This window comes from Cryptomeria japonica, chromosome 5, assembly GCF_030272615.1.
Source record: "Cryptomeria japonica chromosome 5, Sugi_1.0, whole genome shotgun sequence".
NCBI classification, from domain to species: domain Eukaryota; kingdom Viridiplantae; phylum Streptophyta; class Pinopsida; order Cupressales; family Cupressaceae; genus Cryptomeria; species Cryptomeria japonica.
The window spans coordinates 847,330,167-847,402,255 of record NC_081409.1 but is presented as its reverse complement, the minus strand read 5'-3'; the positions used below and the strand labels follow the sequence as shown (position 1 = coordinate 847,402,255).

The 72,089-nt window shown below is 35.3% G+C and overlaps 2 protein-coding genes and 1 non-coding gene across 3 annotated transcripts; all 3 read right to left on the bottom strand.

Annotated features, from left to right (window-relative positions):
* Positions 1 to 23,045: 23,045 nt before the first annotated feature.
* On the bottom strand, positions 23,046 to 24,447 carry LOC131064022 (1-aminocyclopropane-1-carboxylate oxidase). Its single transcript, XM_057998048.2, has 3 exons — positions 24,297 to 24,447; positions 23,968 to 24,203; positions 23,046 to 23,789 (listed from the first exon to the last, which is right to left on the bottom strand). Exons 1-3 carry the CDS (start codon positions 24,396 to 24,398, stop codon positions 23,174 to 23,176), a joined length of 954 nt encoding a protein of 317 aa, XP_057854031.1. The 5' UTR covers positions 24,399 to 24,447; the 3' UTR covers positions 23,046 to 23,173.
* Positions 24,448 to 27,157: 2,710 nt separating this feature from the next.
* TRNAK-UUU (transfer RNA lysine (anticodon UUU)) lies at positions 27,158 to 27,230 on the bottom strand. Its single transcript has one exon. It is a non-coding gene; the product is annotated as a tRNA-Lys (tRNA).
* A 15,558-nt stretch (positions 27,231 to 42,788) lies between these two features.
* On the bottom strand, positions 42,789 to 45,902 carry LOC131064021 (1-aminocyclopropane-1-carboxylate oxidase). Its single transcript, XM_057998047.2, has 3 exons — positions 45,637 to 45,902; positions 44,093 to 44,340; positions 42,789 to 43,582 (listed from the first exon to the last, which is right to left on the bottom strand). The coding sequence occupies exons 1-3, from the start codon at positions 45,736 to 45,738 to the stop codon at positions 42,970 to 42,972; spliced, it is 963 nt and encodes a 320-aa protein (XP_057854030.2). The 5' UTR covers positions 45,739 to 45,902; the 3' UTR covers positions 42,789 to 42,969.
* Between the last annotated feature and the right edge of the window lie 26,187 nt (positions 45,903 to 72,089).

Genomic DNA, 72,089 nt, shown 5'->3' with positions numbered 1-72,089 from the left:
GGCCGTAAAAATATGGGCGGCTTTGGAGGTCCAACCTCCTCCACCACTGACTAGAATTTTTTTTAGCCACTATGAACAAGGTGTTTAGTAAGTCTTCCTGTGAGGAGCTACCCTTCGCAATTGCGAAAGCGCAATTGAGGCCTATAGCCCAACGAAGCACCAAGAACTTAGTAGTCATGCAAGCATGATTGAGATCTCTAGGATCCTACTAAGTACCCAATGTGAGAGTGAACTCTCATATAGCCCCAACCATTGGCCCTTTCGTAGTCAATGGCCTATTTATTATAGTGAGTTGGGAACCCCAGGTCCGAGTGTACTCACTTGGGTTGTTCCCCTCTTACCTTCTCAAAGAGAAAGTTGGGAGGGTAGGCCTGCTAGAGATAAACACGCAATCAAACAAGAAAAGGTTGGAGGGTCTGGATTTTTGATCGTCTAGTAAGATGAGAGAATACTCTCCTACCTTTACACTTTTCTTAAAGACACATAAGACAATGGTTCATTCCATTTTAATTAATATCTAGGTACCTAATTTAAATAAATACACAATATTTGGTTGAACTTGCTTAGGCAACTTGCAAAACAGTGGGATTAGTAGTTTTTTCTGATTAAGCTGCAAAACTAAAAAGATAGAAATTAGTCCTAACTATACTACACATATAGTGCACGCGCTGAAGTGCAGTCACCCACACTGAAATGCCTGCGTAGGCACCGAAACACCTACATATGCGCTGAACCAAATAAAACCAGTAAACAAATTGATAGATCACACAAAATAGGAAGGGATTTTATACCTGTCTATCGTGCTGGTTGGAAACGCTCATGTCGAAATGCTTGCGCTCACGCTGAAACGCTTGCGCTCCCGCTAAAACTGAAAAACAAAGATCGGTAGGAGTTAGCAGGTAAAATTTCAAAATTCAATTCCAAATAATAGAGCGAGAATTATGGAAAAAGCAATCGTGCTGGTTTGAATCGAACGCGCTAAAATGCTTGCGCTTACGCCGAAACACCTGCACACGTGGAAAAGAAACAGACAGAGTGAAATTTTAAAATTTTTAAAAGCGAAAAATTAAAAAAAAGTAAAAATTTAAATGTTAGGATGCGGTCGCGCCGATGCATGTGTGCTCGCGCTGATGCACCTACGCTCGTGCCAAAACAAGTAATCTGTCATGCTAAACCCGAGGCACTCACACTGATTTGCAGTCTCTTGCGTTGTTCCGAAATCTACGTCTCACGATTCACAAAAAATAACAAAAATATTAGTTTTAGGGATGTGGGTCCCACCAGGTGTGCCAAAATGAAGAGGGGAAAAGACTTGTGAGGTGGATTAGATAACGAATATGCAAATCAAACATATAATCACATGAAATCCAAATACATAATTTGAAATGCTCAAAAAAAGGACAAATGCATATACCTCACAAATCAATACCTTCTCCTTCAGATGGAGCTTGATGAAGTGAAGGCACCCCTTGATGATGCTCCACTTGATGTGCTCCTCTTGCTTGCTTGATGTGGATGGCTCTCCAATGTTGTGCACAATATGAAATGGATTTTAGGAGGATGATATGGATAAAATGGTTAAGTGTGGATGAGATATGATTTGGACATGATAAGGTTGCTAAGATGATTTCCTAGGCTCAAAAGGGTAGCATAAGATTACTGAACTTGGAGATGAAGAATGAAGGGATGGAACCCTCAATTTATAGGAAGAGGAGAGGAAAAATGGATGGCTAGGATGGATTCAAGATGAAGGGCTAGGATTGCTTGTGAGCTCCCACAAGGCCCAAGAGAGGGTGTGGAGACCAAGAGATATGCCTTAAAGGCATTTCTTGTCTCCACACTCCTCAAGGTACATTGGGAAGACTTCCCAAGGTACCTTGAGAAGAGCAAGGTGCATTGGGAAGACTTCCCAATGTGTCTTGAGAGGAGCAAGGGATGTGACATTCCTTGAAGAATGGGGAGGATAAATTTAAAATTCTCCAAAAAGGGATAATCATGGGGATTGGAGGAATAAGAAGGAATTAAAAATTCCTTGGGAGAGGAGATGCCTAGAGGATTGTGAGATTTTGAAAATCTCACATTCACCTAGGAAAAGAGCATTAAAAGCTAGTGGTTGGATGGAAGGGACAAGGAGTTGACTTTGTGGCTAATCATGATGATCAGCCATTAGCAATTCATTAGGAGGGGGATTAGAGGAAATGTTAGGTGGGATTAGGATTTGTAGGAGGATTTGAGTAGGAGAGAGAATGAGTGGAGAGAATTAAAAATTAGAAGAATAAGGTTAAGTGAGTTTTAGGGAGTTTCTAGAAGAATTTATTAGGTTAATGATGAATTAAGAAGATGATTTGTAGGAATCATGTAGGTTAACTAATTAATTGAAATTAATTAGCCAAGAGGAAGATTTGTGAGGATTTAATTTTTTAGAAGAATAAAGAAAGGGATTGATTTATTAAATAAATCAGTCGCATACTATAGTGACAATATTAATTATATTTAATTAATATTGAAGAGAATTTGAATTAACATAATTAATTGTGAGGAATTAAAAATAATTATTTTTAAGTGTTTACACCTAGAGTCAAGAATCATTTCTTTCCAGCTCAGCCATGATAAACTAGTTTGGTATGGATCCAAATCTGGAAGCTATAACACTAATGAAGGCTATAAACTTCTGGCTGAAAAAATAGCTAAATCCAAAATGTGACATTCCATTAAAGTTATGTTGGGATAAAAAATCGCCTCCAAAAGGTAGGTATGTTCTCATGGTTAGCCCTTTAGAATAGGGTCCTTACAGCTGACTTGTTTAGAAAATGGGGTTATGAAGGCCCAAGTAGATGCCCTCTTTGAGAAAAGGAGGAGGAAAATGTGGATCACTTATTATTATCTTGTGATTTCTCACTTCAATGCTGGAACTGGCTCCATAATAAACTACAATGGAGTACAACAATACCAAGCTCTATTCTAAACATGTTTCAAGCTTGGCTTATAAGAAAAATGAAGTGTTTGTATGGAGGTATGTGGATAATTTCTCCATCTATTGTTATCTAGGAACTTTGGAAAGAGAGAAATAGGAGACTCTTTAGAGGATAGAAGTTGGGCTGGGAACAACTTACTAACAAAATAGAAGTTGTTATTATTGAAATTCTGAATAACAGAGTAATGAAGGGTCAGCATGGGGAGGAAAATATGTCCTTATGGGATGAGAAGATGAGGGGGCGATGGAATGAATTGAAGATTCCCTCTTATATTTGACTAGGGCCTAAGCTAGGTAAAGGTAAAAGGGAAACTTGTGTTTGGAAACCACCTAAGATGGGATGGTTTAAGCTAAACTTTGATGGAGCCTCTAGAGGTAATCCGGGATAGGCTGGCATTGGTTGTTGTCTTCACAACTTAGATGGGACCGAGGTGGCTCAGAGGGCTAAACCAGTAGGCATTGAAAATAACAATAGGGCATAATTCATGGTGCTAGTGGAAGGGCTCAAAATGTGTAGGGCATTAAGAGTGGAGAAATTAGCTATAGATTGGGACTCAACCATTATAATTAATGCTATGAGAAAAGGCTCCATTCTAAAGTGGAGGTTAGATGCATTGCTTAATAGAGCTTTAAACCTGAGCAAGGCCTTCAAGAAGATCATATTTAATCACATCTTTTGTGAGGGTAATTCTAAGGCAGATGAATTACCTAATATGGGGGCAAATAGGATGTACATAGACTAACAGTAACATCATGTATGTAGCCTCAAAAAATTCTAAGTTGAAACCTCCCCCTCGCCCCTTGTTCTATAAGGGGATAGTAGATAAGAGGCTTAGAGGGTGTACATATATTATATATCTCATTACCTTACGTTAAGGACACATTTACACTCCTGCCATTTTTTTCCTAAAGAGAAAATACTCATTATGTTGATATATAGAACAACTTTATATATTCATGACTTTTCTCATCTCACAGGTTCTTAGTGTTGCCATTATTGGATGAATTGATTATGTGTTGCATTGAAGTTTTGTCATTGATGTCAACACTAGCTGTTATGGTTAGTTACCGGTAGACAGGTTTTGGTTACCGGTAGAAGATCTAGTCTTACTGGCAGAAGAGACTATCTATTGGACACTTTCGACATGTTTGGATCTATGGAATATGTTTGGTTACATGTGGTACATTCTCCTGGAGTATGTTTTGGTCAGTTGGTATTGACTTGGTAATAAGATGCTATCATACAGTCTGGTAAACCCTTACTGGCACTAGTTTAAGGCTTTACCAATAGAGCTCTCACTAAGGAATCTTGATAGGATGCATAATTGGTGTTGGTGCAGCTTCTAGATGGATTTCAGGATGTTGAAGATGTTTTTTGATCATGCTTCAACTTCTTGAAGACATTGCTTTGGTGTGGTGGACCCAGAATAGGTCTGGTACCTATCTAGGTTATGGACCGGTATCATGTTAACACGTACTCTACACGTTACCGAGATGTTTTTGGATGATCTATGGACTGGTTATTGTTGTTTTGGTCTTAATCTGACATGGCATATTATTGTAATATGGATTTATGTAATGATCTTATTGTAATATCTTTTAGGTGGCCAACCTAATTGGTTTAGGCCTTAGGTTTTGTATAAAATGATGTAAGATCTCATTGTAGATCATGGAATGTGTGGTATGGGAATGGAATAAGTGTTTGTGGTCTTGAAATAAAATATCATATGCGAAGGAGACTTGGTCAATCTGTTGGCATATGCACACTCCAATGAGACATTGTAGGTGATTGAAGGTTTTGTCATTGATGGCAACCTTACAATCCTATGGCACCAGCAAGGCATTACACTACACCAGTACTAGCAAGATCAGACTCTACATCGACACTCAGACCATCGGCACCGACAGAGAAAGGAAGCATACCGACACAGAGGCTGACAAGATTTTTGTTATATTGTATTTTGTTTATTATTGTAAAATCTTTGTAAGCCGACTTGGAATCATTGTAAATTATATAAGAGAGATCATTGTAGACATTTTTTAAAGAAGTAGAAGTAAGATAGAAGATCATATTTAGGTGAAATAAGGCAGACCTATTATGCGAATTATAGGTTAAGGGTTTATGTAAGAAGAAGAGCAGAAACCGGTACTGGATCTGGCATTATAGATGCTATTCTGAAGCAGTACAAGATACAGGATTTGTATAATCCATCATTGTAAGTCAGTGAGACTTCCCATTGAGCAGTGAGCTCTAGGCAGTTGGCCTTCCTGCATGTGCAGGCCCCTCTTGTAAGTAATATTCTCTTATTGGCCAGTAAGTGAATATTGTGGGTCACAAATCCCACTGAGGTTTTTCCCACACTGGGTTTCCTCGTTAAATCATTGTGTTATGGTGTGTTTTTCATGTGGTTGTTTTTAATTCTATTTATTGCATTATTTCTTGCATACCGGTACACTGTTATAATATGCTCTACATGTTTTAAGTTAAGAAATTCTATTCACCGGTTAGATACTAATTCACCCCCCCCTCAGTATCTGTGGGAATCCTAACAATTGGTATTAGAGCCTGGTCCTCTATTTTTAGAATCTTAACAACTTGAGGAAGATCTTGACACCGGTAGATATGGAAAATCTGATGAAGCAACTTGAAGCAGCTCTTTTAGACTATGATGCAGAGAAATTGAAAAATATCAAATTAGAAGATGATCTAAAGGCAACTCAGGATATCATTCGGGCACTTCAAGAAAATCTTACCATTTCAAGAAACAAGAGAAGAGAACTTTGTGAAAAGATGCAAAATGAGAATGATGAAAAGGAATCACTTAATGATTAGATAAGCAAGCTGAAACTGGAGAACATGACAACAAAGAATGAGATGTAAGATATGACTATGAGATTTTGTAAAGAAATTGAAGATAGAAAGAAGAATGAAGAAGATTTGACCAGAAGACTAAGTGAAGCTACAAATGAAAACACAAGACTTAGTTATGAAAATGATTTATTGAAGACAGATTTGATGCACACTCAGAATGATTCCAATGAACTGATGATGCAGAAAGATGTATTAGAAAGAGAACTAGATACTGCAAATCAACATAAAGAAAAATTCAAGAAAAGCTCAGAGGAACTTGGCAACTTGCTGAAAAATCAAAAACCTAAAGGTGACACTTTTGGAATTGGCTTTGAAGTTGGTGAAAGCTCTGGTACTGCAAATATACAGGATCATAGCATACCGGTAAGGCAACCTAATGCTTATAAATTTAATGGAAAATGCTTTAACTGTAATAAGTATGGTCATAGAGAAAATGAATGTAGATCTAGAAATTATTAGAATATCAACACACCCACCGGTCAATGTTCTAAATGCAACAAAGTTGGTCACAACTTTGAAAATTGCAGAATGAATGTGAGATGTTATGTTTGTGGAAGATTTGGACACCTATCTAATCAATGTAGAACACAAACCGGCATAGGTTATGGGAAAGCTATTCAAAAGAATAATGTGACTTGTTGTGCATGTAACAAAATTGGACATATTACAAAATTTTGTAGAAGCAAAGGATCACCAACAGACAACAAAAGTTCTAGCTTGAAAGGGAAAGAAAAAGTTGAAGAGGTAAAACAAGAATTCTCAAAATAATGGATTAGAAAAGCTGATCTAAATGTTGGGAATACTCCTCCATCGGTAGAACCAACCAACTCTCCACCGATAGAACAAAGTATTACTCCACCGACAGAACATAGTAGTGCTCTACCGGCAGAAAGTTCTTCATCAAATTGAAGAAAGTTTCTTTGATGGTTTGGCAATCTAAGGACACACGTGCTATAATTCCCTCGGTTAATGGTGAGAAGTTGGAAATTACTTCTATACCGATAGACAATGTTAAGTGAATACTTAACCAACATGCATTAAATGTGGTAGATGGCAAAATAAACATTATAAATTTGTGGTTTTTGCTCCATTTCATTTCACCGTGATTTCAAACATTTGAAGAGCGCAAAATTTGCAGAGCTAAGGGATTTCAAGCAAAGAGGCAAAGCACTTCAAGCAATCAATCCATCCAAAGGCAGAAAAAGGTATTTATCATCATGGCATCCACCTCCGCACTTGAATATATAGAACACCCTACTGTAGTCGAGGTTATAAAATTCCCTAGGCCCATATTTCAACTAGTTCCCAAGGTAGCAAAGAAAGATGACAATATAGGTGCTTTTTCCCAAATTCCAAAGGGAGTTGTTTTCGCAGAAGATCCCCAAATATATATTCATTGCAACATAGAGGAATTAGGAGATGAAGAGATCAAAACAATGTATAAATCTGTCATATGTGATAATTTTGGAAATGTAAAACTGGAACATAAAATCATGGAAACCCTAGGATTTACTGAAATCCTCTGCATTCCTAAATTTCCCAAGGATGTGATTAGGATAGTCTTAAGCAGGGTACATGGTGAATTTTTCTGGTTAGATGCAATTCAAAAAATTACCAAGGAAGCTGTGAAAGATGTCACAGGGTTACCGTCCACTGGTAAAAGACGAGACAAGACTAAGAAGGTCTCAAATGACCTAGTAACTAAACTAGCTGGTGCAACATCAAACAGAAGGTCCTTGAGGGTAAATGATGTAACGGATACAAATGTGAGATTTGTTAGCATGATTTTAGGGTATAAAGCTACTCATGCAAATAGACTCAACTCAGTTTCAAGTTTATGCATTAAGAGTGCTTATGACATGATTACAGACAATGTGAAAATTGACATATGTGAATGGTTAAAAGATGAGTTAATTGACAACTTAGGCAAGATAAAGAAAGATAAGAAAGGAACTTTTAGGTTTGGTAATCTGCTTGTATGCTTGATGCTACACATAACCAAACATGTTCCCGGTATAGGCTATAAAGAACTTGGATTTGATATACCGGTAGGAAAATAGTTAACAGAACTATTGAATAACATGGGTGAAGACAAGGAAAAGAACATTCATGACTACTTTCAAGTACTTAAGGCCAAAATGAAGAAGAGAATCAAATTATCACAGAAGATTGTTGACAAATACAAGGATGATATATGTTTTGTAATAAAAAAGGATGAGATTTGGATGGAAGTAGTCATCCCAAGAACAATCTGGGTAACAGAGATGGGTTATGAGACTGATGATCATATAATTGAAACTTATGCTAAAGCACTTCTGGAAGAACCAAATGAACCAAAGGAAGAAGTATTTGGTAGTGCTGAGACCATAGAAAGTCAAATTCAATCTAAGAAGAGAGTGAAAAAGGTTGAAGCAGTTGCGAGAAGAGACTCTAGACAAGCTAAGGCTATTAAAGAAGATGTATTGAAACAAACCGGTATCATTGAGGATGAGTTAGGAACTCTACAACCCGAAACTCACCTATCACCGGTAGATACTTCTTCGGAGAATGACATGCCTACAACTTTCAAAAGAGTTGTAAGGAAAAGAGATCCTTCATCGGCAACCACACCCTCACTTAGGAGAATTAGACAGAAACAAGAAGCAGTAAGATCTCCAGTTAAGAAAACTACACCAAAGAAGAAGCTGACACCAAAGAAGAAGAAGAAGAAACAAAACATGGCCCCTCTTGACATATTGCTAAATGAAATTACAGAGGAAAGGAAACTAAAGAACATAAAGAAATTGTACAACACTCTGACAGCAGATGAAAAAGAACAAGTGGAAAATAGTGTTATTTTGCACATGGACATGTATAAGAAATTTTTGATGGAAGTAATAGATGAAGTACCAGATGAATCGTTCAAAAGACTAGAAGCAAGAAGACAAGCTATTATAGAGCTTGATAAGAAAATCAAAATTGAAAAGTTACTAGTTGTTTACCTAGTAAACTCACCTAAGGAGATAAATGATTTAATTGCAGAAGCCAACCGGTTAGTATTCTCTACTGCACATCGACATATTGCTTTAATGGTTGGAAGAGTTAATGAGGTAACTGAAGAAACAGAAAATGCATGGGATATATTCCTAGTTGAAAAAGAAAAATAGGAAGAGTACATGAGCCACAAACCTATAAAGGTATATCAGAAGGACAAGGACAAGGGTAAAGGAAAAGTTGGTGGACCGCCTAGTATCAAAGTAAAAGACAACTTACCCCCACCTCCTTTGATTGCATCACCGGTAAAAACTACTGAAGATCAACCGACAGATGAGAGTATGGACACAGAGGATATAAATCCTAATCTTGAAGTCTTATACATAGTAGATGTTGATACACAAAAGATCAACATTGTGGTAGATAAAGATACAACTGGTAAGACAGACATGGCTAGTGAGCCACCGGTAATTGAGCAAACTGATCAAACACAAGAGAAACCGACAGATGATAACACAGAGCAACAAACAAAGAAACAAGAAGAGCAAAAGGCTCCAAAATAGGAACATGTATAGGAATAGAGTCATGAGGAAACAGTAAAACCGACAACAGGAGAAGTACACAAACCATTGCTTAAGGAAATGCAAACACAAATAGACCTACCAGAGGTCACAACAAGCTTGGTTACTTCCTCCACCGATAGAATTAAGAATGTTGCTTCCTCCTCAACAGGCCACAAATCAACAGATGTAGTTGAAGTACTCTTAGATTCAATCAAAAGTATAACAGATTGTAGTTCATAGGCTTATAAAGCTATAGATGACACAATCCCAATTTTGAAGGTAATAGCTCCTAACTGTAACATAGACAATAAGGATTGTTTAAAACAACTTGATACTTTGTGTAAATACATCACTGAGAACACAGTGACTATTGAGAAAATAAAGGAAGAGACATTGAAGAATAAGGTAGAAATTGAAAAGAAAAAATTCTTTGAAGATCAGATAAAGAAGTGTACTAGAGAATTTGACACACTTCTACCAAAATTGTGCAACTTATTAAAGGAACTTAAAACTCTGTATAAAGATACTTGCAAAATAAAATTTTTGACAGTAGACATAGATAAGAAGATGAGCAAGGTACAGGATGAAATCAATAAACTTGCAGACAATTTTGTTAACTCACCTGAAAAATTATCAATTTTTGAACAGAAGATAACAACTTTTGAAGAAGAGTTACTTAAGCTAGGAAGAGAAAAGGAGAGAATAGTGGATAAGGCAAAGAATTTGAGACTAAGATTGAGTCCAAGATTGGACTATCTAGCATTCATGCGGAAGGAAATATCTGAGGCACTTGTACAGGGACAGAGAACACTAGCAGAGCATATGCAACACCTCACCGGTACAGTTCAAAGAATAGAGACAACAATAAGAGACAATAAGAAGTTTATGGAGAGTATAAACTTGATTTTGGCGGATCTATTTCAAATTGTAACTACCCAGTTACAAGGTTGAGGCTACAACTCTATTGACACCTTGACAACCTTTGTCATTGATGCCAAAGGGGGAGTAGTAGTATGAGAAAATAAGAAAAATAACCAACAGAAGAATTATCTACTCAGGGGGAGCATATCTTTTTTGTAACACATTTTTGGTAACATATTTTTGGATTACAGTTTTGGATACACTTTTGAAATTTTCTCATGAGTGTTGCCATCAATGCCAAAGGGGGAGATTGTTGGCATATGCACACTCCAATGAGACATTGTAGGTGATTGAAGGTTTTGTCATTGATGGCAACCTTACAATCCTATGGCACCGACAAGGCATTACACTACACCGACACTAGCAAGATCAGACTCTACACTGACACTCAGACCACCGACACCGACAGAGAAAGGAAGCATACCGACACAGAGGCCGACAGGATTTTTGTTATATTGTATTTTGTTTATTATTGTAAAATCTTTGTAAGCCAACTTAGCATCATTGTAAAATGACTCTTATATAAGAGAGATCATTGTAGACATTTTGTAAGGAAGTAGAAGTAAGACAGAAGATCATATTTAGGCGAAATAAGGCAGACCTATTATGCGAATTATAGGTTAAGGGTTTATGTAAGAAGTAGAACAAAAACCAGTACTGGATCTGGCATTATAGATGCTATTCTGAAGCAATACAAGATACTGGATTTGTATAGTCCATCATTGTAAGTCAGTGAGACTTCCCATTGAGCAGTGAGCTCTAGGCAGTTGGCCTTCCTGCATGTGCAAGCCCCTCTTGTAAGTAATATTCTCTTATTGGCTAGTAAGTGAATATTGTGGGTCACAAATCCCACCGAGGTTTTTCCCACACTAGGTTTCCTCGTTAAATCATTGTGTTATGGTGTGTTTTTCATGTGGTTGTTTTTAATTCTGTTTATTGCATTATTTCTTGCATACCGGTACATTGTTATAATATGCTCTACATGTTTTAAGTTAAGAAATTCTATTCACTGGTTACCCCCCCCTCTCAGTATCTGTGGGAATCCTAACACAATCATAGGTGATCAAATTGGGATTAAGGAAGAGATCAAAGGCCTCTGGTATTGAGCTTAATGGGGATTGTAATCAGGCATGGTAGATACTATTTCTGACAGTTCTTTATTCTGGACTGTTGTCCATTTATCCTGAGATAGTTGTAGCCTCTCTCTAGTCAGTGAGAGTCTTTTGTAATGAGAAGTACGCTCTAGGCAGTGTGCCTTCCTGCATATGTAGGCCCCTCATTGTATTACATACTTTCTGCAAAAGTATCATCTAACTGTGGGTAGGCTTCCCACCGTGGTTTTTTCCTTTCCATTTTTTCCATGTACAAATCATGGTGTTATGTGGTATGGTTGCTTTGCATTGATTATCTATTTAATTGTTAAGTTTTATTGTTTACCGGTATCTATTTCTGCTTTACCAACACTTAATCAGGTTAAAGGTTATTAAGTGGATTAAATGTTATAATCTGTTAATAACTGATTCACCCGCCCCTCTTAGTTGTTCACCAGTTATATTATAAGATCATTGATAATGATATTCTGATTATTGAAGTATTTATTGATGATATCATTTTTGGAGGAGAAGATAAATTGTGCATAGAACTTGCTAACAATATGAAGAATGAATTTGAAATGTCCATGATTGGTGAGATGAGATTTTTTTTCAGGTTTGCGGATTACTCAAACTGACAGAGGCATTTTTTATCTGAGGGAATTGTTGAATAAGTTTGGTATTGATAATTCCAAATTGGTAAGTACTCCTATGGTGACAAGTGGAAAAATTATCTATCAAGGATACTTCTACACCGGTAAATCTGACAAGGTATAAGTCTATGATTGGTGGTCTATTATATCTAACCCAGACTAGACCAGATATTATGAATGCAGTAAGTATTGTTTCAAGATATCAAAGTAATCCTAAAGAAAATCATGAATGTGTAGTAAAGAGGATATTCCATTATTTGGAAGGAATAATAGAATATGGTTTATGGTATTCTAAAAATGATGATTTCACTTTATATGCATATACTGAATCAGATTGGGTAGGAGATACTGATGACAAGAAGAGCACTTTTGGTGGAGCTTTCTTTTTTGGAAAGAAATTGGTTTCATGTATCAACAAAAAATAGTCATGCATTTCTTTATCTAATGCAGAAGTTGAGTATGTTGTAGCAACAGCTAATTGCACTCGTCTTGTGGATGAAGCAAATGTTGAAGGATATCTGGGTAAATTGTAGTGAACTGGTAGTTATCTACTCTGATAACTCTGCAGCTATTGACATGTCTAAAATTCCGGTATTTCACCCTAAGACTAAGCATATATCGATAAAGTATAATTTTTTGAAGGACAAGGTAGAAGCAAAGGAAGTCAAATTGGTTTATGTGAACAGTAAAGAACATATTGCAAATATATTCACTAAAACATTGTCTAAGGAATCATTTGAGTATTTGAGAGACATGTTAGGGGTTTTTTCCCCTTCGGCAGAGACTTGATTGATGCAGTTTGTCATCAGTTTGACATGCATTATCAGAGAAATTATCAATTCTGACACTGATGAGTGGTGGTACTACTCAAGGGGAGTAGTCAGCTTTGAGATACAAAGGTTTTCTTGCTCTGATATTTTGGTCAGATTTTTGGCATAAATTTCAAAGGGGGAGAGATAGTGATGTGAAAAATAATAAATGCAGAAATTTACAGATATATCATTCATAGGGGGACAATTATTGATATTCAGGAGATTATTGGTTGTCTTCCACAAGGGGATACTTGTTTGACATTTCTTGGTACTTAGATGTTTTCACATCTAGTGTTGCCATCAATGCCAAAGGGGGAGATTATTGGCATTATTGGATGAATTGATTATGTGTTACATTGATGTCAACACTAGCTGTTATGGCTGGTTACCAATAGACAGGTTTTGGTTGCCGATACAAGATCTAGTGTTACTGGTAGAAGAGACTATCTGTTGGACACTTCTAACATGTTTGGATCTATGGAATATATTTGGTTACATGTGGTACATGCTCCTGGAGAATGTTTTGGTTAGTTGGTATTGACTTGGTAATAGGATGCTATCATACACTCTAGTAAACTCTTACCGACACTAGTTTAAGGCTTTATCGATAGAGCTCTCACTAAGGAATCTTGACAGGATGCATAATTGGTGTTGGTGCAACTTCTAGATGGATTTCAGGATGCTGAAGATGTTCTTTGATTGTGTTTCAATTGCTTGAAGACATTTCTTTGGCGTGGTGGACCCAGATTAGGTCTGGTAACTATCTAGGTTATGGACCGATATCATGTTAACATGTACTCTACACGTTACCGGGATATTTCAAGATGATCTATGGATTGGTTATTGGTGTTTTGGTCTTAATCTGACATGGCATATCATTGTAATATGGATTTATGTAATGATATTATTGTAATATCTTTTAGGTGGCCGACCTAATTGGTTTAGGCCTTAGGGTTTGTATAAAATGATGTAAGATCTCATTGTATATCGTGGCATGTGTGGTATGGGAATGGAATAAGTGTTCGTGGTCTTGAAATGCAATATCATATGCGAACGAGACTTGGTCGATCATAGGTGATCGAATTGGGATTAAGGAAGAGGTCAAAGGCCTCCGGTATTGAGCTTAATTGGGACTATAATTAGGCATGGTAGATTCTATTTCTGGCAGTTCTTTATTCTGGATTGTTGTTCATTTATCCTTAGATGGTTGTAGTTTCTCTATAGTCAGTGAGACTCTTTTGTAATGAGCAGTACGCTCTAGGCAGTGTGCCTTCCTGCCTATGCAGGTCCCTCATTGTATCATATACTTTCTGCAGAAGTATCATCTAACTGTGGGTAGGCTTCCCACCGTGGTTTTTCCCTTTCTAGGTTTTCCACATACAAATCATGGTGTTATGCGGTATGGTTGCTTTGCATTGATTATCTATTTAATTGTTAAGTTGTATTGTTTACCGGTATCTGTTTCTGCTTTACCGACACTTAATCAGGTTAAAGGTTATTAAGTGGATTAAATGTTATAATATGTTAACAATCGATTCACACCCCCCCTCTCAGTTGTTCACTGATTATCCTAACACTTAGATATATAACAATTTAAATATAAACATATTCATATATATAGGTGTGTATATATATAATATATACAAAGATTTATGCATATATATGGATTCATATATGTGTGTGTGTGTGTGTGTGTGTGTGTGTGTAGGTATTTATAGATATTTATATAAATATATATTTAAACATATATACTCATATACATACATACATACATACATACATACATACATACATACATACATACATACATACATACATACATACAATTATATATATAGTTATAAACACATATAGATATCTAGTTTATATATATATGTATAAAATATACTTAGTGGTATTTAATCATAGATATATATTCTTATAGGTATATATATATTATCATCGATTTGTTTGCAAATTTGTATAAACATCCATACATTTTTATATATATTAATCTATAAGTTGTTGAGCATAGCCTTTTCTTCTACTCATATTAAAACCTCTATTCTGGCGGCATATATAGAGACGTTGATGTGACCTTCCTTGTCGCACACGCTAGCTATGACTAGTACGTACAAAGATCAATTAACGCCAGTGGTAGTAATTACCATGATCTTGGAGATCATCTTTCTCCACTTTCCTTGTATCATGACCCTTCGTTACTACCCCTTTGACACTCTTAAGCGATCAGACTAGTCCTTTATCGAGATAGTTGAGTTGTATTTTATGCAACCTTTCAAAGCACAATTAATATAGTAATGACTTTATTTATAGAGAAGTCGGTAATCCCAGTATAATCGAGGTTGTTTGGTGATCTGAGTGAGTTAATCTCATTATGGATTCACCACCGAGGCTAGTGGGGCTCAAGCGTCAAATTGCATTTACAGGGGACGTCAAAGAAGATAGATTGAAAGGCATCCCGGTCTTCCCAAATGTCCTGGTTGTTCGGGCGGTCAAGAAAATACTAGGGGAAGAGTATATTAAGAATGATGACCACACTAGGGCCAACTCTGATATAGCTGCAATGTTTTTAGCAGTGGCCATGCACTTTGAGAGGGATAGGGAGGTGGTTGTGAAATTACGCAGAAGTGTCTTTAAGAAGGAACTGCTAGGTGAATTGGATAGGGTTGTCATTAACGTGGATGAGGAGTTAACTGTTCCTAAGCCCTGTGACTATGACAAATTCATATGGAAAAACAAACTGGTGCCAAGATTTCTAATCTTGTAAATAGAAGATGAGGTTGCCTTTGCGGCCTATAATCCGATAAGGAAGAGGAATTTTTTCTTTCTTATATGGCTCCTGCATGTTAAAAAATCACCATGTAATAGATGGATAGCTAACTATCTCGAGGAAGAAAATATTGAAGTAGTCCCCGATGATATGGAGATCCCTTTCGACCCTACCTCCAGTCCAGATGAACCCCCTGCTAGTTCAGGGATGACGACAAGTAAGGTGCGGTCGAGAAGGTGTCATGCTTCTCCTATGCCATAGGACTTGATCCCTATTTGCAGGATAGTGTTTATGTTTCTTTTTGGTTTAATTTATCGTCTCTCAAGGATCTAACTGGTTTCCTTTGATACTTAAAGACTGCTTATACTTTTAGTTTTGATACAAGTTATACAGACATTTGGATGTTAAGGTTAATATTAGATGTAGCATAGCTATGTTATTAAGTTGTTATGTTTCAAGCTCTGTGTTCTTCTCGCATCAAATTTATTTCACTGTTTTCTCTAATTTGGATGCATTCTCATAATTCTGCATGATAAAGATAGGGGTAATTTAGTAGGTCACACTTGTGGGTTTAAGTGGATAATTTTGTGAATATAGAGATCCGTATAGTTATTTTCAAAATGTGGTTTTTTGCGCTGGGTCATAGCTCCCTTCCTTTTTATAATATATATATATACACACACACACACACACACACACATAGATATATATAAATATGTATTTATATGTATAGGCAGAGGTAGGTGGGGATGGCCACTACTTTTACTAGTTCTCTGAGATTGGTTTGAGATGCCTGGAACATAGATTCATTTTAAGAACTATCTAACATTTGTAGTTTGCTAATAAGCCTTATGAAGGTATCCCTCAGTTTTATAATCAGACATCTCTATCTTCCCTCTGAGTATTTTCTATCTCACGATGAATTTTTGGCTAATTTTGAAAAAAAAAAAATATAGTTGTCTTACCTACTTATGGTTATGGCTTGGTTCTCTTAGGAACCAAGGTAACCCTGGTATAAGGGCGAATAGTTGTTTTAAAACTTTCTTGATGATCCACACAGGCTGGTACTCTGGGACTTAGACCCTTCATACACATATGCATACATATTGCTTCACACACATAGTCTCTAGAAAGGATTTGGAGGTCATCCTTTGTGGAAAGAAAATGAAATCTCCTATTAATGGAAATAAAATAGGATTGAAACTTGTTTTGGCTGAGTGATATGGAATTTCAGCTCTTTAGGGAGGATAGATTATCTTCTCTTTTCAGGCCCTTGCTATGTTAATATTCTATTTGACTTAATTATATAAAAGATGTTGTCCTGGAACTATTGATATAGAAGGTTGTGTTAATGATCTATATGATAATATCGGTAGGGTTACTTCTCACAATGTTATTGTAACCTAGGTAATCTTTCATCTTGCAATCAACGTTAAAAGGATTTCTCTGCTATCTCAATATAAAAGATACCATGGTTGTAATAGCAATAGTGGAAAGTGTTATGCAAACCATGGTATATGAAAGCTATCTGTTTTATTTGGGCTAACAAATCATGAAGTGGTTTGCTATAGGGCAGTGTTGAGATTATTTTGCAGGTGACAGAGCTAGCAGAAAGTCTGGGTGTCAAGATAAATGAGGAAAGATACTAGCGATATTGAAGGAAGAATGCTAACAGGAGCATTCCCATGATGGAATACTAACACAACAAAATGAGATGAGGAGAGAAAATCATTTGGGCCTGCAGGAGTATGCTCAATCTAGAAAGAAAGATTCAAAAGGTTATGTTGTAATTATAACTATTGTTGAGTTTTAGATACATTATCTAATTGGACTTAATAGCCCGAGCAAGGCCGAAGGTTTTCTCCTCTATGCTCTTTCCTATTGGCGTCCACATTGAGCGGAGAATGTAATCTTGTTTATAATTTCTTAAAATATTTTGGCTTCAACATTTTACTGATAAAAAATAAATAAAAAATTATCCCTTTTTCTTCTATTAGTTAAATAAATATTTATTTATTTAATTAATTCACTAAACCATTTCTAAGGCTTTTTCTATCCTAAAGTTAATAAATAATTTTATTTATTTAAACTTAGATCTTTTTCCCAAATTAACTAAATATTTTGTTTATTTAATTAATGTTTTGTTTCTCTTAATTGAATAAGTTCTTTAATTTATTTAATTATTTAATTTACCTTTTTCCCATCCCATTTATCTAAATAGCAAGTGGTTCCTTTTCCATCTTAAGCAGTTCCCTTATTTTATTATTTCCTCTACCTACCCTTCAATCTTAGCCAACCATCTTTTATCTCACCTCTTAATCCTATCCCTCCATTTTTTGGATGCTTTCTATAAAAAAGGCTTCCTCCCATCCTTAATCATTGAATCTTAGAGAATACTTACATTCCACCAAATCAACTTTAGCCCACATCATTATAATCAAGTCTACATCATCAAAACCACATCCATTCTTCAATGAGCTCGTGTGATTGCATAAAATCTGAAAGCAAACCATATCAAAACAATATCAATGGAGATAGGAGAAGAATTAGGATTATACCCATTTGAATGTGTGAAGGTGTCATTTGATTTATTTTATGATTTTGCATGTTCGATGGTTCTTCATTGTTGTGTTATTGAAATTTATTGTAGATCTAGGGTTTCGTGCTTAGAACTAGGGTTTGCAATTAAGTACTCGAATTCAACATATACAATATATATTCAGCAATACACTTTTCATTTTATGAGAAGAAATAATAACATACATTGCAAATATTATATTTTTTAGTGTTCTCTATTTTGTTCAGTTTCTTCTATTCTATTTGTTCAATATTGTATTAAAGCATTTTTAAATCTTGGACAATGATATGTGGATTTTGTAATGTGCATTTTTTTAACCTTGTAGGTTACAAATTGGTTGTGAGAAACACTAGCAATTTTTTGTGGCAAAGGAAGTGAGGAATATTGCACCAAACAAAATAATATCAATTTAGAAAAGTTAGTAAGACATTTTCATTATTAAAATATGTGGATTGAGGATTTTGAAGTTTGTTTCATTCTCTTTTAAAAAAGAGGTAATTTAGCAAAATGAATTCTATTGGTGATCATATACCATAATTAAATTAAATGGAAAAAAATATTATGATTATATATCTTGTATGGATTTTTTTTAATGCTTCAAAATTGTTATGAAATTATGACTTGTAGAGAATCAAGATAGACAAACATTGGATAAGATCTAGTACATCATCCAAGTCAGTTAAAGGAAAGGAAGAATGAACGATATGGACAATAAATATTTTGTACAAATAATTCTAAAAAGTCTTCTAGGATCATATCAATCATTCATAAGTGTACTGTATACTATTGATAAATTAAAAAATATAAAATATGAAGAGTTATGTGCTAAGATAGTGTAGGAAGAAAAACATCAAATCAAAGAAAGGTAATCATTTAGTGTTGAGTCTCAAGCATTCATAATGAAGGGGAAACATATCATTAGCCTAAAGAAAGGAATTGAAAGAATGAAAATTAAAACACTCAATCTAAGGCCTATAATAAATAAAATGAAAATGTAATCATTGTGGTAAGCTAGGTCACAAAACAAGTGAATTCTATAGGAGGAGCAAAGATATGGAAAGGAAGACAAATAAGTTAAGAAAATGTTTTGATTCTAAAAGAAATGCTCTTTATGTTCCACTTACAGAAAACAAGTCTTTTAAGGATGATTGGATTATTGATTTTGATTCTACACAACACATGTCTTACAATAAGGAAAAATTTAAATCATTAAGCAATATAGAGAGAGTATAGTTTGGAAAAAAATGTTCTTAAGTCAAAGAAACTAGAAATGTTCAAGTTGATAATGTGTGTTTAAAAATGTAAAGCTAGTTCTTGAATTGAAAACAAATATTTTCTTTGAATCTCAAATTACAAATGAAGGTTACAAAATAGAGTTCTAAAAAGAAAAATGTTTAATCAAGGATGTGAATGATAATTATAAAGTGAATACAATTGGTGAAATGGAGAATGGGTTATATTAGTTTTAGGAATTTACTTCTAAATATGGAGATGAGAATATATGTGCTATTACCAAATATGATGATATGAGGAAGTTATGGTATGAGCATATGGGACATGTCAAATACCAAAGTCTAGAGCTTATGGAGAAACTACATATGGTACATGGGCTTTCAAAGATCTCACCAAGACATAAGGTATGTGAAGGATGGGCAATAGGAAAGCAACATGTGTAAAGTTTTCCCCAAGGAAAATCATGGAGGACAAAAACTCCTTTACATTTGGTTCATACTAATGTAATGGGTCCTTTCAAAACACCTTAAGAGGATCAAGGTATGTTCTCTCTTTATACATGACTATACTAGAAGAATTTGGATATATTTTTCTACAAAAGAGGGATGAAGTGTTTCATAATTTTAAAGAGTTTAAAGTTTTGACTGAAAATCAAAGTGGAAGATGTTTAAAGGTAATAAGAACAAATAAAGTTACTAAATATATGAACAAAGATTTCTTAGAATTTTGTAAATAACATGGTATTAGAAAGTAATAAATTGTTTCCTACTCACCCAAACAAGGGGTTGCAGAAAGAAATAATAGAACTATAATAGAAATGGCCAGATGCATGCTTCACTCTAGAAATATGAAATCTAAATTTTGGGCTGAAGCAATTCATATTGCATTATATATTTTAAATAAAAAACCTACAAAAGTAGTTATGGACATAACACTAGAAGAGGCATGGAGTGGAAGAAAGCCTACTGTATCTTATTTTTGAATCTTTTGATATAATGACTATGCTCACATCCTGATGAAAAAGTAGCAAGTTAGAAAGAAATAATGAGTACATAATGGTGGGGTGTAGTGAAGAGTCAAAATAATATAGGCTATATAATCCTAAAACAAGGGAAATCCATATCAAAAGAAATGTATGGTTTTATGAAGATATTGAAAGTGATAATCCTTCTTCATTATCCCACTTTTCAATCTCGATATAAGAAGATAAATATACTTATACTAATGATTCAAATCAAGGTGTGTCATCTTTCGTAGAGGGAGAAGATATGCAAGTTGAAGTATCAAGTGAAATTGATGATAAAGACACAAGGAAGACTATAAGAATTTAAGAAATCTACCAAGAATGCCATGAGAATTATTTTTCTAAGTATGTTCTTATGACTAAGGTCATGCAGGTTGAGGCTCCAAGTACATATGAGGAAGTAAAAGGAAAAAGATGAAAGGGAAGAAGCTATGCAAGATGAGTACAACTCTTTGATGAAAAATGGAACTTGGGAATCGACAACACTTCCAAAAGGAAAAAATATGGTTGGTTACAAGTGGACCTACGAAATAAAGTTCACATTAGATGGAGCTATCGAAAAGCACAAGGCAAGGCTAGTGGCTAGAGTTTTCTCACAAATAGAAGGTTTCGACTATACTAATTTTTCGATATGTTAAAATGACTTCTATTTGTACAATAGTTTTTTTAGCTACAAAATTTTGTTGGAAAATTTTCAAATTAGATATAAATGTGCATTTCTACATAGTGATTTAAAAGAAAAAATTTACTTGCCACAACCGCCACAGTTTGTTAAAATTTCTAAGTAACATCTAGCATGTAGATTGAAAAAATCTCTATATGGTCTTAAGCAAGCTATGAGGGCATGAGACTTCAAAATAAATGAATACTTTATAGAAGTAGTATTTGAAAGAAGCAAAGTTGAGCTAGATGTGTATGCAAAACGTATTGATGACAAAATTGTTATTATTGTATTTTATGTGGATGATTTAATCATTACAAGAGATCACATGTTGTGTATTGGAGATACCGAGGATCAACTCAAACAAAATTTAAAAAAAAACTGATCTAGGATAAATGCATTATTTTTTGGGTATGTAAGTTTGGCAAGAAGGAAGGATCATTCTTTCTCAAGGTAAATATATTCTTGATGTATTGAGAAAATTTAATATTAGTGATTATAAACCATCTAATACACTGTGTGATGTAGGATTAAAATTGAGTGTTGACTCTACTCAAAAGAAGGTGGATGGAAAATTATATAGACAACTTATTGGAAGTCTCTTGTATCTTACTATAACTAGACCAAATATTCCATATGTGATTAGGATTGTATCTAGGTACATGGTAGATCCATACATTAAACATTGGAAAACAATTAAAAGAATATTAAAATACATTAAAGGTACTTATTGACTTGGCATTGAATACAAATATGGTGGAGATCCTACTCTAGTTGGATAATAGATTCTAATTTTGTAGGTGATATTGATGATAGAAAATCAACCTTGGGACACATCTTTCATCTTGGCTCAAGACCAATTTTTTGAAGTGACAAGAAGAAATCAATAGTGTCACTTTCATCTATAGAGGCATAATATATTGGTTCATCAACAACATCTCAATGAGCTTTATGGCTTATAAGACTACTTGAAGAAACACAAAATCCACAAGGTAGTCTAACCATTATATTTTGTGATAATCAAAGCACTATCAAGCTAGCAAAACTTCTTGTATATCATGCCAAGTCTAAGCATATTGAATTTCATCATCACTTTGTTTGTGACTTAGGCAGGGGTCCCATGAGGGGATCTTAAGATCTATTTTTAAGTGAGAGGTGGTCCCATGAATTAAAAAAATTGTGCTACGGGATTATTTGGAATCTTTTCCAAAAAAAATAGAAGCCCCTAGTTTTTAGGCCTGCAAATTTGAGTGGGTGAAAAAGGGGTGGGGCTAGAAATTGCCCTAGTATCTTAGGGATGTTATCTACCACTTGTCAAACATCTAAGTTTTATTTCTATTAAAAAATAGTTTTGGAGCGAAATGAATTATTTTTAATTGTTTTTATTATGCACATACAAAGATATTATATTCATTTTTAAGCTGAATTACACTACAAAATTAATGGGACCACTAGCTTAAAAATTTTCCTAAAAAATCTCAGCAGTTCTAACTCTATTTTTTAGGAAGCACCCCTCCATGGCACCCCAACTTTAATTGAAAATCAAGTGGTAGAGTTATAATTTTGTAGAACAAGAGGAACAAGTTGCTGACATATTTACAAAATCATTTCCTATTGTAAAATTTGTCAAACTTAAAAACTTGTTACATCTCAAAGAAGTTGCTATATAATTATTTGTTGTAATTATCCTCTCCAAATAAACATCCTAAAAGGTGTTGGAAATAATAATATTAATTTGACAAATATTAAAAAACTTTCCATTAAAAATACTAATGTTTATTTAGCAAGTATTCAAAAACTTTCCACAACATGGAAACTTCTATTAATTTCTAAGTGTTTCTTTTTAAAAGCATTCTTAAACATTCTAGCATCTTCTAGAAATATCTATGAAATCAACAATGTATTTGTCATTATTTAAGAAGAAATAATAGGATAGGAGAAGAAATAATAGCATACATTGCAAATATTATATTTTGAAGTGTTCTCCATTTTGCTCTGTTTCTTTTATTTTGCTTGCTCAATATTTTTCATCAGTAAATAGAGCTCTACTAGCATTTCACATTCACTCTCCTCATAGCTTCGAACCGTGGCTCTTTGGCTTCATATTTTTGCTGGCTGTAAACCTTCATGTAGTCTCCACACAGATACTCTGGATAAATCAGTACTTCATCACTGGTCTCACCACCATTGGCTTCAGCAATAAGCTGAGGTGCAGGATAAATCTTAGCATTATATGAGGGATTATAAAAGGATGCCACTGAGAAACGGTTGCCATTCTTAGTGGGCAGAATGCGATGCCATGCACTCATGTATTTCCCATTACTGATGGCTTCCAACTGGTCCCCAATGTCAACAACTATTGCATATGGAATGGGTTGTACATCGACCCAAGTGCCATCATTGAGGACCTGCAAACCGGACACTTGATCGTCTTGGTATAAGAGAATGAGGCCACCTGCATCTGTGTGTGCGCGGATGCCCTTGATGAGGTCCGGTCTAGGGCAAGGAGGATAATGGCTCACTTTGGTGCCGAAGAACGGCTTCTCTCCTCCCGCAAATGCCTCTTTCAGGTACTCTTTCTCTAGCCCCAGATTCAAGCTTATTACTTCCAACAACTTTGCTGTCAATGAAAATATCTGGTTTCGAAACTCCTGGATTGTTTCCCTGAGTAAATTGCAATATAATGACTTAGTATTTCTTTTTCAATATCGAGAAACGGTCTCTTGAATGTAGTTATGATAAACCTTATGCTCATTTAAAAAAATTTATGCATCAAAGTTTAAATATGTTGGCAATTAAATAAGAAAAGAAGGAATGGAATAGAATAGTTGAGCAGTTGTACTTGAAATCACTGGGTTGGGAAGGCCATGAATTGGTCTCCTGCATCTCATGTACTTGAAAAACATCTTCCCAATCAACGCTCTCAATCTTATCAGCGTTATCGCTGTCAAGAGCGTTGCTCAACAACCTTACAGGCAAAGAGCCATTGAAGCTCTCCTCTCTGTTGAGCTTATAATGCTCCGCGCAAACTTTCTTTACACGGTCCATGAGTTCATGCTCTATGCCATGGTTCAAAAGCTGCAAACACAAAATAAAATCACTTCAACTTTCTTTTTACTATAATTAGTAAGTTTTGCACATGAAAAAAAAATGATCAGTTGTGTTCTTCACCTGAAAGAAACCAGTACTCTCGCAGGCCTTTGCTATTTCAGCCATGATCACCTCTCTATCTCCTCCGTCTATGTTTTTCATGTCAATCACTGGAACGCCCATTTTCCTTATAAAATTGCCCTACAAATTCTCTTGAAAAGCAGTAGTTGAATTACTGGTTACCACTTTGATGCAATGCTGTTGTGAGCGCAGCTCTTTATATAGATCCAGACATCATTGTGTAAAATTTATGTTTGGATTAGTGAGGGAATCAAAGAATATGATAAATGTGTTATTAGGTGGAACTGGCCGCCTCGTGATGGAATTTGGTAACGAAACTTTAGGCAAAAATTTAGGCAAAAATTTAGGCAAAAATTGTAATGAATGGCGCAGAGTCAATCACATGCTATCGGCTTACTTTATAAGCGTGGTCCACCACCATAATTCTATACGGATAAACTCTTACCTATTAACTAATATTATTTGTGTATGTACATACAATTAAAACGAGTATTTTTAACAAGCCATTTATCAAGTCTAAAATGGCCGAACTACAAACCATGAGATTGTTTCACCTTTGTCTACAAACACCTTTGTTTAGATATAATAGGAATATTTTTTATAAAAGAAAGAATTTTATTTTGGATTTTTGAAGGGTTGATTTTTCTTTATATTTGCTGAATTTAAATTGTTTAAAATATAATTAAGTAGTTTTTGATTTTAAATAATCTATTTAAATATCAAATTTTTAATTGATAAATCATTCAATATAAGCTTATTATTTATTAAAAAAATTTGATGAATAATTTGTTTCTCTGGATTTTAAGATATCATTTAATATTTTTTAAAATAACAAATGTGTTTTTGAGTCAATCAGTTCTTAAATATTAGTTGGTTGGATTAATTGAGATTCTATTACTAATGGATTATGCCTTTATAGATTGCTTTTAATATTACTATCATAAACAGCTACAATTATTAATCTGAAAAATCGAAACTTATTTTAATAAAAATATTTTTAAAATATCAATTTATGAATTAAATTTCTGCCAATAAAAATCAGAATAATTATATTTTTATTTATCATTTCAAATAGAATAAATTGTAAACTTATCACTATTCAATTGTTAAATAATTTATCATTTAAATAAAACAAATTTATAACCTTCAATTGAATAATGACAGAACTTATTAATACATCAAATATAATAAAAATAGTTTCATTAAAATTTATGCTTGTGAATATGAAGAAAAACAGTGGTGTGCGGTTCAATCAGAAACCTAACTCAAATCTGGGCCTAGTCTGTGGAATAAAGCTATATCCTTTAATTTGGTAAGCGATAAAACATAATAGAATATTTTAGTCTAAAGGAAGAGGATGCATGCATTTAGATGGTAGGCACACAAAGGAATTTAAGAAGCTTTGAGAAGCAAGTTGCTATTCAACACATTTGACTGTATAAGTAAGAAAACAACTTGAAGTCAAAATTTCAGAGGCCTTTATAAGCATGACAGACAGTTTATTACCAAACCCCACTCATTAGTGGTTGCAATTTCCCTTTTGTAATTCACTAGCTTTTCATAGCCATTAACATATTAGTTTACGAGGAAAGTGTTGTATCAAATCTTTTTTTATAAGATTTATATAAAATATATAAGTATATTGTGATGCTGAAATTTGTATAATTGTGTTTTATTTATTTAGTTTAGTATTTAAAATTATATAGATAGATAAATAAATGGCATAATATTGTGTGATGAAGTTGAGTTCAATATATATATATTTTATATATATATATATTGTCTCTATCTTATCCTTATACACATATTCTTATATACTTGTACTTTCCACACATTTATGACATTTATTTTTACATCTACCACATTATAGTCATTAGATCTACCTTGATTCGATTTTTTCCCTACTTTGCTTAAGTTATGTGGTCATGGGATCAACCTTACAATTGTACACTTGATTCTTGCTAGTTTAATGTTGAATTCAAAATTTGGTTTACTATGTTCCTTTTATTTTCCCATCATGAGCCAATTGAATGGTATTATTAAATATAATGAAAGTGTAAATATAATTAGTCAATTTTAATTAACATGCAATAATCAATAATCTAAAATAGAACAGGGAGATACACATATATAGCAACAAATTAAAATAAGTACAAGATCAACTCCTAAAACTAGAGTAGTGGTTAATAAAAAGTTGAATGATGCAAGGAGGAATATTTAATCTATGACCAATAAGTTTATGTCACATTTACCATTACTTGTTGCTAGAAATGAGAGAACATTTTGTTAGATATGAAGAGCATATTTGTAGTGGTATATATATTTTGTGATATATAGCTAACTCATTTTTCAAGGAATTTGTGAGGTTGTATGATTTGCTATAGTATATTTTTAGAATACTTATGAAAGGTATTATGGAAGAAGGTGAAGATAAATCTTAAATTTATTGGAACAAATTATGTATCTAATATTTGTTGTTTTATGTTGAAGTGAATTATGTATCTAATATTTGTTGTTTTATGTTAGAGTGAATTATGTATCTAATATTTATTCCTATTTTCATATTAAGTAGATGGTATTTTTCTTTAGTATTTTATTAAAAATTAATTATAGTATAAAACCTTCTGAATAATTAGCCACTACCACCACCACAATCTATTATATTTATTTTTATTATTTAATAACTAAAATATTTTTTTTTATTATTTTTTAATTTAAACATAACACAATTTATAAAATAAGTTTTTACGAAATGTGTATAATAGAGAGAAAATACAAAGCAGCAACGGTTTTCGTTTTTTAATCTTGGTGAAGACATCGTAATTCGCTGGGTTTTCTTGGTACTGTGGAATGTAAAAACCCGCCGTCTGTGGGAATCGAACCCACGACCACGTGGTTAAAAGCCACGCGCTCTCCCAGCTGAGCTAAGACGGCAGTCCCTTGCACTTTTTTTATTACTTTATACATTTAAATACTCGTGTCATAAATCCGATTTTCCTCAAAAATTCCTTTCCATTCATATTTATGTGAGAGATTATTATTTAAAAGAAAAGAAAAGAGATAATAGTGTTTTGGGATCTCTGTGTGTGGTTGAATATTTTTAAGATGAAAATTATTGTTCCAAAGTCACTGACATTACTAGTAAGTTTCATATCACTTGCATTGTTTTTTTTTATTCTAAAATATAAATGCGATTCAGGTTTTTCATTTATAAGAATTTAAAGACTTTTTATCTAGGTGTTGACATGTTAGGGTTTTAGTTGACATCATAAATTAAGATTAGTGGTTTTTATAATTCGATTTGGTTCAAATTTTATAGTTTATTATTTTTGTTGGAATGATTGATTAAATAGGGTCATTTGATGAGTATAGCTCTTAGGTTGTAATATATAATTTTGTGAGGTGTCATTTGATCAATAATAAGTGTTGCTAGCTCTCAATGTGTATTTCTTGTAAGAAATGGATAGGGACAACAAAGAAAGAAGTAGAATTATAACTTAGTTACCAAATATCCATATTTAGTTCTAATAACAAGCAACAATAGTTGATGTGTTGAAAGAATATTGTGTTGTACCACAACATATGTTTTGGAACTTTTGATACTTTGAAATGACATTTTTCATACTAGAAAAACTTAATTTGATTTTTTTAAGGCATGTGAACATATACCTCACAATTAAACATTCATAAATGTGAAACATAGGGTTCCTTATCTATCCACACCTCATATGGTGTCTAATCAACTAGATCTAAACAAGGAGAAATATTCACTAAGTAATAATAAATAATTACACCGTTAGCCTAGAAACCTCAATCCAATTACATACCACTCATCATGCTCTTAGATATATTCATTACTGTATGGCCAATTTATTCTTCTAGAACCCTATTTTTTATGGTGCACATGGAGTAGTTTTCTATTTCGCAATACTTACATGTCTAGAGAAATTATCAATTTTCCTAGAGAAATTATCAATTTTCCTAGAGAAATTATCAATTTTCCTAGAGAAATATTCACCTTCATTATCTAACCTCAATATCTTAATCTTCTTATTTAATCACTTCATAATAGGTGCTATAAATCTAGAAACCTTTAGAAAAATTTAAATTTGTGTTTTAAAAAGTAATCCTAGGTAAAATGTGAAAACTCATCAATAAATCAAACATATAATGACAGTTTACCACAGAAAGTTTTTACCAGATCAAACACATATATGTGAATTATAATTTTTTATAATTTTCTAAAATATTTATAATTTATTTGGAACCTAGACTATAGTGAGGTTTCCTCTAGTTCATTTTAAGCCCATTTGTGCTCTATGCTACCCTAAAACTTCATCATTTATCCTGTATTTAGTTCATCATAATATGCTAAAATTGGGACCAAATTCTATGTTGCAGACCTCAAACTTTGTGTTTCCCTTTTAAAGAGCTCATTTTGGGTGGACTAGGGTGCTAAGATCCTTAGTCCCAACAAAATATCTCATAAAGCTAGCCATTTCAAGTGATAGCCTTTGCATTTTATAATATGGTCTCAAGCTTTGCACTTGACCATTATGTGTTAGATTTTTATAAAAAATTAAACTTGTCATACCTATATAGAGAACACCTTTTAGCTTTCATATACTATGAAGTAGACATTAAAATACAATTCAAATCAAGAGTAGTCAAGTTATAGAGAAGAAAACTACAAGAACTTCACACTCAAGTATGGATTCATGTTTCTCATTTGTGATTATTATATCAGCTTATTGTACTAAAATTTACGAGACTTGCAAAGAGAATTGAATCATCACCTTTATGTTGAGCTCCATGAGAGGGTTTGATACCTAAGGTACTCATTTCATTTCGACATATACCATTTCCTTAGTCTTTATCTATGTAGAGATAGCTCTTTTTCATCATCATTGCTATTATGAAAGTGGGAACACCAACATGGGGTTTGACTTAGGCATTAGCTCTCAATGTGCATTTCTTGTAGAGAAATGGTTAGGGACAACAAACATAGAACTATAATTACAAATTTAGTTACCAATTATTCATATTCAGTTTATAACATCATGCAAGAATTTAGTTGTTGTGTTGAAAGAACATTGTGTTGTACCACAAATTATGTTTTGGAACTTTTGATACTTTGAAATGGCATTTTTCATACTAGAAAAAAGTTAACTTGATTTTATTTTTTAGTGGAGTTTATAGCACTTGAGTTAATTCATTACATTTAAGCTTTTCCTTCAAAGGATGTGAACATTGTTTGTAACTTGAAAGAAAACTACTAAAACTCTTTTTATAACATGAATTTAGTTTTTGATATGATTGATAAAAATAACAATGTCCATGACTTGTTAGTCATGAGAATATTTATGAGGATATGATAATTAGTTATAACATAATAACAATGTTAAAGATATATCTTTGTAATTTCAACATTCTTATGAGTATTAATAGTTGTTTATCTTTAAAAATTGTTTAACTATTATGTTTGCATGTGAGATTGTAATTTGAGAATAATATATAACTATGTTTTAACAGATCATTTCAATGTCATTTTTATAAAAATTATGTTAGTGTACTTCATATTCCACCTAGACGTCTACATAGGCTTTTAAGCATAGTTAGGTGACTTGACACCTACACTCATGAGGTGTTTAGTTAGTTATAGGTTTATGAGTGGTGTCAAATGGGCTTCACACATCACCCTATTTCCTTGGGTTGTTTTAGCCACCACTCATAGTTGAAGGAGTTTATCCCTCTTTTGCTGGAGGCACTCTCACCTATTTGTACATGTCTTCTTTCCAAATTCATTGGTCGAATTTTTTCCATTTTGTGTTATTATGTGCTCTAATACCATGTGAAATCCAAAATCCAATGAAGACAAATCACAAGTAATTAGGCAAAAAAATATTTTTCTCATAACTTTTGTGAGGCAACTCAAAATTGAGTGCCATTTGTTGCAAAAGTGCATGTTTTTTTGCCATGAATCCAACAAGCACACTATCACACTCTCATTATAAAGTGTCAATTTTTGTGTTTTGGGGGTTTGGTTACAAAGAACTCCTTTTATAAAATGCCAAAATCAGGGAAAAATCCATTCAAAAGATGTATTCAGATGTCAAGTGCACTCAATTATAAAGTGCCACTTTGAGGGGGGAATTAGGCTAGAGTGTTAAAAACCACACTTACTACACTAAAGTACCACTTTAAAAATAAAAACTGTGTATCTAGAAGTATAAATTGCATCAATTCATCACCAAAAAGAAGGTCAAAAGATAATGGCAATGCCAAAGTCAGAGATCAATAAATGGGTTCTAAATTTAGTACTAGGTGATCATATGTCCCCATTCGCTCAATTATTTGTAAGTATCAATCCTTGCAATACTTCCAAAATACTATTGAACTATACCTATCTTGATGTCCTTGGAAAAGGTATTGTTAAATTGGGATGTATATGTCCATAATATCTACTTCATTCCCGACTTATAGAAAATTATTTTTAAGTATACTCACTCAAAAAATCTAACATGATAGTTGAGTTCATTGTCAAATTAGCCTTCATTCGGGAAGCAAAAGATCGAAGACTAGTTATTGCAGTAGGCAAAGTTTGCAACTTTGACTATGCCTTCATTTTTTCACATTTCACATCTGGTGAAGAAGATAATCATGATGAAACTTCAGAGCCTAGTATAAACTCTCGGCTCAACTCAGTTGGTTCTACATAGCAGAAAAAATGAACTCTACTTGATCTCTTGGTTGTAAAAACACTCATATAGTGTTAGATATTCAAAGTCTAAAAGTGAAATGTAAACACTGATTTATAAAGTGTAGTGGAGAGGTTGCAGCATTGCAACTTGAATCACATAGATTTCTACCTCATTTGAATGTGCTCAAATGCACATCATTTCTTCAGTTATTTTGTACATTTCTTAGACCTATATCCTAGACTTTATCTTTTAAAACACTACTTCAATCAATTTGCTAGAAGTTTATCAACATCGGAGGAAAGGAAAATTTTATAACTTTGACATGCATCAGGAGTTATACATATCTACATCAGAATCGACATTGGCATTATCATCTTCTAGAGGGGCTCTCTAGTTCTCTCTCTCTTTCTATTTTCTCTCTTTTGGAGGATAGTTTTTTCCCATTCACAAATCACCCTATTTCCTTGGGTTGTTTTAGCCACCACTCATAGTTAAAGGATTCTATCTCTCCTTTGGTGGAGACAATCTCACCTATTTGTACACATCTTCTTTCCAAATTCATTGGTCGAATTTGATCAATTTTGTGTTATTATGTGCTTGTGATTTGTGTTCATTGGATTTTGGATTTCATAAATTCAAAAAGAATTACCTTTTTAAAGTGCACCACTTTTAAGAAGAATATGCAAGTGAAATAATATTTGACTTTGCATGCTAGTAAACTACTATTTTTGAACATTTATATTATGTAATTTTAGTCTAACAAACTCGTGTTATAATATTTTTTTTGCTATTTTTTAACCAATAAAAATAAATCTACTATTTGTTACTTTATACTTGAATGAAAAATCTACTAATTATTTAGCTATTATATCAATTTTCCTTAAAATAGGTCAATGAATAAAATTTTTACTAAAAAAAAAAAATAAATAACAATTGTGAAGAAATGTCTTTAAACAATGTTAAGGAAAACTTTTTATCCTCATGCCCCTACCCCAAAGGAGACCCCCGGATTGACATTTTACAATAGTATTTAGATATCATCAATAGATGGAACTTAAACTGGGACATCTCTATTCCAACTGCTAAGATACAACTGTTGGCATTTTTTATGTTTATGTTGTGATTGTCATTGATGGACACACACTTGCATTAAAATCCACTTTATATGTATGAGTTAGAGCACAATCGGTATTTGTTTCAACCGGTATGTTACAAGTATGTTGTATTATAGTCATTAGACTATTGATGTTTTGTAGAATGTGTTTACCGGACTAAAGCGACATGTTGACCTCGAGCGGTATGAGGGATTAAAGCAGCATAACACATTTTTACCAGTCTTCATTTTTGACGAACCGACAACCAGTATTTTGTATGAACCGGTAATACTCTATGATGAGTTACCAACCGACATTTTGTGATGAGTTATCAATCCACCGATTGTTTGACGGTGCCGACACACTAGCGGTGCTTCTTGTGTCGTGTTACTGAGTATGTCTAGATTCATTGAACCTAGGAAATTGAAATGTAATCCTATTGGACTGACACGAAATCAAATTCCTTTAAAAGGACATCATGTATAGGGTTTTATGTTGTTGCTGAAAGGGTTTATGTTGTGGCTAGGGTTTAAGGTGGTTGAGGGGTTGAAAAGAATATGAATGTGTAGAAGACTGAAGTAATGCAGGGGTACATTAAGAATGAGCTATCAAGGATCTAACTGAGCAGTCTGTGCTATTAGATAGATCAAACACTTGTTGATTACTCACATCTTTGACAGGTCTATAGCCCTTAACCGGGTAGGCCCAAAAGCCTTTTGTAAAATCCTCTAACAAGGTGGTTCACCTCTGTGAATCTAAAATCCTCTAGCAAGGTAGTCCTTGATCGGACTTATCTCCTAACAGAGATTGAGATTCCTAACAGGATCTGTTCTGGTGAAGAGCATTGTAAGACCTTAACCGGTCTGACCTTAATCGGTTTGCTTTCTATTCTGCAGATAGTGACTTGTGAGTTCAATCTCACCGTGGTTTTTTCCATTTGGGTTTCCACATCAAATATCTTGTGTTATGGTTGTATTGCTTTTCTGGGTGAATGCGTTATTTGCATTTTGGTTTGCATGTGTCATAATCGATCTGTCTGTTAAACTGTTTTATCGGTTTATCTTTAGATTGTTTAAGTGTTTAAGTGCAGTGTTTTTTGGTATACTAATTCACCCCCCGCCTCTTAGTATTCATCAATTGGTATTAGAGCTTACCTTTCTATAAGTTTAACCACTTGGAAAGAGATATAGGGGAATACACCTTGAGGGAACTTACTCAATGACTCACTTAGTCTGAGCAAGCCTATGATGATCTTACGGTCAAATACAAGGCATCTCAAGCAAAAAGGAGAGAACATGTAGAAAAGATGATGGAGCTATTTGAAAATAGTTCTGCAGATGAAGCAGACATGGAAGCCCTGATTGCAGAAGTAAATAAGTTGAATGAATCAAACTCCAACCTGAGAAAGGAGTTGGAAGGATTGACTATCCAGATGTGTCAAGAGCTTGAGAACCGGAGAAAAACTGAAGACCTAGTGAAAGAAAGAGATTGTGAGATCTCCAAGTTGAAACAAGAGATGAGTGCCCTAAATGCTCAACTCCATGCAAGCAAGGTGGCAAAGGAAGACATGCAAGGAGAAATGAACACTGCCATCTCTGAGAATGAAAATTTGTTGGAAACAAATGCTGCTATTTCCAAAGAACTCTCTGAGTCAAAAGAAATACTTGCTAAGTTCAGCAAAAGTACTATCAAGCTAGAGCAAAAGCTTGAGTCGGCTAAACTGGTAAAGAATACCAATGGACTTGGTTTCTTTGGACATGAAGAAGGAGAATCCTCAGGAGCAAATGTTGAAGCATCAAAGAAGCAACCGGTATTCAAAGGTAAAGGCAAGCAAAAATTCAAACCTGTTTTCTTTAACTATCTTAAAGAAGGACACACTGCCAATGTATGTAGGAGCAAAGCCTACAATAATTTTCCTTACTTTATTAACAATGTACCTAGATCCAATAAGTTCAATGGTCATTGTTATGCATGCAACAAGTATGGGCATAGAGCATTTGAATGCAGGTTTGTCATGAATGACACTGGAAGATATCCTCAGAGGACCCAAGGAGTTAGTCCTGAACCTTTTGTGAATCAGAATCACAATCGGTTTAATATCTTCAATCATCAGCCAAGAAGCGGTGACTATCAAGCGAGAACCGGATGGAGAGAAAATTGTATGATCTATCATGGTCATGGTCACACTGCTGCAACATGCAGAAGGAAGAATGGAAACATGAACAATGGACCTTGGAGAGCACCTGGATTGGTTTGCTATCACTACAACAAATCAGATCACATTACAAGATTCTGTAGAAGCAGAAAGAGTATATCTGATGATATACCGGTCACTCAAGAAGGAGGAATTGATGTTGAAACAGTTCAAGCAGACATGAACAAAACCAGGAAGAGGAAACCAGTAATGTTGGAAGAGGAACCAGTTTCTGCACCTAGTGTGGAAATATCGGAACTGACAAACTAAGCTTCAAAAGGCTTAGGGGGAGCAAACAGAAAAATATTTTCGAACCCCCAGTTTATATCGGCAAAAGACCTTAACCAGTATATAATACCTGTCGCTTGGCAGAAGACCGAAAATGGTAAAAAGGCAAATTAGGGTTTATGCCCTAATGGAGGAGCATTAATGATGGTAGGTGAGGACTATGTTTAAAAGCATTTTTGAAATCATTTCTCACTATCATTTTTTGAGCAAAGAAAAGTTTTTCAAAGAGCAAAGCGACGAAAAGGCGATTTGAGTAGAGATTTGGAGGAATTGAGAAACTGCGAAGGAGATTCAAATTCAAATAGCAAACGATCAAGTGGAGAACACAAATTGGGGATTCAGCTACCGACGAAGTGAGGAGTGAAGGAGAATCAGAAAGCCCTAAATTCGTGTGTTTTAAAAGGTATTTCTTGAGTTCTTAAAATTTCTACAATGGCTTTCACATCTCATACCAGTTCTAGTGCATCTATTGAGTCTGAAAGTTTTATTCAACGAAAGTCAAAGTATAATGCCCTATCACAAGTTTTGGCTGGAGGGATAGTAGAAGAGGGAATTTTTGACTACATAGATTGCAAGATTGAAGACCTAGGGTCTCTAGCCATCCACTCCCAACTAGGTCTATTTTGTGGACAAGATAAGATCATCAAACTGGAGTATAGTATTCTGGAGAAGAAGAAACTCCACAATGCTGTTTACTTCCTGGAGGATTTCATAGAAGATCATATAAGGATTATTTTGAGCAGGGTCCATGGTGACAAAATGTACTTGGAGAGAACGCATGATATCACACCACAGGCAATTCATGCAGTCACCAGTTTTTGCAATACAGGGGAAGTACCAGCCCTAAGGACAGTTAGCAAAACTGAGATGTCCAAGCTTACTGGTTTAGTGAGTGACTCATGGGGCATAATTGTAAATTCAATCAAGGATGATCTGGTTAAGTTTGCATGCATGGTGATAGGCTACTGGACGTTCTCAGCTAGCAAAATCAACTTTGTATCTGCTGCAACGGTAAATGCCGCTTACCAAATGATAAAGGAGGATGCATCATTTGACCTATGCACTAGTATGCAGAGGCAACTCCTATTGAACCTAAAATCAATCAAACAAGATAATGCACTGAGGTTCAAGTTTGGACAACTATTGGTTGGGTTGTTCTTTTACTTTCAAGGATACTTCCCAGGAGTAGGAGACGTTCAGTGGTCTGGTGACCAACCGGTAACCAAGCAAATCAAGGAAAGCATTGAAGCACTTGGAACCGGTTACCCTGATATTCTGAACAAATATTTTGATGAGTTCAGAAGGAAGATGAGCCAAAGAGTGAGGATATCAGGAGACATCATCAAGAAATATGAAGATGACATCTGCTTCACCATCCAAGTAGACAAATGTATAATGGAGGTTGTTGAGCCTAGAATGGAAGAAGTGGAGCCAATGGGCTATGAGGTGATGTATGACATGCTGGAAGGGTATGCCTCTACCCTTATTGCCTCACCACTTGATCCTAAGGCGAAGAGAATTGGCACCTACTTGGAGAGGATAGCACCGGCTAAGGAACCACCAACAGTGAAAGAGAAAGGACCGACAGTGAAGAAGGCAAAGGCAGTGCCTGCAGCATCAACACTGGTTACTACTGCAACTCCAAAAGTGACCAAGCGGTCACCAGCTAAGAAGAAACTGGAAGCTGTACTAGCTAAAGTGTTCCAGAGAAAGAGGAAGACAAGAAGCAACTCTCTGGACTCAGAAGAAATTGTGTCTGAGGAGCAGCCCAAAAAGGCGAGACAGACAAGAAAGAAGACAAAGAGTGAACCGACATCTTCAGCATCGGTAAATATAGATATCTCCTCCTACAAACCTTTGACACATTGTCAAAGAACTATCAAAAACATTAGGAGAAAAATATTGAATGATTTAATTGATTATTTTTGATGACTTTAATGATGATGAAAAGGAGGCAGTGGAAAAAGAAATAATTCAATATTTATGTATTAATGACCGGTCCCCTTCAAAAATTAGATCTGAAACACCGGATTCTTTGTATAAGTCCTTAGACAATAAATGATGCATTGCCATAGAGCAGGAACAGGAAATAAGAGAAAAAGTTTTTGCTGAACACTTTCCTGATGTATCAAATTCGGAACTGTTCGATGTAATGAACAAGTACAAAGGTCTTTTCTTCATGAAAAGAAGAAGACTCCTGTTACTGGAAGGAAAAGGTAAGGAAGTGCTCAAGGATACACACACTCATGCCCTAGACGTTCTGAAGATGCATCGATTGGCTGAAGCCAACCGACAAGCTGAGAAAGAACCGGCTATATCCAAACCGGATGAAGCATTTGATGATGAAGGAAATTTGGTTGATGAACCGGTCAACACTATTGATGTCGATGCCCTAGACAGAGAAGATGTTACCCAGGTGATACCATCTGAGGCAACAGGTCAAGAGCAATAGGCTGAATAGGAGAAGAAAGCTGAGGACAATCAAGAAGTGGCAAAGAAAGAGGCCGAGTAGAGGAAAAAGGAAGAAGAAGAGAAGAGGAAGAAGGATGAAGAAGAGAAGCGGAAAAAGGAAGAAGAAGAGAAGAAGAAGGCAGATGAAGAAGAGAAGTAGAAGAAGAAGGAAGAAGAGAAAAAGAAAAAGGATGAAGAGGAAAAGAAAAAGAAAGTTGAAGAGGAAAAGAAGAAGAAAGATGAAGAGGAGAAGCAGAAGAAGGATGAAGAGGAGAAAAATAAGCTAGAAGATGAAAAGAAGAAGAAGAAGGAAAAAGAAGATAAGGAACAGGAGAAGAAGAAGGAAGCAGAAAAGAAAAAGGCTGAGGAGGACAAGGAAGTAGAGAAGAGGAAAGAAGCAGAGAAGAAGAAAGCAGAAGAGGCATGAGAAGCAGCGAAGAGCACCCAGATGGAGACTCCGAAGGCAATTGGGAGTCAAGCCAAACCGGTTAACCTCTCCAGTCCTATAGATCTCCAGTCTGCAAGTGAATTGGAGCTAATGCAGAGCATCAAGGTTGCTCAAGAGTGCCTTGAAATCATTCGAAGAAAGAAGGAGCAAGATATAATTCAAGCGATTGTGGACACACTTACCGATTTGATACCTAGTATAAATCTTCCCAACACTGAATCATCACTAGCAAAACTCAAGCTTCTATGCATAGTAGTGGATGATCAGGTGCAGACCCTGGAAGAAGCAGCTGAGGCAAATGTCAAGAAAGAGCATCAAAAAGCTGTTAACATTGCTCTGGTAAAGAAGTTGAATGAGCTCCGGTCTGAATTGCAGAAAGACCAAAAGAATATAAGGGACGCTTTGGATGAGGGAAATCTGCTACTTAGCAAAATCTGCCAACCCCATCTGTTCTACGATGATGTGCTAGCTCAGAAGCAAAAGCTTCAAATAGACTTACAGTCTTACTTGAGCACATTCAAGCCACCCTATGATTTCTTCACAACTTATGGGCAAACTGTTCATCGGTTTCATATCCAGTCAGCCAAAATGGAGCAAGAAATCAACACACGGTCTAGAGATTTGCAGGAGCTACAACTGGTTTTACTTCCACGCCTGCAAATTCTTTAGAAGTGTTATCTAAACCTGGATGCCTTGACAGTTACACAGGAGATGAGCACAGTTGATGCCATGGAAGAACAGGTCTCCCAGATGCAAACAGAGAAAGAAGTGGCCACCTCCCTACTTGAGTCCTGGTCTCTATCAATGAAGCAATTCTTGTAGGACTATAAATCTATTTTTGACAAGTACTATTCCTTATTGTCATAAACTTTTATTATTTTTATATATCAAATGGAAACAGGGTTGTTTAGCGATACTTTGTCATTGTTGGCAAAGGGGGAGAAGTATTCTATTTTGGAGAAGTATTGGGGAGAAGTATCAGGTATTTAAAATTTTGCTATATGCTTTGATATATGCTATATGCTCTATATGTAAAATTTCTATACATTGTATTGCTTAAGGGATAGTGTATATGCTTAGGGGGAGCAATTTTGCTAATGGCATGATTTTGTTGTAAAACACTTAGATGTCAAAATTTTATTTTCCTAAGTGTTGCCATCAATGCCAAAGGGGGAGATTGTTGGCATTTTTGATGTTTATGTTGTGATTGTCATTGATGGACACACACTTGCATTAAGATCCTATTTATATGTATGAGTTAGAGCACAACTAGTATTTGTTTCAATTGGTATGTTGCAAGTATGTTGTATTATAGTCATTAGATTATTGATGTTTTGCAGAATGTGTTTACTGGTCTAATGCGGCATGTTGACCTCAAGCGGTACGAGGGATTAAAGGGGCATAACACATTTTTACCAGTCTTCATTTTTGATGAACTAGCAACCTGTATTTTGTATGAACCAGTAATACTCTGTGATGAGTTACCAATTGGCATTTTGTGATGAGTTATCAATCCACCGATTGTTTGACGGTGCCAACACACTGGCGGTGCTTCTTGTGTCGTGTTACTGAGTATGTCTAGATTCATTGAACCTAGGAAATTGAAATGCAATCCTATTGGACGGACATGAAATCAGATTCCTTTAAAAGGACATCATGTCTAGGGTTTTATGTTGTTGCTGAAAGGCTTTATGTTGTGGCTAGGGTTTAAGGTGGTTGAGGAGTTGAAAAGAATATGAATGTGTAGAAGACCGAAGTAATGCAGGAGTGCATTAAGAACGAGCTATCAAGGATCTAACTGAGCAGTCTGTGCTATTAGATAGATCAAACACTTGTTGATTACTCACATCTTTGACAAGTCTGTAGCCCTTAACCGGGTAGGCCCAAAAGCCTTTTGTAAAATCCTCTGACAAGGTGGTTCACCTTTGTGAATCTAAAATCCTCTAGCAAGGTAGTCCTTGATTGGACTTATCTCCTAACAAAGATTGAGATTCCTAACAGGATCTGTTCTGGTGAAGAACATTGTAAGACCTTAACCGGTCTGACCTTAATCGGTCTGGTTTCTATTTTGCAGATAGTGACTTGTGAGTTCCATCTCACCGTGGGTTTTCTCATTTGGGTTTCCACATCAAATATCTTGTGTTATGGTTGTATTGCTTTTGTGGGTGAATGCGTTATTTGCATTTTGGTTTGCATGTGTGATAACTGGTCTGTTTGTTAAACTGTTTTACTAGTTTATCTTTATACTGTTTAAGTGTTTAAGTGCAGTGTTTTTTGGTATACTAATTCACCCCCCGTCTTAGTATTCATCAATGACAACCCATAAGTAATGTTATTTGGATCCCTCCGCCTAGCGGATGGATTAAAATTAATGTTGACGGGGTGGCTAAGGGAAACCCTAGGCTGACTGGTTGTGGGGGAGTTGCTAGGGATCACAATGGTAAGCTTGTCTCAACGGTGGCACTCCCCTTGGGCACCTAAACAAACCACTACTTTGAGGCTTACATGACTTACATTGGTTTACAAATGGGGGTTAGAGAAGGGATTAAGCATGTTTGGTTGGAGAGTCATTAGATGAACATAATCAAATGCATTAATAGACACCAGGAGCCAAGTTGGGTAATCAAGCATTTGATCGAAGATTGTCATCTCATGATTGCCAGTCTGGATGACTTTAAAGCTTCTCACATGTATCGGGAAGTAAATGCCCCCACCGATTATATGTAAAATCTTGGGGTGGATTATGTGGAGGTTAAGTGGTGGATAGAAGTGGAAAGTTTCCTAAGAAACCTATGCGAGCTGACTAGAAAGGACGCTGAATTAATCAGCCACTCCTTACCAACTCATAATGATAGAATGTCGTTGGGATAATTTTTCTTGGTGGAAGTTTCTCACACCTCCCAATTCTTGCCATTTTAGAGGCTTCGCTTGTTTCTGGTTAGACTTGTTGTTGTGTGTTATGGGTGTGTTTTTGTGCTCTATAAGAATTGTGCATTTCATGGGGGGTGACAAGAATAGGATGGAACCCAACTCTTTTGAAAACTGGAAAAAGAATTCTGAGGTTTGGAATGAGATTCCGAATGGATGCCTGGTGTCGTATATGGAAAGGTTGAAGGGGATTTCGTTGAGTGCCACTGAAGAATTTGTGAACGGATGGGATAATGGTATCCTTAAGGTCTATGGCGCTGAATTTAGGATTGATGAAGAGTTTATCGTTGAAATTATTGGTATGCCGATGGAGGGAAGAAATTTTTATAGAGAAAAAAAATCTGTTGAAGAAGCTATCTCCACTTTCTTCGACAAGCAGAAGGAGCAGAATAGGGTTCAGAAGATGGCTGATGGTGGCTACAACCGGAAGGATCTTCAAACACCTTGGGTCAATGTGGTAGAGGTTATCATGAGATACATTACTCTGAATGGTCAGTATGCGAGCATTTTTTCCTATCACTTTGTCATTTTGAATCACTTCAGGCACAATAGGAAAATTTCCATTCCATTTTATCTTCTATCTTCTTTAAGGCATAGTCTAGAGAAACATTCTGAGAATGTGGATAATCCAGTCCTCCATGAGGGCATTATTCAACTTATTATGGATTATGCCAAGGCCCATGAAGTCAAGTCATCCCTTGTTTTGAAAACCCATGTTTCTTCTTCAAAATTGGAGGTTTAGGTAGTTTTTTACACGGATTTGGAAGGGGAAGATGGCGGGTTTGCCAAGGATTGGATGGATCAATATTTTTTTGGCAATCCTAAGTATTGTCCGCCTACTGGTGAGGGCCCCATTTAGAATATTACCCCTGGAACTAGTAGTAGTAGGTGCAACAAGCAGCCTAGGTGGGCCACTAGCAAATTTAAAAATTAGGGGACCAAGCCTGTTGAATTTGTCTCTCCCAAATCAAAGAAGCCCAAATCTGGAAGGGGGGGACCAATATAGATAGTGAATAAGAGATTAATATTTATATCCCCATATACATTGATCTTGGGAAACAAGGGAGGGTTGTCATTGACCTAGATTTGGATTATTGCATTTCCCTTGTGGCCAACAGTCAGTTGGATTGTCTCCGAAATATGGGCATGGAGATTGAAGTATTAAAAGAGGGTATAAAGGGTATTGTGGATATTTTTACACACAACCTTGGGCCCAATAAAACGAATATAATCCTCTAGTTGACCCAGAAAGTTAGTGAGGACATGGACAAGATGAAATTGAATCATGAAAGAAGAATATGGAATTTGGAGGTGAGTGTGGAAGATGTCAAAGGTAGTTTGAAAAATTGGGTTGAGATTAGCAAGGGTGTCATGAATAATATTTTGGAAGGCTTGATGAGGGTCAATAATATGATTGAGGACTACAGGGTTGATCCCATTGCTAGTGTGACTCCTTCCAATTCTAAGCAGAAAAATAAAGTGAACGGTGCAAGTAGTCAGATTTCTCGTTCCCATACTATGATAGGTCTGTGTACCCATACCAGGAGCAAGAAATAGGAGCAAGGCAGCTCTAGATTTATCATAGACGAGTTGGAGGATATCAATAGGCAAATCATTCAGAAGAATGTAAATCTGTTGCATTCTTATCAGTAGATTTATGGTCTTAGTCTTTTTTGTGTTTTAGGTTGTTTTGTGGGTTTGGCCCATGTTGGTTTATCTTTTGCTATTGGTTATGGTCTTTGATGCTTATTCTTTGGATATTGTAAAACTTTTGGGTTCCGGGTCCCTATAAAACTTGTTTACCTTAATAAAAAACAATGTTAAACAAACTATTTAGAGAATTTTAGTCATAAGAGATTAGTAACAAAGGAAAATTGAAAACAAAATAGGTATTTTAAACATTTTATTATTGCACACACTAGGTTACAATATATTTGCAATACACACTAAATTGTCTATATGTATTGAAAACTAAAATACTTAGCACATTAAATCAATATTTATATATTGATCTAAACAATGTTAAACAAATCATTTAGAAAATATATCTAAACAACATTGAACAAACTATTTAGAACATCTTAGTCATCAGACATTGATAACAAAACAAAATTGCAAACATATTAGATATTTATATATGATTTATTATTGTCAGACATACAAAATTGCAATATATTTGTAATACACACTAAATTGTATATATCTACTAACAACTAAAATACTAAACACATTATTAATATTTATATATTGATCTAAACAATATTAAATAAACTATTGAGAACATCTTAATTATAAACATCAGTAACTAAGAAAAATCATATTTCCAAACAATGTTGAACAAGCTACTTAGAACATTTTAACCATAACCATAAGAAATTTATAACAAAATAGAAAACATATTAGATATTTATATACTTATTATTATTAAACACAAGATTACATTATATATGCAATACACACTAAGCTGTCTATGCCTATTGACAGCTAAAATACTTAGCACATTAGATCAATAATAGTATATTGTCTGTATTTACAATATTTTGGCAAGCACCAAATTACTATCAGACACCTAACCAACAGTCATCTCCCTCATAGCTCTGAAGCGTGGCCCCTTGTCTTCATACTTCTCTTTAACATAAACACTCATATAATCACCGAACTGAAACTTTGGATATTTGCATAAGTCATGGCCGCCATCATCTTCCTTGACTTCACTCTTGGTCTGTACTGCAGGATAAATCATTGCAGAGTATGATGGATTATAAAACGATGCCACTGATAAACGATTGCCATTCTCAGTGGGAAGAATACGATGCCATGCACTCTTGTATTTTCCTCCACTTATGGCTTCTAACTGATCTCCAATGTCTATCACTATCGAATGAGGAATGGGTTGTACATCAATCCAGTTGCCATTGCTGAGGACCTGTAGACCGGGCACCTCGTCGTCTTGGAAGAGAAGAATGATGCCCCCTGCATCTGTGTGAGCACGAATGCCCTTAATAAGGTCTGGTCTGGGGCAGGGAGGATAATGGCTCACCTTGGTGCCAAAAAATGGCTTATCGTCACCTGCAAAAGCTTCTTTCAGGTACCCTTTCTCAAGACCCAGATTGATGCTTATTATCTCAAGCAAGTTCTCTGCCAGTTTGTATATCTCCTTTCTGAATTCCTCTATTGCCTCCCTGCATGCATACATGTGCACTAATACATTATACTCTCATTTATCATTGTTAATGTCGAGAGAGGTGACAGTAAGGAGTGGAGTGTAATGAAATGGACATGTTAATAAAAATTCTTATCTTAATTAATGATGAAAGATGTTTTACAATAATAAGAAGGGGTGAAGTTAATGGCATGAACGTGCTAACAAATTTTTTTGACTTTTATCTTAAATTTGATATCATTTACATTTCTGAATATTAAATTTAATAATAAGCATAATATTTTAAAATGAAACATAAAATTTATATCTTTGTACATATTAAAATAATTTCAAATAATATAAAATAACTTTTACATAGAAAATACCTATACTAATTTATAAAGTAAATTACCAACTCTGTAAGACAGACTGGTCCCATGTAGGGAGATAAGATAAGATAGTAGGGAGATAAGATAAGATTAGTGTATTTTAGTTTTAGAATTCTAACCATTCATAACATTATATTGTGTAAGAACATCAAGAAGTATACCTGAAATTGTTGGGCTGTGATGGCCAGGAATTTGAGGCATCCAGTTCACTGATTAGAAAGGCGTCTTCCCAATCCACGTTCTCTATCTCAGCACACTTGTTTCCATTCGCTTCTGCCACCATGGCATCTTCGAGCTTCTTGACAGGCAAAGACTCTTTGAAGCTTTGCTCTCTGGTAAGCTTGTAGTTCTCCGAGCATGCCCTCTTCACAAGGTCCATGAGGCTATGAGGTATACCATGGTTCAAAAGCTGAAATCACAAATAAATACTGATAAATGGTATGCAAATATATTGTTGGAGGAAAATGAAGCTGAACTTCTGAGTTTTAGTAGTGGGTTTTAGCTTAACCCTGAAAATTGATCTAGAGTCAGACTAAGAGCCTCAAACAAATAAATATAACCAGTGACTTTTGGAATATACTAAGTTATAAGGGAAGTTTAATTCACTGGTAGAATGCCTTTACATAGAACATAACGTTGTGCAGTTAAAGAAATAAAACCTAACAATTAAAATTATTTTTGTGTATAAATTTATAAATAAAATGTTTCTAAACTTTCAACACCCAAATTGCAAGTTGAAGGGTTGAATGGCTACATTTCCGACTGTTTGATACTAAAGAACATAGAAAAATTCAATAGAATATAAATTACAAGTCAAAAACATTTGAATCGCTAAGCTTTAAAGTTTTAACAGTTTGACATGACAATCTGTCGGCTGATATGAAAGAATTTAAAATATTCCAGTCAATTTCTATTTATAAATTTGTCATTACATCAAAATCTACAGAAACATAGCAACATTTTCATCTAGACTTAGAATGGTGGTTAGCCACGAGATCAATTCCTAAAACTAGAGCGGTGGTTATCCACAAGATCAACTCCTAAAATCAGTCCTACAACCCCCCTGTAACATAACTGCGGGGAGTTGAACTTGGGTTGAGGCTCTTATACCACATATAGCTTTGCTGCTACATAGAAAATCGCAGGTGTTAGTGAACTTTGTTCACCTAGACTCAAAGAGACGGTTAATCCACAAGATCAACTACCAGAGATGCTGTGGATAAGCCATCTAACAATACAATCTTACATCATGCCATACATGAGTCTACATATTGGGTTGTACTAATTACTTTTTATGTAGCAGTCACATGATTCAGACAGCAGAGGGAGTTTTGACATGCTAAGTTCTCATATGAATATGGCAGGAAGTGGAAAAGAACAAAACTGAATTCCAAACCGCATAGTGACAGGTATATTTGAAAGAGCTTTCAAGCATGTTAATGTGAGATCTTACAGGTATTGACTGGTACATGGAAAATGAAGCATGGTCAGAACATAAAATCAAATACTTCAAGTTTAAGTCCCTACCAGAACATCAAACAGGTACTTTGCTACAGAATTTACTTTCTTAAACTTTTGTATCCTACGAAAGAAAATAAGACATCCAAAGTGCAGTTCTTTGCTCATCCTAATCAATTCCTTAAGAAAAATACCAACCAAAACAAGTTCAAAACAAAAACTCAACAATACGAAAACACCCATTCACCTGGAAGAATCCAGGTGTCTCACAAGCACTTGCAATACTAGCCATGATATCTGCTCTTCCTTCACCATTGAAATTCGCCATGTCTATCACTGGGATGGCCATTTTTTCAGATTTTGTGAAGAACACAAACCAACTTAGACTAATATATTACGTACGCAAAACAACAAGTTCTTAGACACCAAACTCGCAAGTTTTTCTAAGCATAAAAACATATAAAAGGAAACTATGATGTTTCTACTGATGAGAGTGGTGATATATATAGAAATTTGGAGAACAAAGGAGGAAACTTCTTCCTTCATTCTTGGGTTATTCAAAGTCAATCAATCCTCCACCGACAAAAAATCCTGTCTAAGCCTTGACCGGCCATTGCAGTCACTAATCTTGAATAACTGAAAACGCGTTAACAGATCTGATCTACTTCTGCTTCATCATCATCTTCTTGACCATGTCACTTCGTTATCATTAGCTGCTTCATAAATTGAGCCGTCAGTTTGTTTAGTGGATTAACTTTTGGATGAATTGTCTCTTAAACTACCATTCTTCTCAAAGGTAACTGACTCATTACTTGCTCAGTCTCTTTCATTCAAAGGCATCTGTCCTTAGCCTTTGCAAAACCAGAAAATTTAAAAAAGATTGTTTTGAGTTCCTCCCAAATTCCTCTCTTCAATCAACCAAGCAAACATTGACTTCAAAAACACACAATTCTCAAGGCGATAAAGTTAGTACAATAAGAAAATATTTGCATGGAGATCTGAACTACCCAGTTCTTTCAATTAAAATATATGTGAAGAACTAGATTTTGACAAAATGTTTCATAATGGTGCTGCTTTTGTAATAAACATTTGGGGTTGTTAGTATTCTTAGTTGATGCCCTTTCAGTATTATAATCTATCTTCAACTACCCTCATTCAATGTGTTTGGTTTGCCCATAATGGAAGCAAGGGCATCTTAAAAGACACTTTAGTAGCAATAAAATATTGGGGATCAATGTGAATACAAAATGATCTAATTTGCAGATCACATGGGGCCAATGCTTTTGGGAGACAAAAGAAGTAAATTTAGTTTGTTTGCTTCCATTATCGGGCACTGATCTAACATGGAAGAGCATGGGTGAGTGGACACATGGTCCAATAGAATTCATCAGAACCCACTAGAGGGAAAGGTGCCCCATGCATATGGTGGTTTATTCAATAAGGGCAATTCCTATGTTGACCACTTTTTAATAAAAGTATATCGTAATGAAATTATGTGTGCTGCATGTGACATTTGAAAAGCCTGCAGCTGGGAGAATGCACTACCTTACAAAGTATTTTATCGAAGCATTAGAGTTGATGGTTTAGTAAACAAATTTAGAGTTAGATATTCGAGAAATATATGTTTTGTACCATAATGACTATTAAATATTGATTGTAAGATATTAGAATGTAAATTATAAGACGTAGAAATGTAGGGTTTATAAAAAAATAAATGAGAAAAACTTAAAACTTAAGGTAATTGTTCAAAATAGAAAACAATGTATGTTTGTTGTCACGAAGTACAAGTCAAAGGTCAGGAAGAAGCACAGGCAAATCATCTTTCTAAGGAATTGTTCAAGTGGATAATTTTTCAAGAGGAGAATTAGAGAGCCTTCAAGCATCTTGATGGTTCTAAATAGCAAGTGATACCAACACTCCTCAATCTAGTAGTGGATACATGAAAGGCAACTTCATACTACCTTGCAATTACACAAAAGGTTTCCTTCAAGGAATAAAGTACAACCCCTTTACTAAGAAGACAAGAATAGTGGCTTCAATCAATTGTGAGTGGCTTTGTCAACTAGAAGTTGGTGGCAATGATCTCTAAGTAACACATTAGGCATAAAATATATCATAAGACATAGAGAACCTGTTCAATGGCTCAGAGGGTTTTGCAAGGGTTAGAATTTTAGTGCATTAACTTTGAAGAAACTCCCTTTCAAAGAATATTCTTGTTGTATTTTAGATATCTTTGCCTCCTCCTCATGGGCATTAGTCATTTCAGGTCTACAAAGCATGGCTCTTTACATTATGAAGCAATCATCGGTGAGGAGAGACCTCAAACAGATCAATATGGACTGGTAAGCAAGAGTAAACACAATGGAAACACAAAGATATGATAGAGGCAATGCAAAATAGATTGATTTATTGCATGAAATTTGATTACATCCAACTAGTAACAATCGGGTTACAACATACTGGCTCACAGGCCTGGTAGAATAGGTCACAACCAAGATCTTGAACCTTATAATCTATCTTCTATGCATAGTCTAGCTACTTGATTCTCTCCCCCTTTTATTCTAATACATAATTACAAATATATATATCTATCCAAAGGATCCAGTCGGCCCAAAAGGGATCAAAACCCGAAGAACAAGACCTAACATGCAAAATAAACAAGGTCGACCTTCGCCAAGAAATTCCTTTGGAAAATCCAAAGGATGAAACATAGATCGCAGGAAAAGGTCGGCCACATGCCAAGGAACATCGAAATCAACGCACAAGGCTCCACAAGCTTCGGAATGGGTTCCAGAAGATCACCAGAATAGGTCCAGGCAACCGGTAACAAAGAACTGTCAATCCGGTAACAAGGAATTGTCATGAAAACCGGTAGCGATAGCTTGCCAGAAAGTGATCCAAATGTGATGCAGTTTGAAAGAAAGAAAGATGATCAAGTCTTCAAGTAGAATCCAACTCCACATGATCCAGTGAGCCAAAATCGAGACACACAAAAAGGAAAAGTGAAGCAAAACAAAAAGGAAAATATTTTTGGTTGATGCAACATTGTTGTGAACTGGGGATGCTCCTGCATCAGATATCTAGGGTTAATGAAAAAGTGAGCCTCTCACTTTGCTGGGGTCAAAGGGAAACCAAGGTGGTCTACCTCTACCTGAGAATTCCAAGATGATGTTGGCATTTGCATGAAGATTGCATTAATGATATGTTATGTTGTCATTGATGTCAATTGAACCGGTAATGGTATTTATGATATTGCTGATATTGTTGTTATTATTGATATTGTCCTGTAACCGGTATGAACAACTTTGTGGAATATGTTGTAAACCGGTATGTATTTTTGTGAGTTGAACTGGTAACCGATGTATAAGGTTAAACCCTTTCTATGCAATGTAACCGGTAAACCCTACCGGTTATTTTTGTTAAACCGTAACTGATTAAGTTTGTTGAAATGCTTATGTTGGTTTATTATCTGATGTTGAGTGGTAATGATGGTGACACGTGTGGTCATTATATGAAGACTAGTTCAGATTGCTTTGGCGCATTTTTTTGTCTAGGGAATGAGCAAAGTGGATTGCATCTAATGCAAAGCGTGTGATGAGTTACAAGTCCAATGAAGCGGTTGGAATTTTCTTGAAGAATGTGTATAGATTGTTATGTAAATCCAATGGTCACACTTGAACCAATTTGTTTGTAATATCTATGAGAGAACTAGGTTTTTGTTGTGTTATTGACCTAATTGATTTGTATTTAAGGTCGATGAAGTTGTTTTGTAAAAGGTGTTGGCAAAAATTAGTTGAGTGTGTAGTTGCCTAACCGGATAATGAATTTGCAATTTGTGTAAAGGCAGATTGAAGCTTAAAAGGATCTGATCAAGCAAATGTAGTGTTATTCAGACAAATCAAGAAAAACCTGTTGTCTTCTAACAATTACAACAAAATTGAAATCCCCTAACTGGGTAAGCTCTAACAAGCTTGGTTACTTCTTAAATCCTCTAACAAGGTGGTCCATTAGCTTGGATTCTCAAATCCTCTACCAAGGTTACTCCTAACAGGGTATTTTATTTTTATCAAGGCATTTGTAAATCTCTTAACCGAGTGATTCCTAATAGGACCAGTTCTTAACAAGACTTATTGTAAAAGCTTTAACAGACTTGGCTCCTAACAGGGTGAACTTCAGAAGAGTTCAAATAGCTATCTTATGAGTCTCATTTCACCGTGGTTTTTACCTATTTGGGTTTTCCACATATAAACATTCGTGTCATGTGGTGAATGTTTTTGTGGTTATGATCTTATTTGTTGATTTGATTAACTACTTAACTATTCTGATAAGGCATGGTAACTAGAAGCATTGAGAGATGAAGTGTGTTGACATATGATTAAGCATTTGGATGTTTGCAAGATTAAAGTTGTTTACTGTTAAGTTGCTATGACAATCAACCGGTATTCTTATGAGTATTGATCTTAACAGTGATATTTTATTGATAAGTTTACTTTGTGTGATTAAGATTGAGTTTGGGAAGTTTGTATTAGTTTTTCAGTTTACCGATTCATCCCCCCTCTCACTATTCTACCGGATACTTATTCTTTCATCATACCATCAATTGGTATCAGAGCATCTCAGGTCCTCTTAAATCTAAAGCCTAACAACTTGAGGAAAAGATCTTGTAGATCATGATGAAGAAGGAAGGTCTGAAGTTCAACAGAGAAAGCTATAGGATATGGAGCGACAGAATGAAGATTTACATGAAGAGTCTAGGAAGTCAGTATTGGGATCATGTAGAAACTAAGTATATTGCACCTACCAGAACTTTGACTGATGATCAGAAGAAAGAACACCAAGAAATTAATCAAGCATTGGAGGCTATTATCAGTTCCCTGTTTGATGTTGAATATGTAGATGTTCATGGTCTTGAAACTGCTACGAAGTATGGAAAAAACTTGAAGATATTTATAGCGGTGATGAACATGTTAAGATTGCTAAAGAGGAGAGCCTAAGAGGAAATTTTTATGACATGAGAATGTCTGAAGGTGAGAATATCCAGCAGTATGGTCAAAGGATAAAAGAGATGGCGAAATAAAGAGTCCAGGAGGGAAAGTGGAAGATGCTATAGTGATCAGTAAGATACTGAGAACCTTGCTACCGGTCTATGCTATCTGAGTTATAGCTATTCAGGAGCTGAAGTCCATTGACAAAACTAAGGTTACTCTTGACTCTATCATTGGCAAACTTACTGCTTTTGAATTAAATGGCTATGATGGTAGTGTACAGAAATCAGAATCTACATTCAGAGCTTCTATCTCTAACCCATCTATGAGAAAAAGTAGAGATACTCGTCATGGATATGAATCTAGATCCATTAGAGATGTTGATGATGAAGACAGCGTAGTGGAACTTGAAGCATTGCTGGCAAAATGACTGCCTAGAGGCATTGAAAAATATAAAGGTAAACTACCTTTATAATGTTTTGCATGCAACAAGATTGGTCATATAGTAGCTAATCGTCCTAATGGTGAAAATGAACAAAAGAGAGACAAATTTAAGAAGTATAAGGGTAAAGGCAAGAGATTGTCTTATAGTTGTTGATAGTGGTATCACTGATGAAGAATCTGATGATGATGCTAGTAAAGATATTATATTTGCATCTATTAAGGAAGATATATGATATCAAAAGGCACTAGTGTCCAGGATGGATAACTCTGATGATTGGATCATTGATAGTGGTTGTTCACATCATATGACCGGTGATCGAAGCAAATTTCTTTCCATGAAGGAATTTGATGGTGGTGTTGTTAGATTTGGCAATGACTCACCCTATATGGTTAAAGGTAAGGGAGTTATTTCTCTTAATGGGAAGAGCAGCGATGATGTTGTCTATTGGGTTGAAGGTCTAAAGCACAATCTTATGAGTGTGGCACAACTTAATGATAGAGGATACCCACTCAAGTTTAAAAATTGTATGTGCAAAATCTTTGACAACAAAGGTGAATTGATTGCAATCGAGAAACAAACCAAAGGTAATCTATTTCATCTTAATCCTAAAGTTAGCAACTGTTTGATTAAAAAGATAGATGATAGCTCGATTTGGCATAGGAGATTTTGTCATATAAACTTTGATAACATTTTTAAAGTGAGCAACTCCAAGACAGTAAGAGGTTTTCCTCAGCTAGACAAACCTATTAATGCTCTTTGTAAAGAATGTTAGTTAGGAAAGATGACTTCTTCAACTTTCAAGAGAAAGTCCTCAGTAGAGCACTTGTTAGATTTGGTTCATACAAATCTATGTGGACCAATAAGAGCAAGAAGCATTCAAGGTGATAGATATTTCATGATCTTCACTAATGATTGCTCAAGGATGATGTGGGTCACATTCTTGAAGGATAAGAATGAAGTTTTTGGTAAGTTCAAGGCATTGAGGGCCTTAGCTGAGAAAGAGAGTGGAAAAAAGATAAAATGTCTGAGAACAGATCAAGGCGGTGAATTTACTTCTGAGGAGTTCACTAGGTACTGTGATGAGAATGGTATCAAACAACATCTTTCTGCACCAAGGACACCACAACAGAATGGTATCGTAGAGAGGAACAATCGGTCAATGGTTGAAGCTTCTAGGACAATGTTGATACAAGGAGGTGTAGCAAAAACATTTTGGAAAGAAGCTATCAGTACAACTGTCTACATAATGAACCGAGTTATAGTGAAAAGAGGTAAGGACAAGACCCCTTGTGAATATTGGTATGTAAGATCACCCGATGTTAGCTATTTTAAGATATTTGGTAGAAAATGTTTTATTAAGAGAGGTGATTACATTAGCAAGTTTGAAGCTAAGAGTGATGAAGGCATATTTCTTGGCTATTCCACCAAGAGTAAGGCCTACAAATGCTTCAACAACCAGACACAAAGAATTGTTGAAAGTGCTAATGTTCGAGTAGATGAATAACTGAAATCTTAGAAGCAACCAGTTCAGATAAAAAGGATGAAGATCCTTACATTTTACTTTTGGAACCTAAAACTGTTAAATCAGAAACCGGTAAACCAAATTATGATGCACTTGTTCAACTGGAACAAATAAATTTAGAAGAAGATGATAATGAAGAAGTTGAACCTCAAGATAATAATCATGTTATTCCTAACTGAACCATAGTCCTGAATAGATTATTGGGGATAAAGATGTTGGAGTACTAACTAGAAGGAGAATAAGAGAGAACCCTTGCATGATCTCCACCATTTAACCAAGAAGTGCTAAGGAGACATTTGGTGATGATCATTAGGTTAAAGCTATGGAGGAGGAATTGGATCAAATTGAGAAGAACAACACTTGGACCCTAGTACCCTGACCAGTAAATAAGAATGTTGTAGGTACTAAATGGGTATTCAAAAACAAGTTAAATGAAGATGGTGTTTTAGTTCTCAACAAGGCAAGATTAGTCTGCAAGGGTTATGCGCAAGAAGAAGGAGAAGATTATGGCAAAACTTTTGCACCTATAGCAAGACTGTAAGGTGTCAGCACTTTACTTGCATTTTCAGCCCATAAGAAGTTCAAGATATACCAGATGGATGTTAAGTCTACATTTTTGAATGGGATATTGGAAGAAGAGGTATACATAGAGCAACCAAATGGCTATGCTTTTACACATGAGAAAGACATGGTATGTAGATTGCATAAAGCTTTGTATGGATTAAAGCAGGCACCTAGAGCATGGTATGAAAGGCTTCATACACATTAGAAGAAGATAGGCTTTGCAAGAAACAGTGATGATAGTAACATCTATCTCAAGTCTGAAGGAGATGAAATACTAGTAAGTGAAGTATTTGTTGATGATATCATATTTGGAGGTAATGATGTCATGAGCAATAGTTTTGCAGATGAAATGAAAAATGACTTTGAAATGTCTTTAGTAGGGGAAATAAAAAAATTCATAGGCTTGTAGATACAACAAATGAAGAATGGTATTTTCATTACACAATCTAAGTATGTGAAAGAGGTTTTGAAGGCTTTCGATATGAGTGACTGTAAACCAGTTGGAACACCAATGGTTATAGGTTGTAAGTTGTCCAAGGAAGATGAATCTAATTTTGTTGATGAAAAGGAATACAAGTCAATGATTAGTAAATTACACTATGTTGTTTACAGCAGACCAGATATAGCACATGCGATTGGTATAGTTGCTAGATTCCATAAGAATCCAAAGGAAGCACATCTAATAGCAACCAAGAGAAATTTTGTTAGAGTATTTGGGTATTTACTTGATTAGTTAAACATTATTTGTTTAATTATTTAAGTTCCCTTTATCTCTTTTACACTTAAGCTAACTTTAGGTGCATATAATTAATTATTTTAATTAATTATTATGTGCAAACCTAGGTTTTCCCTTTTAGGGTTTCTTGACCTATTAAAGGTTGAGTTCTTTCTTTTCATTGTAAGAATCATATTACATATTTTTGTGAATATTAAGCTCTCTCTTTTTGAGCATATTCTCTATGTATTTGTTTTTCTGTATTTGCTTCCTTGCTTCTCCTTATAATAGGTTTTTCAGCTTGCAGAGATCATTTGGGCTCCTGTGGTGTTGTATTTTCTCAACTCCTATATGGTATCAGAGCATAAGATCTACAGCTACCTGTTCTTGTTTTGAGAATTTTTGCATTGGAAGCAGATCTGGGGTTTTAGACAATTTTTTTATGCACCTAGGTATAGGCTTTTTTCTGAGCAATTTGGGCCTAAGCGGACCTCACCATCGTACTCGAAAGGCCCAAAAACCCCTATGGTCATATAAAATTTGACCTATTTTGGTTCCTGAGCCTCTAGGAGTATTTTTCTCCAGATCCAAGGCGTATGGCCCTGGCACGCAATTCGAGAAAAAAATTCAAATTTTTTTTTTGCCTTTTTACGGCATACAGGCCGAAATTTGATTTTTTGTAAAAAATTTGAAAAAAAAAAAAAGGCGATAGTTGTTTTTTTTCCAAAAAAAATAAAAAATTACAGTCTAGCCGCCGTACAGCAACCAGATATGTCAGTCCAGCCCCTGCCGGCTTTGGCCCCCTATCGGCGCTGGCCTCCGGCCTCCTGTCGGTCCTCGGCCCTCGCCGGCCCTGACCTCCGGCCCCCTGCTAGCTTGGCCCACTGTGCTTCCCCGGTAGTTGCTCCCGCCGGCTGTCACATCTCCTTAGGCCCCGCCATCGCTACTAGCCCCGACCGCCACCTGCGCCCGCAGCCTCCCCGACCTCCTCCGCGTCGCCGTGCTCAGCTCCCCGGGAGCCCCGCCACTAGCACTGCTCCCGCCGCCGGCCACCGCTCGACCCTACAACACCGCCGCCAGTGCCTTCCCCAGCTCGGCCACCAGCCCAGCCCTCGCTGCCGGCCAGCTCCACCACTCCGGCCTGCCACCCACGCCCAGCCGCCACACCGGGTTCAGCCACCTGCCACCGGAGCGCCACCACCCCACCACCGGAGCATCGCTTCCTGGCCACCTCTGCCCGAATAGCCACCAGACTACCTTTTTTGCCTCTTTCAGGGGGGGTTTGGTTTTTTGGCCATATCTTGGGCATACAGAGTCATTTTTTCGAAAACAAATAGGCGTCGGAAAGCTGGTTCCAAGCCAAACCTCGTCATATTGGTAATTGTTTCCAATTTTTATGTTTGACTATATTTTTTTCCAGTCAAAGTGAGGTCTTATTTTTGCACTCCAGGAGCCATAGAATGAGCATCCGACCTCCATTTTTCAAAAAGTTTATATTTTTGGAAAGCGTGTGCTGTGTGCTTTCCAGCCATATGAGTTTTATTTTTAGATTCTACTCCATGCATATTTTATTCAGTTTTTTTCTTTTCAGCACTGTGGTAGATATCGTGGTTGTTTCAGGTCCTGGGATCTCTTCTCTGAGTAGGGTGTCTCTATTTTGGTTCTCATTTCTATTTCTAGTCTTCTTATCATTGTAGCTTGTATTTATGCAAACACACTGAGATAAAGTGCCATCATGCATTGTTTACTTGGAATCTTGCACATCTTGTGCCTTGTTGTATATGCACTATTGATAAAGTGCCATGAGGGGGTTGATGTTTGCCTTGTTTGCCATCTTTCTTTGTCCAGTGAGTGTTCCTTCCACGACATTCACCTCATGATGTGTGTCAAGTGAGTGTTCCTTCCACGACATCGTGTACTTTTCTCAGCGCCTTTGATGTTCCTGGTTCTTCGTCATGCAGTTATTCTTGGCTGTTCTTTTCAGTGTTCCTGTCCCTTTCCCTCTTTAGCATTATGGGAAGGTTTATCCTATTGGTTCTAATGCTTCCATGGTTCAATTGATTAGCTCTTCAGGATTTGATTTCTCATGCGATCTATATCTTCGAGATCAGTGTTTGCCTTGTTTGCCATCTGATTTGAGTAGTGTCATTTGAGGGCACTCGTATAGATTACAGTCTTCTCTACCTGGTCATGTTCTATTTCAGTGGAGGTTCTTCAGATCAGCAGTTATTCTTCGACAGAGTTTGCAGATTCTTCATGCTTTAGTGGTGTTATTTTCCATCTCTTTTTGGAGTAGAGTTTTGTTCCCACGTGGTTTTCTCTATTTCTCCAGTTTATAGAGATTTCATTGTATTTGGGTACCTGATCAGGCCTTGTTGCCGGGACCCATCTTTATTGCTTTCAGTAGTTGTTCTAGGTTTTAGCTTCTCCCTAAGTCTAGCTTAAGGGGGGGTGTTAGAGTATTCGGGTATTTACTTGATTAATTAAACATTATTTGTTTAATTATTTAAGTTCCCTTTATCTCTTTTACACTTAAGCTAGCTTTAGGTGCATATAATTAATTATTTTAATTAATTATTATGTGCAAACCTAGGTTTTCCCTTTTAGGGTTTCTTGACCTATTAAAGGTTGAGTTCTTTCTTTTCATTGTAAGAATCACATTACATATTTTTGTGAATATTGAGCTCTCTCTTTTTGAGCATATTCTCTAAGTATTTGTTTTTTTGTATTTGCTTCCTTGCTTCTCCTTGTAACAGGTTTTTCAGCTTGCAGAGATCATTTGGGCTCATGTGGTGTTGTATTTTCTCAACTCTTATAATTTTTAGATATCTGAAAGGTACTGTTGGCTATGGATTAAGATATCCATATGGAGGAAACTTTGATTTGAAGGTGTACACAAATTCTGATTGGGCAGGAAATGTTGATGACCGGAAAAACACTACCGATGGAGCATTCTTTCTAGGAGGAAGGCTTGTTTCATGGAGTAGTAAGAAGTAGCGTTGTACTTCATAGTCTATAGCTGAAGCTTAGTATGTTGCAGCTTATATGAATTGCACACATGCTATTTGGATGAGGCACATTTTGGAAGGTTTTAAGATGAAAATCTCTGAACCTATAAAGATTTTATGTAATAATACAAGTGCCATAAATATTTCTAAGAATCCTGTTTTGCACACACGAACCAAGCACATTGAATTGAAGTATCATTTCCTGGGGTAAAAATTTCAAAGTAAAGATGTTATCTTAGAGAATGTTTCTACCAAGGAGTAGCTTGCAGATATTTTTACCAAACCCCTACCTAAGACTACATTTGAGTGTCTTAGAAGTCAACTAGGGGTTGTACCCCTTCATGAAGTTAGTTGAGCATGCTGCTGATTGCATCAGTCCTTGAATCACTTGCAGAATCTTAGAAGGATTGATGTAGAAGTGGATGTATTCTAGAGGGGGAGCATCAAGTTGCAGTATGTTGTTGATGCACAGTGAAAATTTGACATTACATGTGTTTACTTTTAATTTGGCATTGATGTCAAAGGGGGAGAATAATTATGTGATTGTGGAGAAGAATTATGTGATTATGGAAAAGGGAAACTAGCGACAGACTGAAGACATATAGAGCATGGTGAATACTTGGTAATGTAAACTAGGATTCCTATTCACCAATCACATCAACAATCAGAGGTGTTGATATTTGTATTGCCATAAATTCCAAAGGGGGAGATTGTTGGCATTTGCATGAAGATTTCATTAATGATATGTTATGTTGTCATTGATGTCAATTGAACCGGTAATGGTATTTATGATATTGCTGATATTGTTGTTATTATTTATATTGTCTTATAACCAGTATGAAGAGCTTTGTGGAAGATGTTGTAAACCGGTATGCAAGTTTGTGAGTTGAATCAGTAACCGGTGTATAAGGTTAAACCCTTTCTATGCAATGTAATCGGTAAACCCTACCAGTTGTTTTTGTTAAACCCTAACCAATTAAGTTTGCTGAAATGGTTATATTGGTTTATTATCTGATGTTGAGTGGTAATGATGGTGACACGTGTGGTCATTATATGAAGACTAGTTCAAATTGTTTTGGTGTGTTTGTTTGTCTAGGTAATGAGCAAAGTGGATTGCATCTAATGCAAAGTGCGTGATGAGTTACAAGTCTGATGAAGCGATGATCATGGAGCGGTTGGAATTTTCTTAAAGAATGTGTACAAATTGCTTTGTAAATCTAACGGTCACACTTGAACCAATTTGTTTGTAATCTCTATGAGAGAATTAGGTTTTTTTTGTGTTATCGACCTAATTGATTTGTATTTAAGGTCAATGAAGTTATTTTGTAAAAGGTGTTGGTAGAAATTAGTTGAGTGTGTGGTTGCCTAACTAGATAATGAATCTGCATTTTGTGTAAAGGTAGGTTGAAGCTTAAAAGGATCCGATCAAGCAAATGTAGTGTTATTTAGACAGATCAAGAAAAACCTGTTGTCTTTTAACAATTAAAGCATAATTGAAATCCCCCAACCGGGTAAACTCTAACAAGCTTGGTTACTTCTTAAATCCTCTAACAAGGTGTTCCATTAGCTTGGATTCTCAAATCCTCTACCGAGGTTACTCCTAATAGGGTATTTTATTTTTATCAAGCCATTTGTAAATCCCTTAACTGTATGATTCCTAACAGGATCAATTCTTAACAGGACTTATTGTAAAAGCTTTAACAGGCTTGGCTCCTAACAGAGAAAACTTTAGAAGAGTTCAGATAGCCATCTTGTGAGTCTCATTCCACTGTGGTTTTTACCTATTTGGGTTTTCCACATATAAACATTTGTGTCATGTGGTGAATGTTTTTGTGGTTATGATCTTATTTGTTGATTTGATTAACTAGTTAACTATTCTGATAAGGCATGATAAATAGAAGCATTGAGAGATGGAGTATGTTGACATATGATTAAGCATTTGGATGTTTTCAAGATTAAAGTTGTTTACTATTAAGTTGCTATGACAGTCAACCGGTATTCTTATGAGTATTGATATTGACAGTGATATTTTATAGATAAGTTTACTTTGTGTGATTAAGATTGAGTTTGGGAAGTTTGTATCATTTTTTCAGTTTACCGATTCACCCCCCCTCCCCTCTCACTATTCTACCGGATACTTATTCTTTCATCATACCATCAAATGAATCTTTAACTGATCTGTCCTTTCACTTCTCAAGATATTCCTTATACTCACTACTATGGGTACTATGCCCAATCCTATTATCCAAAATATCTTCAATCTGATCCGGTTCCTTTTGGGGCAATTATTCATCCAAGTCTGCAACACTATCCTCACTAAATTCTGGTTCATGGTACTCATGAAGATAGGAAATGTTTAATATAGGTGAAATACTTAGACTATCTAGTAGCTCCACTTCATATGCATTTCCAAAACTAAACTTCCTCAAAATCTTACAGGGTCCAAACTTGTTCATCTGCAACTTGTTATAAGTTCCAACTGGGAATCTCTCTTTTCTTAGATATACCATCACTTCATCGTCAACTTCAAATTCCTTGTCTCCTCTTGTCATCTACCTTTTCTTTATACTTGTTGTTCATGTCTTCCAAATGTTGCTTAACTTGAATATGCAATGCTGCTATGTGATATGCAAAGTCTTCTGCTTCTGAACTCTTCTAGCCTTCACTGCTAATGTCTCTCAATTTTGATATTCCTCTAGGATGCACTCCAGGAACAATCTCAAAAAGGTGTTCTTCTGGTACTTCTATTCACTGAATTGTTGTAGGCAAATTCTTCTTGTGCAAGGATTAAATTCCAACTTCCGGTTTTGTCTCCTACTAAATATCTCAACAAATTTCCCAAACTCCGGTTAACAATTTCTATCTGTCCATCAGTCTATGGATGAAAAGTAGAACTGAACTTCAAATTTGTCTTCATCTTCTTCCAAAGTGTTCTCCAAAAATAGCCAACAAACTTAGTGTCTCTATCTGAAACTATGCTCTTAAGTAATCCCTGCAATCTCACCACTTCCTTGGAAAATAGGTTTTCTACATGCAATGCATGTAATGTCTTCTTACAAGGTATGAAATGAGCCATCTTCAAAAATCTATCCACTACCATAAATATAGAATCATTCCCTCTCCGTGTCTTAGGAAATCCAAGTACAAAATCCATGCTTATATCCTCCCAAGGTCTTACCAGTACTGTCAAAGGTTTATACAATCCCACATTTTGACTACTACCTTTTGCAACTTGACAAACTCTACAACTCTGTACATATCTCTTAACATCCTATTGGTAAATAGATTTATCATTGTAGTTGTTTATCTGAAATTGACCCTGTTTGCTCGAAGAGTAGTGGCAAACATTCCAATAGTTGGAGAGATTGTAGTAAAACCATAATCTTCCTCTACATTTGAGAGGGGCAGCTCCTTCGTATGATAAGGGTATTTGAGATTTTTGTGTACTTTAAAATTGAAAGTACATATAAAGGAGAAAATATAAAACTAAGGAAAGATGACTCGTAGAACCCCAACAGTAGACATATGAAAACCAATTGAGATTCCATAACTAATAAAGATTACAAAGGGGTTTATTACCAAATAGGTTGAAAAATGCAATGATGACGAAAGACATACAATAAACCTCAACATACGAAGAGACAAGCTGTACTATCACATGCAAGTTAAGATACCAGGAAATGATGTGTTTCATCAAAACAATTACATAGATCATGGAACTGAAAACCAATGGATTACACAAATGCATAAAGGGATTACTAATTTAACATATGATAAATTAGTAACAATAACTCACAAATACATTCAAGACATATGAACTCAATGTATTCTTCATCATTCTTTTGAAAATATACAAATTAAAAAAAAAACCCTTAAGGAAAAAGGTATAAACATCAAAGTTATCACATAGTTTCTCTACAAAATTCTTTAGAGCCTCCCCCCTTTAAAAGTCCCACTTTACAATGCAAAAGCCTTGTATTTATAGGCTTGAGAGAATAACTACTTCATAAACACCTAGCCTAGCTACTTAGGATAACCAACTTAGGTTCCCACGTAGAATAACTACCTAAGACAACCTTTTGCATAACTACCTTAGGTAGAAACTTATGATAAATACCTAAGATATTACCTCTAGTAACTACCTTTTAGAGGCAAGTTAGGATTTACCTAACTTTTACAAAAATGTAAGACCAAAACTAACCTTTAGTTACAACAAGTGACATAAGTTACTTTTACAAGAAAGCAAGTGAAAACATGTAACTTTTGAAGGAAGGAACAATCCATCATCTTTATCAAGGTATTTTTGCCATCTCTATGTTCTCAACTTATCAACTCTATGAGAAAATAATCTTGAAACTCTTTATAAGAATGAAAAAGTTCTTTGCTTACACCACAAGGGTCTTCACATATTGAATCATTTAGGCCGATAACCTTCAATTCTTTGTCTTCCTTCTTTGAAAGAACCATAAACTACAGGCTTGAAAGGTATCATATTGGAGATTGCATCATGACATGATTCAGTTGTAAGGATATTGTTTGGCTATCATAAATTTTCCTACACTCATGCTTTAAATAGAAAATTCAATTCTACCAAGCTTATTAAGGTCCCTCCATCCCATTCAACATCTCAACCTATAACTTGTTATCATTCTCATGTGTTTCTTTCTTTGCTTTTGTCATGGTTAGTTTCACTCATTTGATACAAACCTCTATTCTCCAACATATTTCATTTGTGTTGATGCCTCCTTAGTAATAACCTACCATGTAACCATGATGTTGGCTTCAAGAGTGCTTCATTAATTCTAAAATTTTGAGAGTTTCCTCGCAAAATCATTCTGCAATCATTTCATTACACCTATGAGAGGATCTATTATGTGCATATCCTTATTTCATTGTGGGATGTGAGATGTCATCATCTAAAAGAATTTGTGACATGGTTAACACGCTATCTATGCCTCCATTTCTTGCTTTCGAACGTGCAATGAGGATGTTGGTGAATCTATCCTTACACAAGCGAATGGCATTTCTTTGTATATTTCTAAAGATTTTTCAACGAATCTATCCTTCGATGTTATGATATCTATTTGAAGCATTTAACAAACATTTTGCATGCCTTAGTGTAAGTTGCCATATTTTACATGCATCTTGCCTCAATTGGGTCATGCGCCGCTTGTGCTTCCACACTTATACACATGATCACATGATGTCCCAATGCTTCCACCTTGTCTGTGCATCGAGATTCTGCATATATGTTCGCTTCTACAATAAGAGAATGCATTCACTCAACCACCACAGGTCTAACCAACATCATAATAATGTGTAAGGTTTCCTGCAAATAGCTATCACATGTCAAACATGATCAAACACATTATGAGATGCATTTTCTTTGAGACATTTTTTCAAAAGAATGAGTGACATCTTGTGCATATCGAGCAAATTATTGTATTCTGTGGGGTGACATCTCTTTGAGGCACTCTGTCAAACAATTGAGATCCATATCTATGATTTCACATTTCACGTGAATCTACCAGACAGTTGCAATCACAACATATAACAAAAAATTTCTATCCTTTACGCTTTAATATATGTCTGTACAGTGGTCAATGTTGGCAAATGCACACTCCAATGAGATATTGTAAGTGATTGAAGGTTTTGTCATTGATGGCAACCTTGCAATCATATGATATCAACAAGACAATATACCGACACCGGCAACAACAGACTCTACATCGGCACACAAAACACCGACAGTAAAAGGAAGTATATCGGCACCCAGGCCGACATGAATTTTGTTTATAATATATTTTGTAATTAATTGTAAAATCAATGTAAGCCGACTTGGCAAGTTGTAAAATTACTCATATATGTATGAGATTATTATAGAACATTTTGTAAGCAAGAAGATAGGTGAAATAAGGCAGACGTATTATGCGAATTATAGGTTAAGGGTTTATGTATGAAGCAGAGCTAAAACCAGTACTGGATCTGGAATAGTAGATGCTATTTTGAAGTAGTACAAGACATTGGATTTGCATAATCCATTTTGTAAGTTAGTGAGACTTCCCATTTTGTAATTGAGCAGTGAGCTCTAGGCACTTGGCCTTCCTGCATGTGCAGGCCCCTATTGTAGTAGTAATATTCTCTTATTGGCCAGTAAGTGAATATTATGGGTCACAAATCCCACCAAGGTTTTCCCACACTAGGTTTCCTTGTTAAACTGCTGTGTTATGGTGTGCTTTTCATGTGGTTGTTGTTATCTCTATTTATTGCATTACTTTTTGTTTACCGGTATACAATATTGATATGCTTTACATGTTTTAAGTTAAAAAAATTATATAACCGATTAGATACTGATTCACCCACCCCTCTCAGTATCTTTGGGAATCCTAACAATTGGTATTAGAGCTTGGTCCTCTATTTTCAGAAGCCTAACAACTTGAGGAAGATCTTGACACCGGTAGAGATGGAAAAATTGATGAAGCAATTAGAAGCAGCTCTCTCAGACTATGATACAAAAAAGTTGAAAAATATCAAACTTGAAGATGATCTAAAGGCTGCACAGGATATTATTCAAGCACTTCAAAAAAATCTTACCATTGCAAGAAACAAGAGAAGAGAACTTTGTGAAAAGATGCAAAATGAGAATGATGAAAAAAGGAAACTCTTAGTGATCTGATGAATAAGCTGAAACAAGAAAACATGACAACAAAAAATGAGATGCAAGATATGACTATGAGATTGTGTAAAGAAATTGAAGATATAAAGAAGAATGAAGAAGACTTGACTAGAAGACTGAATGATTCTGCAAATGAAAACACAAGACTTAGTTATGAAAATGATATGTTGAAGACAGATCTGATGCATGCACAAAATGACTCAAATGAACTCATGAGACAAAAAGGTATCTTGGAAAGACAACTGGCTACTACAAATCAACACAAGGAAAAATTCAAGAAAAGCTCAGAAGAACTTGGTGACTTGCTAAAAAATCAGAAACCAAATGGTGACACTAATGGCCTTGGCTTTGAAGTTGGTGAAAGCTCCGGTACCACAAACATACATGATCATAGCAAACCAGTAAGACAACCAAATGCTTATAAATTTAATGGAAAATGCTTTAACTATAACAAGTATGGTCATAGAGAAAATCAATGTAGATCTAGAAATTATCAGAGCACTAATACACCCACCGGTCAATGCTCCAAATGCAACAAAATTGGTCATAATTCAGAAAATTGCAAATTGAATGTAAGATGTTATGTTTGTGGAAGATTTGGACACTTATCTAATCAATGTAGAACACAAACCGGCATAGGATATGGGAAAGCTATTCAGAAAAACAATGTGACCTATTATGCTTGCAATAAGATTGGACATATTGCAAAATTCTGTAGAAGTAAGGCATCACTGGCAAGTAATAATGGTGCTAGTTTGAAAGGTAAAGAAAAGGCTGAAGAGGTAAAGCAAGAATTCTCAAAACAATGGATTAGAAAGTCAGATCTAAATGTTGATAGGAATACTCCTCCACCGGCAGAACAAAGTAACACTCCACCGACAGAACAAAGTAACACTCCATCGACAGGAGATTCTTCATCTAACTAAAGAAAATTCCTTTGAGGGTTTAGCAACCAAATGTGAAACATGCTATTATTCCCTTGGTTGATGGTGAGAAGTTGAAATTACTTCTATACCAACAGATAAGTTAAGTCATTACTTAACTGACAAGCATTAAATGTGTTGGTTGGCAAAATTAACATTATAAAACAAGTGTTTTGGCTCCATTTTCATTTCACCAAGCATTCAAATCTTCGAGAGCACGTAAATTCCCAAGTGAAGGCATTCCAAGCAAAGAAGTGAAGCAATTCATCAAGCAATCATTCCTTAAGGTAGATAAAGGTATTAATAACCATGGCTTCTTCATTTGCTCCTGAATTCATTGCAAACCCTACTATTGTCAAAGCTATTAAACTCCCTAGACTCATATTCTAGTTAGTTCCTGAAATTGCCAAGAAAGATGATAACATTGGTGCATTTTCTAAAATCCCTAAGGGAGTAGTTTTTGCTGAAGACCCTAGAATGTATATACATTTTCATATAGAGGAATTAGGTGATGAGGAAATTAAGAATATGTATAAATCTATAATTTGTGATGAATCCAGAAATATCAAACCTGAACACAAGATAGTTGAAACCCTAGGTTTAACTAAAATTCTCAGTATCCCGGATTTTCCCAAGGATGTTATAAGAATAGTACTAAGCAGGGTACATGATGCATTCTTCTGGCTGGACTCAGTTCACAAAATCACAAAAGAAGCAGTAAAGGTTGTGACAAGGTTACCCTCCACCAGTAACAAACCTGATAAAACAAAGAAGGTCTGAAATGACCTAGTGATAAACCTAACCGGTGCAACATCTGATAAGAGATCTTTAAGGGTAAATGATGTAACAGATATCAATGTGAAATTCATCAGTATGATCTTAGGCTACAAAACTACACATGCAAATAGGTTAAACTCAATCTCTAGCCTATGCATTAAAAGTGCCTATGATATGATTAATGATAATGCAAGAATAGATGTGTGCGAATGGCTCAAAGATGAACTGATTGACAATTTGGGAAAGATAAAGAAAGACAAAAAGGGAACATTCAGATTTGGAAACCTACTTGTTTGTCTAATGCTGCACATAAGCAAACAAGTACTCGGTATTGGTATTAGAAATTTTGGTTTTGATATACCAGTAGGCAAACAGTTGTTAGATTTACTGAACAGCATGGGAGAGAACAGAGAAAAGAACATAAATGAGTATTTTTAGGCATTGAAGGCCCGAATGAAGACCAGAGTTAGATTTTCACAAGCAATTGTGGACAAGTATAAGGATGAAATCTGTTTTGTAATAAAGAAGGATGAAATTTGGATGGAGGCAGTTATCCTAAGAACCATCTGGGTTACTGAAATGGGTATGAAACTAATGACCACATAATAGAAACATATGCAAAAGCCCTCCTAGAAGCACCTAAGGAACCTAAAGAAGAGGTATTTGGCAGTGCTGAGACTATTGAAAAACAAATTCAATCCAAGAAAAATGTTAAAAAGGTTGAGGCAATAGTTAGAAAAGGATCCAGGTAAGCAAAAGCTATTAAGGAAGATGTACTCAAATGAACTGGTGTTACTGAAGATGAGTTAGAAGCACTTCAACCAGAAAATCACCTTTCACCGGTTGGAACTTCTTTAGAAAATGACATACCAGCAGCATTCAAAAGAGTTGTGAGAAAAAGGAAATCTTCACCGGTATCTTCACCTTCTCCTAGAAGAACAAGACAGAAACAACAGGCAATAAGGCCCCCAACAAAGAAATTAACTCCAAAGAAGAGAAAGGTGACTCCTAAGAAGAAGTCTATAGCTCCTATTGATAAATTACTAGATGAAATTACTGAGGGTGGTAAATTGAAAAATATCAACAAAATGTATAATACATTATTAGATGATGACAAAGATAAAGTAGAGAACAGTGTAATATTGCACTTAGATATTTTAAAGAAATTTTTGATGCAAGTTGTTGATGAAATACCGACAAATCTCTACAATAGACTTGAAGCTAGGAGAGTAGGTATTATTGAGCTTGATAAGAAAATAAAAAATAAAAATTACTTGTTGTACATCCTGTCAACTCACTTGATGAGATAGATAAATTGATCTCAGAGGCTAACCAGTCAGTATTTTCAACTGCTCACCGACATGTAGCACTAATGGCAGGAAGAGTGAATGAGGTAACAGAAGAAACAACTAATGCATGAGACATATTCCTTGTAGAGAAGGAAAAGCAGAAAGAGTATCAAAGCCCTAAACTCATCAAGGTATATCAAAAGGATAAGGGAAAAGGAAAGATTGGTGAACCACCCATCATAAAAATAATAGACAACTTATCCCCACCACCTCTAGATACTCCATTGGTAGTTACTATTGACAATCAACTAGCTAGTGAGAGTATGGATATACCACATGAGGACACAAATCCTGATTCTGAGGTGTTATATACAATGAACACTGACACTCAGAAAGTCAATATTGTGGTAGATAAGGAATCAACAGGGAAAATAGATGTGGCAACTGGGCCATCAGAAACAGGTAGCATAGAAGAAAAATTGGCAGTGGACAACACTGAGAAACAGGCAGAGCAACAGGCTCCCTCACAGGAACAGGTTCATGCAGAGACAGTGCCACCGGTAATAGCTGAGCAACTCAAACCTTTTCTTAGAGAAATGCAAACACAAACTGACCTACCAGAGGTCACTACAAGGAAAGAAATTACTCACATCGGCAGAATATAGATTGTTGGTTCTTCCAATGTAGAATTCAGACCAACAAATGTGATAGAAGTTCTTTTGGATTCTATCAAGAAAATAACATAGTGTAGCTCACAAGCATACAAAGCTATTAATGATACAATCCTAATTTTAAAAATGATAGCACCCAAATGTAATATGGATAATAAAGATTCTTTGAATCAACTTGACACATTGTCTAAGTATACTACTGACAACATTGTGACAGTTGAACAAATAAATGAGGAAGCATTCAAAGAGAAACTAGAGAAGGAAAAACACAAATTCTTTGAAGAGGAAATAAAGAAGTGCATGAGACAATTTGACACTCTTTTACCAGCACTATGTAATACACTAAAAGAGTTTAAAACTTTGTACAAAGATACATGCAAAACAAACTTTTTGACAGTAGATATAGACAAGAAGATCAACAAGGTATAGGAAGAAATAAATAAATTAGCTGACAACTTCATTAATTCATCTAAACCATTATCATTTTTTTAGCAGAAAATAACAGGTTTTGAGGAGGAACTTCTAAAATTGGAAAGAGAGAAGGAAAGTATAAAAGGAAAGGCAAAAGATCTAAAATGGAAACTTAGTCCAAGATTGGACTACCTCGCCTCCTTAAGAAAAGAGATATCTGAGGCTCTAGTTCAAGGATAGAAAACACCAGAACAACAAATGCAACACCTCACCGGTACAATTTAGAGGACAAAGGATGCATTAAAGGATAGTGAACAGTTCACTAAGAGTCTGAATCTGGTATTGGTAGACCTTTTTCAGATTGTAACCAACCAGTTACAAGGATAAAGCTGGAAACCACACTCAATTGACACTTTGACAACCTTTGTCATTGATGCCAAAGGGAGAGTAGCGGTAATGAGAAAAATAATCAGCAAATGGCTCATTAGCTCAGGGGGAACACATATTTTTTTTGGACACACAAAATTTTTGGTAAGACAATTCTGGCAGATTCTTATGGATGACACTTTTTGGATTTTTCTCATGAGTGTTGCCATCAATGCCAAAGGGGGAGATTGTTGGCAAATGCACACACCAATGAGATATTGTAAGTGATTGAAGGTTTTATCATTGATGGCAAGCTTGCAATCATATGATACCAACAAGACAATATACCGGCACCGGCAATGATAGACTCTACACTGGCACACAAAACACCAATAGTAAAAGGAAGTATACCGACACCCAGGCCGATAGGAATTTTGTTTATAATATATTTTGTAATTAATTGTAAAATCATTGTAAGCCGACTTGGCAAGTTGTAAAATGACTCATATATGTATGAGATCATTATAGAACATTTTGTGAGTAAGAAGATAGGCGAAATAAGGTAGACCTATTATGTGAATTATAGGTTAAGGGTTTATGTATGAAGCAGAGCTAAAACCGGTACTAGATCTGGCATAGTAGATGCTATTTTTAAGCAGTACAAGACATTGGATTTGCATAATCTATTTTGTAAGTCAGTGAGACTTCCCATTTTGTAATTGAGCAATGAGCTCTAGGCACTTGGCCTTCTTGCATGTGTAGGCCCCTATTGTAGCAGTAATATTCTCTTATTGGCTAGTAAGTGAATATTGTGGGTTACAAATTCCACCGAGGTTTTTCCCACACTGGGTTTCCTCATTAAACTACTGTGTTATGGTGTGATTTTCATGTGGTTGCTATTATCTCTGTTTATTGCATTACTTTTTGTTTATCGGTATACAGTATTGATATGCTTTACATGTTTTAAGTTAAGAAAATTATATAACCGGTTAGATATTGATTCACCACCCCCCTCTTAGTATCTCTGGGAATCCTAACAATCAAGGCTCCCATAACTTTGTGGGTTGGAAGAGGTTGATCAAATGGGGTTTCATGCCTAGCAATTGAATTTGCTCCAAATTTTCTAAAGCTTTTTCAACATTCCCATTTCGTGTATATCTTGCAATCTTGACACACCATGAGACAACTTTTTTGTGACATTTTGAAAACCATTCACACGTACGCTGCCTCATTTTGTATGTATATCTATGAGAGCTTTTTTAATTATAAAACCTCTATTAATTGTGCTTTGATGGGTGCACATACTCTATTCCGAAGAATCCATATTGGCATGACCAGGAAGAACTTGACCTTATTCTTAAAAGATATCTAAAACTCTTGATTCAATAAATCCAATCTATGATTTTCTTGTGATCATTCCATTCTCCAGGAAGACACCTCCATGAGGCATTTTGTCAAAAAAATCAACTACAAGTTGTGAAAGTCTCCAATGGAGGTCATGGGCAAGTGGATTTAATCTTTATAGCTATGAACTACAACATATTGACAATTTCTAAAGTATTTTCATCGAATCTCATGAAATGATTTCTCTTTAGGACACTTTGTCAATCTGTACTTTCATCTTCTGTATACTTTGATAGATGCATATCTCTATTTTAGAAAGCATGTTGGTGAAAGTGGTGAGGATTCTGGCTTTACACTGCCAAATGCATTTTCTTGAAAAAATTATAAAATCTTCTCAATGAGTTTGATGTGTGCATTGTTTATGAGCATAACATGTTATGAGAACACATTTGTATGAGGCATTCTCATTTAATAGCTCACACACCTCTTTTTGACATCCATTTCCATTTGTGATATTAGACAAAAACCCCCTTTCCATCATACTTTAATAGATGCCAATGCATTGTTACCGTGGTTGTTTTCTTTCCAACACTCCGAAGATTCTTGAAATTTTTTTTTTTAAGCCCTTTAACCAATTAGGTTGAAAAGTTAGGAAATCCAAGCAATTGAGCCTAAGGTTATTTTTTCTCAAAGTTTGGGCAATCTTAACCTTTTATAAGTTGGGATTTTGAATTTTCAAAGAAATAGGTTAGGATTGCTCACTTTTTGAGTATTTTAAACCTTCCAAGGTTAGGATTGCTCACTTTTTGAGCTTTTTTAACCTTCCAAGATTAGGATTGCTCACTTTTTGAGCATTTTTAACCTTTGAGGTTAGAAATATGAAATTGTGAGCAACAAAGGGCATTGAGCAAAGGATTACTTGTAACTACTCCATTTGAACCTACATAAGAACTTTTGATTGCTCTTCCTCTTCAAAAGAGAAAAATGGGAAATATATTGAAAACTTAAAATATTTGAATTATTTTCAAAAGAATAATTCAAATATTTCCCATTAGACTTTAATGCCTTGGTTTAGAAAAGAATGACCACAACTTTCAGTTGGTAATGAGTTAGGTTCCGAAATTTGAAACATGCTTCCATTGTAGGAAAATGAGCATATACCATTATTTTTTCCTCATACAACCTTAGGACCAATTCACAGTTCAAATTTTGGGTAATTCAAATGTGAGGCAACACATCCTTATGAATCTGGAGCCAAAAGTATTGATCACTCACCAATGCAACTATTTTGTCAACACTAAAATGTCTGGCTAAATCTCCACTGTGTTTCTCTTTTATCAGGTTATCTCTCATGGAAATCTTAGGTATTCACAACTGAACTCCCCTGAATAAAATTCCATCCTGAATGAAATAATCCAACCATTTGCTCCTATCAACCATAACCGGTTCTCTACATAATTTCCAAGGTTCTGCAAAATTTGAGTCTTCATCATACAAGGTCTTCAAATCTTCAAATCCTAATACTCTCACCCTCATCTCTATTAGCAAATTTCTTCTCCTACTCAATGCATCAACAACTTTGTTAGATTTTTCACTTCTATGCTTCAACACAAAGGTGTAACTCTGCAAGAATTCTACCCCTCTCTTATGTCTCTGATTCAACTTACTCTAACTATTCAAATACTACAAAGCTTGATGACCTGTATACAACACAAAATCCTTAGGAAACAAGTAGTGTTTCAATTTCTTCAAGGCTTGAACTATGACATAAAATTCCTGATCATACATTGAATATCTCTTCCAGGCATCATTCAATTTCTCACTGAAATAGGCTACTTCTCTCCCTTCTTGACTCAAGACTGCTCCTATTGTTGTTTCTCTTGCATCACAATCCACTTGAAATACTTTATTGAATCCCATAGAGCTAACACAACCTGCTCAGTCACTTTTAGCTTCAACAGTTTAAATATATTTTTTCCTTCGGTGGTCCACTTGAATTCCTTCCGATCTCCTCTCATGGTCTCAGTCATAGGGTTACAAACTGAACAAAAATTTCTGATAAACTTTTGGTAAAAACTAGGAAATCCATGAAATGATCTTACTTCTCCAATGCTTTTTGGTGTAGGTCATTCAACAATTGCTTTCACTTTCTTAGGGTCCATCTTCAAACCATCCTTAGATATCACAAATCCTAAATAAACTAACTCTATTGGAATCCAACAACACTAAGAGGGGGGGGGGGGGGGGGTGAATCAATGTTGTATCGGTATAATAAATTTTAACCTTATTAACAATGAAATTCAGTAACCGGTAACCATTAAATAATATATCAACAAAAAGAAATGAAACAACCACAAGAGAATACACTATAACACACATATTTATATGTGGAAAACCTCAAAGAGGAAAAACCATGATAGGATTGGTGACCCATAAAATATCTATCCATTGGCCAAATGAATAAATATTACAATAGAGGTCTGCACATGCAGGAAGGCCAACTTCCTAGAGCACACTGCTCATCACAAAAGGAGACACGCTGACTACAAACACCAAATATGGAGTTACAAACAAAATTCTAAATTGTAAAGGTGCATCTGCTATGCTGGATGAGTTTCGATTATAGCATAGTTGGTACTAGTTTCATTGTGTACTACCTTACCAGTATTTTGCTTCTCTTCCCAAACCTCTAAACCAATATCCAAGACCAACTACAAAATATTATATTTTCATTCTATTGATCAAGATTGCTCGCACAATATCACATCATCATATTCCATTACATTACATTTCCTTATATAAAATATCCTAATCAGACTTACTTAAATACCCTTCCCAAACATACACACAAATGGCTTATGTCGGCTTATAATGATATTACAATTTATTTACATATCAGCCTAAACAAAAATAAATTCATTAAACTTTGAGACTGATGCCTTTGATCATTGCCATGTAAACCTGTCGGATCAATCTCCCATGTCGGCCTCATATACCAGTTCCT

Coding starts and splice junctions, on each gene's coding strand:
- LOC131064022 (XM_057998048.2), bottom strand. CDS start 24,398: ATGGGCGTTCCAGTGATTGACATGAAAAACATAGACGGAGGAGATAGA. Junction 24,204..24,296: donor AGAGTACTGGTTTCTTTCAG/GTGAAGAACACA, acceptor TTGTGTTTGCAG/CTTTTGAACCATGGCATAGA. Junction 23,790..23,967: donor TCCCAACCCAGTGATTTCAA/GTACAACTGCTC, acceptor CAATTTACTCAG/GGAAACAATCCAGGAGTTTC.
- LOC131064021 (XM_057998047.2), bottom strand. CDS start 45,738: ATGGCCATCCCAGTGATAGACATGGCGAATTTCAATGGTGAAGGAAGA. Junction 44,341..45,636: donor AGACACCTGGATTCTTCCAG/GTGAATGGGTGT, acceptor TTGTGATTTCAG/CTTTTGAACCATGGTATACC. Junction 43,583..44,092: donor TCACAGCCCAACAATTTCAG/GTATACTTCTTG, acceptor GTATGCATGCAG/GGAGGCAATAGAGGAATTCA.